General features: G+C 42.8%; 2 protein-coding genes across 4 annotated transcripts; both read right to left on the bottom strand.

The window, feature by feature from the left end:
* Positions 1 to 14,987: 14,987 nt before the first annotated feature.
* tomm20a (translocase of outer mitochondrial membrane 20) lies at positions 14,988 to 20,109 on the bottom strand. The gene is made up of 6 exons (XM_084075732.1): positions 19,923 to 20,109; positions 19,344 to 19,390; positions 19,162 to 19,243; positions 16,626 to 16,768; positions 15,935 to 15,992; positions 14,988 to 15,627 (listed from the first exon to the last, which is right to left on the bottom strand). Exons 1-5 carry the CDS (start codon positions 20,044 to 20,046, stop codon positions 15,948 to 15,950), a joined length of 441 nt encoding a protein of 146 aa, XP_083931858.1. The 5' UTR covers positions 20,047 to 20,109; the 3' UTR covers positions 14,988 to 15,627; positions 15,935 to 15,947.
* Positions 20,110 to 21,508: 1,399 nt separating this feature from the next.
* arid4b (AT-rich interaction domain 4B) lies at positions 21,509 to 71,882 on the bottom strand. Of its 3 annotated transcripts, none has more exons than XM_084077309.1 (24): positions 71,668 to 71,882; positions 67,690 to 67,732; positions 55,467 to 55,577; positions 50,296 to 50,361; positions 49,546 to 49,636; positions 49,030 to 49,109; positions 48,548 to 48,639; positions 44,643 to 44,784; positions 42,137 to 42,216; positions 39,536 to 39,612; positions 36,799 to 36,944; positions 36,196 to 36,268; positions 35,159 to 35,253; positions 34,485 to 34,582; positions 33,696 to 33,900; positions 32,973 to 33,190; positions 29,990 to 30,172; positions 28,890 to 28,974; positions 28,578 to 28,788; positions 27,193 to 28,422; positions 26,521 to 26,637; positions 25,194 to 25,418; positions 24,502 to 24,648; positions 21,509 to 23,994 (listed from the first exon to the last, which is right to left on the bottom strand). In XM_084077309.1, exons 2-24 carry the CDS (start codon positions 67,693 to 67,695, stop codon positions 23,840 to 23,842), a joined length of 3,933 nt encoding a protein of 1,310 aa, XP_083933435.1. In that variant the 5' UTR covers positions 67,696 to 67,732; positions 71,668 to 71,882; the 3' UTR covers positions 21,509 to 23,839. The 3 variants fall into 3 exon arrangements, with proteins under 3 accessions (XP_083933435.1, XP_083933436.1, XP_083933437.1); XM_084077310.1 differs by having other exon boundaries at positions 28,650 to 28,788; XM_084077311.1 differs by lacking the exon at positions 29,990 to 30,172.
* Between the last annotated feature and the right edge of the window lie 207 nt (positions 71,883 to 72,089).

The following is a 72,089-nucleotide window of genomic DNA, read 5'->3' as shown; positions in this document are numbered from 1 at the left end:
GACAGAAACAGGAAGCTGGCTGTGCAAAGTCAGGGCATGCAAACATGGAGGGACAAGGGGTAGGCGGAGTCTGATGGGAAGACAAAGACAAACGTGTAGGAGCCTGAGAGAACGAGGGAAGAAAAGTCTCTTCTCTTTTGTACAGTGTAATGTGACCCCTTGAGCAGTTCAGCTAGTGATCCAAGGAAGCAGCAGCTTAATGCATTGTCAGCAGATGACACCATATCACACTGTATTTGATAAATCAATCAAACAAACAGTGGACTATATAATAATGTCATTTTTGATTGTCTATGATGATGATGATGATTACGATACAATATTTTTGGGGCCTTTCTGCCTTTATTGATAGTGGAGATTGACAGGAAACAGGGAGGGAGACATGGGGGGAGACATGAAGCAAAGATCGCCGGGAACCGGAATCGAACCCGCGATGTGCTGTCAGGCTACATTAGAGCCTAAGTCCCTAAGTGTGTGTGTGTGTATATACAGTATGTATATATATATATATATATATATATATATATATATATATATATATATGTGTGTGTGTGTGTGTGTGTGTGTGTGTGTGTGTGTGTGTGTGTGTGTGTGTGTGTGTGTGTGTGTGTGTGTGTGTACTGTATATACACACACACACACACACACACACACACACACAACCCCACATTGAAATAATCCTGCCCAACCCAAAAGAGCTTTTGTAATTTTCCTGCTACTCTGGTCTGCCGCTTCCACCCCCATAAACCAACTGTCCCTGAAGGTCAGATGAGAGGGAGCAGAGCAAACCCTCCAGCTTTAACCCCTCCAACACACACATGCACACACACACCACCCCTACTGACTGACTGACTGACTGGTTCAAACAGGCCTGTGGGAGGGAGTGTGGGGCGTGGCTCAGTGAGCATGCCCAGTGAGCAGGAATGCCGTGTGATGGCAACACATTGGGCTCTCCCCTCTGCTGGTGCAGTGTGCTGTGTTTGCCTCGGGGGCCTTTTCCATCCAGTCTAGTGAGCAGCCAGATCAATTTACTGCGGAATGAACACAAAGTCACCGGCTGACGCACACACACAGGCATGCATGAACATGCGCATATATTCACACATTGTTCGTGTACCACTATGTACTGTACTCTTGCTGCACTGCAGCAGGCAGAGATACAGACATGCACGCACAGGAATTTACTCATGTGTGCATGCAAAAAAAAAGAAAGAAAGAAAAGAAAAAAACAGCAAGGGGAAAGGTTTATTCAAAGGGCCAATAATGTATATTATTCAGGGAAATTCCCCTCCTACCACAGCATTTTAGAGCATTTCATCCCCTGACTAACTATCTTTATTGCACACAACTCTCCAATCACTAGGTGCAAGTATAAGTGTTGCTTTCACCTCTCCACATTCCTATACCCTAGTGCTGATTCATCTGTCTGAACCACAAGGCTGTGGTGTCTCACTTTATTTTCAGGGTGGATGGTGATGACTGTCACTAGCTCTTTTAAAGCTCAGTGATGCTGACTGACACTCTCATTACTGATGAGGAGGAGCATGCTATTCTGGTATTACATTGTCACCCCAATTTCACACACACACACACACACACACACACACACACACACACACACACACACACACACACACACACACACACACACACACACACACACACACACACACACACACACACACACACACACACACACACAACATCTGACAGGTTAAAGAATGACCAGTTTTTGTGTATCCAATCAAAAGATTTCCCTCTATTTATCTGTATGAACATGGAGCCAACGAGATCTACATGTACACCCATGTGCAGAGTATTTCTTAATCTATGAATTATTTAGGATCCCTCCCCCGTGCCACTGACTGGGCACCAAGGGAGACCTGCCAGCCACCGTGACAAAATGGTGTAGTGTGAGAAGTGACATTTAAATGGCCAATTGACATTAAGGCATGTCATCAGCAGTACATAATTCCTTCCCAAAGTGAAAAGGCGGGGCGGGAACGCAGACAGACAAGGCAAATCTCACACATCCTTACGTCAAGGCACTGCATAAACCTTTGGGTTGAAAAATGTTTTCTGTAGAAGACTTGTGTTGGAGTGAGAACGCAAAACTGTTAATATCCCCAACAGGATGCAGATCAGGGCATGTATCTATTCTGCTCGCTGTTATATGTTATATGAATAATTGAAACATTGTGTGTGTGTGTCTGTGTGCGCCTGCGTGCGTAGTGCATGTGTGTGTGGGGGTCTAATATGTTCTTTTATTTGCAGAATCACGCCTGTGCCTTCTAATATGGAAATTAGACTCCCCTTGAGTAATTGAGCTCTGCTTTAGGAATCAGCTCAGAGCTAACATGCATTGTCTCTGTAGAATGATCAAGAAAAACGAGGTCCGTTGATCCACACATTGATACTTGATAATGAGCCTCGGGAATGATATTTCAGCCTTGATGCTCACTGACCAAGGTATCTGCTATATCAAAAAAGTCATTTCTGTAGCCACCTACTTTCTCTGTCTTTCAGCATGAACAGAGTCATTGTTGTGCCCGTAACACATCGCTGCAAGCCAGTGTAAATCGACCTACTTTCGGTCTGCATTGAAGTGCACATACATTCAGACATGCAAGCACACAGACAGACACATGCACATACATTAAGTACACACGCATGCGCACAGATGGACAGCTGCAGTTCAAAGCGTGGCAACAGCTGTGTTCCATTGTCTAAACAGGAGCTGACAGACATGCCAAGCCGACAATGGATGCCTTTACGCACTTCTATTCTTTCTCTCACTGTCCTTCTATTTTGCTCCCTCTATCTCCCCCCGCACCCCCCGACCCTTCCGGAACACTTTCCATTCCTGCAATGTTTTGGGTATTGCTGAGGTCTGCCTGGATACCGCAGCGTCTAGGATTCTTGCACTGTAACCAAGGAGCTCAGTGTATGGTCCGCATTTGCCTCCCACAGAAGGCAGACATTCAATCCAACCTCCTCAATGTCAAAAAAAGAAAAGAAGAAAAAAAGAAAAAAAGAGCTGGAGAGATATACTTGGCTCGCTTGTGTTTTGCGCCCCCTCCAGTGTGTGTATGTGTATGTATGTGTGTGTATGCTTCAAGCCCTTCATTTCCCAGAAAGGAGCCCAGGATTTATGAGTGCATGAGGAGCCTGGGGCGACAACTCCAGAGTAGGATGAGTGTTTCCTGCAAACAGTTGGGTTGTGGTGAGAGAGAGAGAGAGGGAGAGAGGGAGAGAGGGAGAGAGAGGGAGGGAGGGAGGGAGGGCAGGGCAGGGGAGGTGCTGCTGTGTGGGTGGATAGATCCCATAGAAACACTCTCCAGTTCCATTTGAGTTGCTGCTGACTGACGTCATAAACAGGCCTTTCTGGGAAGCGACCCGCGAGGCCTGTGGCTCTCTAACTGACAGGTACCGCTGCTGATTACGATCCCCACGAGGCATGGCTCTCGTTGACAGCTGCCCCTTCTTCTGCCGCATTCTGCAGAAATGCTATATCATCACTTAAAAAGAAAAAAAAATTACAGTTCTTATCATTTTTGTACCGTTGGGTAAAAAAACTAAAACATTTTACACTTATGTAAACATCTGAGGTTTAATTTGCACTGGGATATCAATTTACTCGTATGTGTTTTTTGGGTTTTTTTTCCAAGAAAGATGTGGAGAGTGAATGTAGATATTTGACCCTCAAGTGTGTATTGCTTGAGATTGCGTGCTGAACCGAGGCTTATTTGTAAAGCAGCGGTGAGCGTCTTTGATTCAGTGTGGACGTGACGAGTGGCGGTGACCTCACAGAGAGTTGAATAAGAGTGGGGCGAGGCGTTTGAAAATTGAGCCAATGTGAGACAAACGAAACTGCTGATGTGCTGTAAAGAGAGCCAATGTTCTGGAGGCATGCAAATACAAACCCCAGCAGAAATCAGATGTCACAGAGAGAGAGAGACACACACACACACACACACACACACACACACACACACACACACACACACCCCGACAGACAGAGTGAGAGAGAGAGAGGATGGGGGTTTGGAGTCATCGGGGCCAGGGGAGGGAGGTGTGTGGAAAAGGGCCAGAGATTGGAGGGGGGTGCGGTGTTGTGTAGCGTGTGGAGGGGGATCTATTCCAGTGGAGAGAGAAAGGTCACAGTGTAAGCTGATAAAGGCAGGAGGCAGAACTTGGGGCCGCTTCCAGGCCAGCCAGTCAGCTGATGCCTGCAGCTGTGTTTCGAACATCAATATGAGCCTTGTTCAACCTCGTTCCCCCTGCCTCTCCCTCCTTCCCGACCTCTCTCTCTCACACATACATACACATACACACACACACACACACACACACACTCTCTCCTTCTTTCTCATGCTCGCTCGGCATCCCCTCGCCCCCCCCCCCCCCCTCCCTCCCTCCCTCGACCCCTCACGCTGTTTCCTATTTTTTCCAGCTCTGATTTATGAAAGTAGGGCATGTGCCCATAACTGCTGCATCAAGGCACATGGCTGAGGCCTCCAGAGGCACTGGGTCTCTGTTTACATCAGCCCAGACAACAGCACCGCATTGCACAATCGCCAAAGGCAACCTCTGTTATATAAAGCACAGGCCAAGCTCACTCTGCTGTTTTTTCCGCTCTCACCCACACTCTTTCCCCCTGTAATTCATGGACTGCATAAAGATCTATCAAATGCCCATCCAATCTTTAAGATGTTGAGCAATGTGTTGTTTGGCTTGATGGGTGAATGTGTTATCCATTCTCTGAAAGTCAAATCGCACATTTTCTCGAGGTTTCTTTAAGTATATTTGTGGTTTTGGAATACTTGATGGGAACATGTAGTCGACAGACAGCTTTGATGTCTTTTTTTATGAGCTTAGCTACATCATTCACTGCACTGGAGAATGCAGTGTACATGAGAAGACCATATCCAAAAGACTGACAAAAGCTTTGTCTGTGAGCGTGTCTCTTTGTTTGAGGGTAACAGTTACTCTCAAATGACATTCCAAACACTTCACGGTCAGTTTCCATGACAACAAATCAGACAGCTCAGACGATGGATGACAGAGAGAACACACTTGCTTTTTAAACATGGGAGATGGACAAAAAACGGTTTAAAGCGATAGGCTCAAAACAATACTGAAATGGCAGCAAAATCCCATAATCATGTTATGTGCATGAGCAGTGAACAATCACTGTCATGTTGAGTCACATACGTCCAGAAAAGGTATAGGGCAAGATTCTTATGGACATCTGAGTGAATGAGATTGTAAAAACATGTTGCAATACTTTGCGTTGCATCATTTGACACGTACAGATGGGGTTTTGAGGGTGGAACCTTCCTGTGAAGTAGTCCAAATGGTGAATCAAAAACATGGCCAGCTGCTGTTATCACAAGCCATTAACTCATATGACTTCATAGAGTACAACACCCCTTGGAACCATGAAAGAGAGCCCAGGAAGAGATGAGGCTGGTTGGGACTGGGAGTACAGATTCTTAACCTTTACCGTCTGTATGCTAAACTGGTGCTGACTCAACAACAGGCCATTCGGCGTAATTCCATGCCTGGCCTGGGCTTCCTGGAGCACAAGGACACACGATCATTTACAGCTGAGGGCTCTGGAACGGGGCTGTTTCCGATATTCCTCTGCCTGCCTGCCAACCAGAGTAATTATAGGCTCCATGCCCTCTCTGTAGTCATGTTAGAGCCAGGGTCAATAACGCTAGGTCTCTGCAGACAAATCAGAGCACTCATTACTCCAATTTTCTTCTCATGAAAGGGAATTATCGGGGATGTCCGCTGCCACCGTGCTGTTTAGCATGGAGTGCATCACTTACGGTGCTGGCTATGTTGGTTTTCTTCTTTATTTGTGTGCGTTTTCGGGAAACAAAGAGACTAAGGATTGCATTGCATTGCAATGTGCCCACGTATCAACACTGAACAGCACAGAGGCATAGCCAGAGAGGAAAAGATCAAAGAAGATCTTACTTTCCATTCGGAGCCATGACCCAATTAAATGCATTTTTATTCTGCATCCAGTCTTTGTTGCAGGCACGTTTGATCTCCTCGTAGAACTCCTCGTATCCTGCCTCCACCCTCTCCCATCCCAACGCCCACACTTCTCTCTCCTCTATTCTCATAACTCAGCTGTTACTTGGCAACATGGTCCCAGCTGGAACAGCATCAGCCACGTTGCCACAGCAACAGAACGCACACATGCAGTAATGGTAAACATGTTGGTTCTTGAGAATGCGCCTTTCTCTCCCTCTCTCTTCTCTCTTATGCGTGTGCATAAAATATACACGTGTTTTCAGTTTTAAGTACATGCTAATGCATTATCTAACAGGGACACGAATCACAGTTGGAATGGCGGTCGAGATAATCACATACACCTGTGGCACCTTTGCATCATGCATGTATGTTAAGCCAGGAGAAGTGCTGTTTGGATTGCAGATTAATTGGGATATCAATTGCGTTACGTGATGGATTAGTGTTGTTTTTGAGCGGCATATCCTTCATGAAGCATATACATCCAGTTACATCAGTCTACGACGTATTCGTGCTTTTTCTTCACACCTCTCTCATTAATCACATCCTCGATCAGCAAATGAATAGACCTAAGGGCCATTTATAGCCTAAAGTGCACGGATCTCTGAAATAGACTCCCCCTCTCCCTGCTCTGGGGTAGTTCTGCATCTGTCGCCATAGCAACCTCATCCGTCATCTGCTGGGGGATCAATTGATTCATTATTGAATGAAGCTCAGCCCCCTTCTCCGCTTCCAGTTCACGTCCACTGTCTTACTCTGCCTCCGAGCATCCATTATTGACTTTTAAACCTGCCCACTCACTGGGCTGAAGAATAGAGAGCTGTCAGGTCTCCTTCGTATAAAATATAATCCCCCCCCCCCCCCAAGAAAAGTTAAATATTCGGCCAAAGCGAATGGCACAGGACCAAGGCACAAGGCAGTCACAACAGACAGTCGAACGGAGCCAGTTCTCGTTTGTACGTGATGTTCCCTTACTTCACACATTCACCATGAAATTAACATGATGAGACAACAAAAGGAAAGGCATAATGATTCATATTTCAAACGTAAATCCTCAATCTGGAGCTGACAGTTCAGATCATGCTTCATAAGGAAGCACACTGGAGGTAGCCAATCCAAACGCGTCCTTCGGCCAACTCCACATGTGGTAGAAGTTGGAAGGGAGGTGGAGTAATGGGGTGCGTGTGTATGTTGCTGGGTGGAAGGGGAGGGGGGGGGTGTTCTTTGTAGTACAGACAAGATGAATTAGCATCAGCTGGGGCTTGAAAGATGGAGGGAAAAAATACAACATGACACACATAGCCTGTTCAAAATGCTGCTTTTTAGAGCAGGGCATCCATGGCTGCAGGGGAAGACAGCCTTTGATGATATCTCCCCCTATTCCTGTCTGCTGTCATGTGGCTACAGACCTGAGCAGGGCCCAGGGGCATGCTGGGAAGGGTGTGGAACTACAATTTAGAGGAAGGAAAGCTGAGTGAGTGAACAGGGGGAAAAAGGAAGACAAATGTATATTATTGGAAAATGTGGTGCTAAATGGATGATGTCAGCTCAGGCACTTTGACATTTTAATGTCATCTCTCAGGGAATTACATCATTAGCCCTCTTTCCTGGCCTGGCTCGATGCTAGGAAACCTCCTAATGGATGTCAACAAGCAGTCCCTCTGGAAGAATGGAGAGAAGGCTGGGGAAAGGGGCGGGCGTTTATGCATTTCTCAGATATAACCAATGTGAGACTCAGCACCACTGTTTGGCTAAAGCCCTACAGTGTTTTTCTCACTGCAAGATTAACTCAATCTAGGTTCTAAGCTGTGAGAGCCTTTGTTTGTGCTACTGCCCTTATCTGCTCACAGGGGGAGTGCAGTCATCTGTGAGACCAGCTCTACTTTCCTCCCTTCCGTTGCGGCCGACCCAAAATGACCTGACGTGTAATGACCTGGTAATGAAGTTGTTTGTTAATTATTCCATGCATTTATAATTACAGGAGCACATTTCGCTGGCAGTAGGCAAGTCGGCACAGCGATTGTGCTTCTTCCAATTTGGGAAACTGTCAGTGGAGCCGCTGCAGCCACCCGTTGATCAAACGCTAGACACAATAATTGATTCATTAATCATCTATAAGTCCATTAAACCCAAATCTGCAGGAATGCAAATAATCATCATCAAAAAATAAATACATGAAAGGAAAGGTAAGATGTTTAATCTTTGGGATGCAAAGCCATGCAAAATATAAATGTATGGAGAAAACCACAAATTAGATGAGGATATGAGAAAATCCTTTTAAATGCAAATGAACATAAGCATAAATCCGTCATGATCTAAGCGATACCGTCACCATCATCATCACTGCAGCTGTAAATAGATCCCAAACAAACAGGGAGAGAGATCACAGCGCCTCAGTAAAATAGGTCAGAGTGAGAGACGTCATTGCTTCACCAGCAATGACGACTATTGATTCTCAATCCATAAGCATATGGGGGTTTGCACGCCTGTGAACTTGCGTGACACTGTACCAGATACAGCCTGCAGAGCTGGCTTAAACCACAGAATGAGAACTTGCTTCTTGACAATATCTTGTTATGGTTATAATGGATTCAACTACATGGTGGATAGGTTCAGCCCTGAAGAGGATTTGGTTCCTTGTGAAAGACAGGATTGGACAGTGGGAAAGGCAGTGGCTTGGCAGCTTAGGTCCACTGAACAATTATGAGGATAGCCAGGATTTCAAATGGATCAGAAGGAGGAAGAAAAGCACTGTATCTTAAAGCCTGAGGTAGTTGCACAAGGGTTCCATGCACAGAAAATAGTTGATCTACAAGCTCACAGCGTGTCATGCTATGACACGTTGTGCGCTTGTAGATCTGCTATTTTCAGTGTGCGGCACTGGTGCACAACTAAGTATGAATCAGGCCTATGAAGGGCAAGTAAAACCTGAACCAAAAGTGTTGGCCATGAGAATCAGAATCAGATGTTGTCTATGATTTATTCTCAGTGTCATCCTCACCCTCAAGGCTTTTATTTGAGAGTGAAAGCTTGGCTGCTGTTATTATCTCATTGGCTTTGAGCCTGTAATCTCCCTCCCCAGTTCATTGAGAAAAGCAGATTTGATGTCACAAAGCCTGGGCCCCAGATGACAAATATGTCAGGAATCTGTTGTGATAAGGACTACTTACTTCATGTTATGTCTTTCTCATAACCTGGAAGCTACACAATCAAATTGGGTCAATTTTTATACTCGGAGGTAATTCAACACTCCAGATTTTATTGTGTAGAGATGTCTACTTCACAGTGTCGTCACTACTCTCAAACGTGCAGGCTTCCTCTCTGTGTGGAAAGATGAGTTATGGTAAAAGCCCGATAATGTATTCATTGTGTAACTAAGGGGATGTGGTCTCATTTTCTTTGAGAAGAGAAAAAACAACAACATAATTAAAACTCTGAGGAGAGCAACATGGGAAACAGGCAAGTGTTATTTTTTCCCCGAAGGTTTCCACCCTAATGTGGAAATTTATGGAGGACAATATGTCAAGGGACCAACGACTGCATGGCATGCAACAAAACGAAACAATGATTTTAACATTCCATATGCCTACATTGAAATAAGGTCCGTGGAGCGCTTTTGAACTTCTCACTATCTTATAGCATGCATACATGCTTGAACACACAAACACAGAGAAACACACGCACGCACACACACACACACACACACACTCAAAGGACGGTTACATAAACAACACAAGGAGCAAGTTATGCAGGCATGCACAACTTGTCATATAAATAGCGTGCATGAATGAATAACATTAAACAGCGGGGATAAGATGTGTGCTCGCTTCAGATTCAAAATTAGCCTTGCGTAGGGAATTGATGAGACACAGAACTCAAAGCTGAAGCCTTCAAACGCTCCGGTTACACAAGATGCGAAGCATCAAAACTGACTTTGTAGTCCTCGGGTTGAACGAGTGGGTTGCAGCTGCAGAGGGTTGATATGCCAGTGGAGTTTGACGAGAATAGAGGATGGGTGATAAAATAAAAATAAAAAGTTACGTCTAGGTTACAATGTTTGTGAAGGAGAGCAGAGCACCAGTGCTCACATTTATATATATATTCTAGATTTTTGCAGCTGTGGGAGGACTGAAGTTGCTCTCTCATCTTCAACTCTACAACATCTCTTGATTACCGCACTAAAACACAGAAGGTGTGGGAGGGTGAAAAGGAACACAGCTGGAGCTCGAAGATAGACCGGGAACAATGAGAGTTTATTGTATAAAAAGTGCAACTTTACTTAATCATGTGTCGCAAACCCTAGTGTCCAGACTCTGGGGCGAATATTCAGTGAAAATAGCCAATCTGCAAGCTCAAGACGTGTTGTGAGCCCGGTCAGTGACATGCCATTAGTCCAACAGCCCACTGTTCCAAGCACCTTTGGTCTGACAGCAAGCACTGTAACTAACCTCACACAAACAAGATGTTTAGGACTATTGGGAGGGACGTCGGAATAATAGGCCGTCAGATTAATAGTTATAGCCCCCCCCCCCCCCCCCCGGTCAACGAAGTATACGGGGTTTAATTGGTTAAGTGGTGGGTTTGATCAAAACTCAAACGAGAGCCCCGTTGCGGGAAGGTGTGTCTTGCAAATAGAAATGTCTGCATGCATATACTGTAGTGGAGTTTAACTCCTCTACCAGTGATGTATAATGCAGCGAGCTTATAGCTTTCTCCCAAATGTCTTGCACTGGAAGCGGCCTGCGGTATTTGTTCATTCTTTCGGAGGCCCTTTCATTCCCGAGAGCCCCCTAGCAGGGCTGAAACTAGCGTGTGTAGCCCTGTTCCTCCTGTTCCCTCCCCCCTCTCCCTGGCCCCTATAGCTTCCTGTTCAGCCGTCCAATCCTACCCTGCCCTGGGCTCGGTCAACCAGCTCCCTCTCACCGCTATACGAATACATTATTTACACTCTCCTCTCCTCCCCTCCCTTCAGCTCGGCTCAAAAGAATCAGGGCAGAATGAAATAACACCACTGTAACCCCCCCCACCACCACCGCCTCCCCATCTACTCTGACACACACATTGCACACATTGACCCCCCCCCCACCCCCCCCCATTCGCTCTCTCCTCTCACTCTGTGGGATGAAAATACAGTGCAGGGTTGGGCCGTGACAATGGGAAACTCTGTGAGGCCCCCGGGCCCCCGGCCCTCCCATTAATCCCCTCTGACATGCCTCCCGAGGGCTGGGATTTGCTACAAGTCAATGCAGGAGACCTACAGTATGCAAAACAAGCCTGTCTGACTGTCTCATGATTTCAAAGCCGCTGCACTCACTGCACTGCCCGTGAGACAGGAAGGCAGATCAGAGGGAGGGGGAGGAAGAAAAAAAAAAGAAAAGAAAACTGTACACACACAGCTTAGTTAACCATTTCATCACCCTTCCTTCGGCATAATGTGTCACTTCCCCCTTTGTGTTTCGTTTTCAGCCTAGATTACACGGATAATGTTGATGGCAGATGACAGGATGAGAACTAAAGCTGAGCAACGTTTTTTACCCCCCCCCCCCCCCTCTTCTACTGTTTGGCTCCCGCATTATGCTCTTTGTCTTGCCATGTGACATATTGAGTTCAGTTTCTAAGAAAGCCTTGGCAGCGTACCAGATATATGAAAGCCTCCCAACGTAAACAGGAATCCACAGATCATGTGTGATAGGCTACTCTCTCGGGGTATGGAGATATAGAAGTTGTTATGACCTTATCCGTCTGATCTAGTGATCTGAAGATAGGTGGAGACTATGAGGGCTGTCCTAACCGAGTAGTTATGGTGACATAGAAGGAAAGAGAAGGAGAGAGAGAGACAGCCGCCGGTGGCTGCCCACACCCTGCAGCCTAGCACTTAGGGGGAATGTAAACAAGCGACCTGAATAGGCAGGCTGGGACAACACGTCGAGATGCAGGAGGAAGGGCAGACGAGTGCATGGAGGAGAAGGAAAGGGTGGCGGAATAAGTTAAATTACCACAGGGAGGGAGAGAGAGGCGAGCACAAGAGCAAGGAAGAAATGGAGAAAACAGACGAACGGGTATGTGGCTTTACCCCGCAGAGGAAGAGAGAGCGAGAGAGCGAGAGAGAGAGAGAGGTCCGCCAGGATTTGTAGCCTGCTTTAGATTCACGTGATTGGCTCCATGCACTGCCACCCCCCTCTCCTTACACCCCCCCCCCCCCCCCCCGTTTTTTTCCACCCATCCTCTCAGACCCTTTGAGAGGGAAAAATGGGTCATCTGTGTGGAAGTTAATACTCCGAGCACGTACAGTACAACACGGCTTTATTTTTAGGATGTGCCACGGATTTTTTTCCCCCGTTGTTTCCTCCTGATTGGTGAATGACACACCGAGCTGAGAGTAAGAGACGCCGGGTATAATTAATATACTGTGTTGCTGCTGCTGCTGCTACTGCTACTGCTGTGCGAGCAAGTTAAAGTGCCTGCTGCAGAAGAGAGCAGCAGTCATTATTATTGCTCCTCCTGGCACAGTCCCTGACCATGGCTCATATTTCTGCCAGCCTGCCCTCTCCATGGCAACGTAGGCTACAGCAGTCTGCAGCGTGGCACCGTCTCTCCCTCTGGCACCATAGCCACTGACATCAGTAAAGCCTCATTTATATTCCGTCGCACGCGTTGTTAGCTTGTAGATCTGTTCTTTTTGGCAAGCGACACCGTGGTGCGATGGAGTATCTTAAGCGTTAAACATCTCAAATACGCCGATATCCATTTTGCATCTTAACATTCCAGGTAATAGAAGGGTAATCAAGATTGGATATTCTGACACAGAGTTATTAATAATCACACAGATTGGTGCTTGAGGGCTGTGCAGGGTAATTTGTTGACAGGATTTGCAGGAGGCCTAATGAGTTGAGGAGCTCAAGTGATTATGATATTCCCAATGCAACATTTGACATATAATCAGAAACAAGATTCCATGTAAACAAATCATAATGGTAATTGTAGTGCAGAGACATAGTGGGATGTCTACACCCATTACATCTTTACTTATTTCTGCTATCTATAGCATTGCATTGGTATCTTGGCGTTTCACTTATGGACAATTTCCACAAACTGGTATGAGGCCATTGAAGGAATGGATGATCACATGGGGTATATTATATAAAAGAAGAAAAAAATGGATAGGAAACTGTTAAATTCACCTCTCTCCAGCACATGGTCTCTGGCACTGCAGACGTAGCCTTTGTTATTGCTGTCAACTCGAACTCCTGCATTCTAAACTCACTCCTCCATTCACTTGTCCTTCACCAGAACATCATAGAAACCTGGAGATGCTCCCTGGAACCACAGTGCCCCCTACTGAAAAAGGAAATAAGTTAAAAAGAAATTGTAGCCATTCTACAGCAACTTTCTAATCCAAATAGTTCACTCATGTATGCTCAAACAGAAGGAAGTGGTATAATAAAAGACAGTTATGTTAAAAACTATAAATCTACGTTGTACAAACACAATGAACAGATGGCCATATATATATACATACTATATTTAGTATGTATTCACACACACACACACACACACACACACACACACACACACACACACACACATTACATACAGTGAATGAACCAATTGTGTTATGTAACCAATCCATATCAGAATGCTCACCATCGCAGACACTGCACTAGGGCCCATTTGACGACGTTGAGTTGGTGACAGCATGCTTTCTGGGTACTGTATGTAGCTAGGCAGGCAGCGCTGTTATCCTTCAGTAACCCCACATCTCTCTCCACACCAGTGCACAGGATGGAGAATGCAGCCAGCGCCTGCTTGTGAGGCTTTAGGGGGCAGCACAATGTTTATTTACAGGAAAAGCAGGCCAGTGGTTCACAGTGTGGGGATTTGGCCCTTAACCCGCCCAAACGCCAGCAAAACACCACAGCTCCGGCCTGACCTCCCAACACAGTCTGTTATTTTTCTCTTCTGTCTCCCCAAAGGACAGATTAACAACGATCTACTTCTTCTGCATACATACACACGCTCGCTCTCACACACATACACAAGCCAGACGTCTCATGCAGGCTCTTGACAGGCCTCTGCTTTCAGACCAGTGGTTGAAATAGCAGGAGTGCTGAGTAAAAGACTTTGGAGCGAGTGCATGAGTTCATGGAAAATGAACAGTCTACCATTTAGGTTTCATTGGACATTTCTGGGCGACCGTTCAATTTTCATTTTTCATTCCTACTGTAGAAAAACTATTTTCCCTGCTCTTGTTTCCTGGCAACCCGCGAGGACCAGACTGCTCCGGCCAAAGCCCTTAGAAAAACAGCTGCAGACAGGGATAAAAATAATTAGATCCCTATTTGTCTTCCAACAGACACATTTTCAACCAGAACTACTCCCTTCTACATGCACAGCTCCTTTCTGTGTCTCTTGGGCACACACAGACACAATGGAGCCCTTCTGTACTAGCTACTGCAGTCTAAAATATTTGACAAGGCCATATGTTGAAGTGTGTGATGATTTAAAAATAGTGGCACCCACATTTCCAGGATGGTAATTCAGTCACATAGAACCGTCTTGCTTTGGCACTGCCTGTAAATATTTGTACCACTATGAAGTAAACACGAACATAGTGTAGGTCAGTTTGCCCTGGTGGTTCATATTAAATTTCAACACAATTTGTCATCTTCCAAATATTTCAGATATAAATCTGCTTGTGTGGCCTTTTTGTTACATTCTGTGAATATCGGAAGAAATTCCAAAAAGGAGGACATTTATCTTGATGTAATAAACATCTGGTTTTACGCATGGCAAGAGCCTAAAATACCTACCAAATGTCCAATGACAAGCCGAATGGATTTTCAGACTTGGAGAGAAAAACAGTGTCCACATTGTGCATTTCTAAAACTTCAATTTTTCCAATGCATTGCTACTGCCATCTACTGGCAATGCACACAAACTCAGTGATTTCTCATTTATTGAGGGTTTCTTACAAAGAAATATAACTTTAGATATTCAGATTAGAATACAAAAATAACACTCTTTGACAACTCAAAATACCAAAAACAAGCTGTGCACCTTCTTGACTCAAAATACATATATGAACATGTATAGCATAGTGATGCGCAAAAACAAAGAACAAACTGAACATAAGCTATGCAATGTCATTTTGCTCATATGTAATTACACTGAAATTTGTACAACATCTATGATAAATTTGTCTAAACACTATGACATTATTATTCCTATTTATCAACAATATACTGCAGTATTTGCACAGCCATCACAGTTCCAAGTCCAAATGTGTTTCACAAAGACAGATTGACAGGAAATAAAGGACAGGGAGAGGGAATGTGTTCAACTATTTCCAGAGGATCAAAAGAATAACCATTAAGCCAGGAGTTCAGTGGTAGACATTTGCTGTCAAATGATGTCCCAGGTTTGGGCTCACCGAATCAACCTCTCATCTCAAACACACATTACATTAAAAGTATACAAACATGAAAACCTTAGAGGGTATGATACCATTCTAAGGTCAACCACACATACACTCTTTTATTCAATGTCATCTTCTGCCAAGGACTGGGCATTCGCGATTCTCTGAAAAGCAGGAATGGAAAAGAAACTCAGGGTTCAGGCATTCAAGAACCGAAAACTGACAACCATTAGTGATTTGTGTTTCCATTATACCTGTCTTAGAGCTGACATTGCCAAGAGCTATTTAACAAAAAAACTCTCAGTATTGAGAAGACTCTAAGCTTGATCTTGCATCCTTTCTTGTACCAGAGACCAAGGTTAGCAACTGGGGGGTTTAAAGGATGCTAAGCTAAGGATACCATAGGGAATTGAATAATGAGTAATACTGAAATTAACGAGAAGGAATAAGAGTATGGGAGGTAGACCTCACCTGGCTGATACTTTCATTCAATGTCATCTTCTGCCAAGGACTGGGCATTTGCGATTCTCTGAAAAGCAGGAATGGAAAAGAAACTCAGGGTTCAGGCATTCAAGAACTAAACCCAACTGACAACCATTAGTGATTTGTGTACCCATTATGCCTGTCTTAGAGCTGAAATTGCCAAGAGCCATATAACAAAAAGCTCTCAGTATTGGAAGACTCTAAGCTTGATCTTGCATCCTTTCTTGTACCAGAGACCAAGGTTAGCAACTGGGGGGTTAAAAGGATGCTAAGCTAAGGATACCATGGGGAATTTAATATTGAGTACTACTAGGGCTGTCACGATTATGACGTTTTATTTGACGATGAATTGTCATTTTACGATTTAATTGTGTGGTTTTTAGGCCTCGTAAACGAAAGTTGCACGGGGCAGATATGACGTCAATAAAAACGATGTAAAAAGAACGTAAACACTGACAATGACCGATAGCAATAATCAAAATCAGTAATTTACGAAAATTCTAAAATGACCTTGTATTATGGCCCAATTAGCCATATTTAATATCTTATACTCAAAATGTGTTACAAAATAGTGGAAATGTAATGGTGATTATGTAATAATTGTGACAGGCTTAAGTAAGTACTAATGAAATTAACAAGAAGGAATAAGTATGGGAAGAGTATGGGAGGTAGACCTCACCTGGCTGATACTGGGCAGTTTGGTAAGCAGCATCTGGAACACTGGAGGTGGCAGAGTCTGCTGAAGGACCTGGAGGAGTTGCTGGGGCTGGCCGCAGACCGCAATCGCATTGGTCAGGTGATCCACACCTTTCTCATAGTCTCCTGGGTTGGCACACAAAATGTGTTAATTACAAACTTTTAGGTGTATGGTGGTAACTTGACCACATAGTGTGTCGACTACATCTTAACATCCACAAGTGAAGTCTGTTTGGAGAGATGTGTTGCATGTCTTCTTCCTCTCTGCCATCAGTTACCTGCCCTGTCTTAAAAAAAGACCCCCAAAAATTTTAAAACAAGACAGATTAATACTGGCATGGGCTCCCCGTCCAATCTTGAATTATCTTGAGATAGTCATCCGTTACATAGGTAGGTACTATGCAGTTTGTGAACAAATCCCAAAGTGGTGTTGTTGTGGAGAGACACTATACAGGCTGGCTGCTTGTGTTCATGTCCTAGTGCAGTGGTTTTCAACCTGTGGGTCCCCAAATGACAGTAAAGTGACAATTTATGGACTTTAAGACCTTTTTAATACCTTAAAAAAAGGGAAATGAAAAATATCATTACTGCATCAAATGTAATCAACAAACTAAAAACTGGTCAAACATTGGCCAAATTGTCAAATAATATAAGGATTTATTTTTTTAAATAGCCGATCTACAAGCTCACAACGGTTGAAAAGGTTGAGAACCACTGCCCTAGAGTGGTGAAACACCTGCCTACAAGGAGAGGAGCATATAGTATGTGTACATAACTTGTATTGAGAGATAATGGCTTCAATGAATTGCCCAATACAATGCAGTAGTGTTGCCACGGTGTGGAGATTTTCGCATCAATTAATACATTCATTATCACACCAGATGTGCATGGCACATTTTACTTTATCTCTATATTGTATATATTTATTTCTATAGCCATTTTAGCTTTCTTTGCAGTCTGCTTTAGATAACTTCATTACCGTTGTCAACCAGTAGGTGTCCTACTCGACACACCTGGCACTGGACTATATACCATTGGCTCTCAGGGTGGGGTCCGGAGACCCCCAGGGGTCCTTGAGGGAGTTCCAGGGGGTCTCCAGCTAAATCATAGATAGTTAGGAACTAGGGGTGTGCCGATATACTAATTTCACGAAACGATACGATACGATATTTGGCTCACAACTTCGATACGATTTCGATACGATACGATACGCACTTTTTTTATTATGAAAATATATGGAGGAGAAAAAAAGAAAATGCAAACAAATAATTCTGTTTTTGCATTATTCAGACATGCAAACTTGTAGCTTTTCAGCTACAATAGCCGTTTTGAATCCAAATTTTTTTTTTTTTTTCAAAAACGATATTTTTTTTTTCCAAAACGATACATATCGTCGCGAAAACGTATCGCGATATATCGCGGGACGATATATCGGCACACCCCTATTAGGAACCAAATTGACCCTTGTGGGTCTGTAACTCTGTAACTTGGGGGTCCTTGACATGAAAAAGTTTGAGAACCACTGTTTTATACAAGTACACAGACAGTATATCCAGTCAGAGAATGCTAGGACAAGCAGCCAGACACAAAAAGGGAATAAGCAGCAAGACTGACTACGAACACATCATCTACAGACTGTTATTAAATAAATAAAGCACTAGCACTCATGGAGGTATAAGCTCGTACTGTGTTCAAATTAGGGCTGTCACGATTACAAATGTAATTTGACAATGAATTGTCACTCAAATAATTGCGATTAACTATGTGTTTGGGGTCGAACATTGGAACATATGAAGCCTTTTAGGCTTCGTAATCAAAAATAGCACAGGGCCGATATGACAAATAACTGAAATATACAAAGAAATTGACATTAAATATTTTTTACAAATGTAAAAAAGCAAAAATAGCTGATATACAAGCTCACAACGCGTCACAAAGTCCTTACCGTGTTTAATTTATCCATTTGGAACTCATAGAGTGTACCAAATGGGTCACGGACCTTTACAGTACTTTGTGCTTTCTAAACATTATATTTGGTATTAGTAAATAAAACTGAACATTTACAGAATGATAACAAGTGCAATAAACCTTGAGTCTGAAATGAAGATGAATTGAACAGAGGCTATTTTTAGAGGCCCGATTCTCTGAAAAGCAGGAATGGAAAATAAACTCAGGGTTCAGGCATTCAAGAACTAAACCTAACTGACAACATTAGTGATTTGAGTTTCCATTATGCCTGTCTTAGAGCTGAAATTGCCAAGAGCCATATAACAAAAAGCTCTCAGTATTGGAATACTCTAAAAAGCTTGATCTTGCATCCTTTCTTGTACCAGAGACCAAGGTTAGCAACTGGGGGGTTTAAAGGATGCTGCTATTCTATTACCAAAGAGGTTATTTTAGCATGACATGAATACAGGTGTGTGCTTTGAGACTTTGAATTGACCTTTGGGTGTTTGCCTTGGGCACAAAGGGTTTGACAGCCACTGGTACATGTAAGCATGTTGACACAGTAAACCAACCTTGTGAAAGGAGTTCCTCTCCCAACTGGATCTCGTCCAGGAAGAACTTCTGAACGGCCTCTGGGTCTTTCAGGTCAGGCAGCTGTGGGATATTTCAATGGAATTAATCAAACATTCATGTTGTCATGTTTACTCACAACAACACGATGTGGGATTATTATTGTATTGATTTCATATCCTACCGTTGACAGGCCAGCCTTATCTTTGGTCGCATTCCGGTTCCCCCTGCCTGTGTCACACACAACCTCAATGTTACACTTTATTAGTAACAGCATGGCATGCACCACGTGACTAACTGTTAGCCAGTGGTGGAAAAAGTACTCACATTTTGTACTTAAGTAAAAGTAGAAATACCACAATGAATGTAGAAATGCTCTGTTAAAAGTACCAGTATTCAAAATTGACTTGAGTAAAAGTACGACAGCATTGGCATCAAAATATACTTAACTGGAAATACTCCAGCTAAGTAAAATGTACCTCAAAATTGTACTTAAGAAAAGTACTCGAGTAAATGTACTTAGTTACTTCACACGACTGCATGCGCCACGTGACTAACAGTTAGCAACTACATTTTGCCACAAAAAGTTGAGTTCTAATTAAGACTTTAACGCCGACTGAAACGACCAAGATAATAGCAACACAATGCGTGTCTTCCTTGTATAACAGTTGTGTAAACATAAGTCTTTAGCATAGCTAGCAAAGCATGCTACATTTTGTTTTACGTTACAACTCAAAGACGTCGACGCTGTTTTAATACTTACGCTCGCGCAGCTTCTTCTTAAAGTTGGGGTCGCTCCGTCGTTTTCTGTCGAAGTAAACGCAGTATGCGATGAAAGCAGCGCCGCACACACCGGCCACTATGGTGCTGGTTTTGTTACCCATCATGTTTAAAAGTTGACGCTCCAGCAAAGCAGCTAGCAGGCTGGCAGCTAGCGTAGCGTGCTAGCCGCAGTGTTGTCATGTGTTGTGAGAGAAACAAGCAACTAGGTCTAGGAAAACAAGCCCAAAAGAAGCAACTAAGGCCACATGAGCACTTTTTAAACCCATTATGCACCTATCATGCTTTTTGAAAATACAAATCTACAAGCTTGTCACAGCTTGTAGATGGGCTATTTTCAAAAAATATTGTGGAGTATTTGAAATGTTGTTTTTGAACATTCTAACATTCAAATGCTCCCTGGCACAAAACTTTTTCATGAAAATATTTGAGAACCACTGATTTAATGATGATTAAAACATTTCGAAGCAAGCCTAAATAAGCAACTACACTTTGGAAACAAGCCCACCCAAAAAACGCAACCCGCAACTACCAATATTTTCAAACAACTTTACAGAAAAACAAGCCCAAGGTCGCTTATAATACACGGACATGGCAACACTGGCTGTCAGCTAGCGTAGCATGCTGCTAGCTGCTCAAGGATAGCATAGGATGGATTTTTTTGCCTTGACCAAAACATAGACACAGTGAAAAAGTACTAACATTTTGAAAGTATCAACACTGCCATGTAGAAACACTCTGTTACAAGTAAAAGATTTACAAAATGTACATACCTTGTTCCTCAAAATTGTACTTCAGTACAGTATATTAAACCGTACTGTGTAATCTATAAAGTTTTGTTTTATAGTTTAACCTTTAAATAGAGGTAATTGTAATATGTCTCTCACATTTCAGGAGGACACTTTTAATTAACTATAACATCAATAGCATTTCATGACCTTTGAGACATGACATGATTTGTATCAACATTCCATTAATTGGGCCACTTACTCTGAAGAAGTAGTGGCCCAATTAATGGAATATTAATAAAATTAGTAACACCATGCTACCAATGATACTAATTAATTGTTTTATCTTGGTACATTTTGGACATTGACGTTTTGTTACTTTAAGTACATTTTGATACCAATACATCTGTACTTATACTCAGTTCAATTTTGAATTCCAGACTTTTACTTGTATCAGAGTATTTCTACATTGCAGTAATGTTACTTTTACTTCAATAAAACATTTGAGTACTTTTTCCACCACTGCCCTTGAGTAGCTCAATTTCTTGTGAATATTGGTTGCTGGCTGCTTTGCATAGGGCCTAGTCCTAGTGTGTCTCCTCAGAGATGTTTAAAGGCAAAAAAGTAAAGTGGAGACGTACGTACGTCATCACAACGCGCCTGTTATCTGAAGACTCGTGTGATAGTAGTTATGTCTAGCTTATTACTGAAACATTGGATAGAACATAAAAATGTATTAATTGCGTAATATTTGTAGTTATATTAATGTTAAGTGATTCGATGTGACCTTTATGGAATGAAAGAAGTTAAGTTGAGACATTACAACAACAGAGACACTGTGTACTTCACAAACTATGGCATTTATTTCAAACAGAGGCATCTGTTTTGCTTACATTTGTACAATAAATTACACAATGACCATCATCAGATGAGCCTAATAAATACTAGAGAGCTTTTTCAATAAGCTCCATCACTTTGTGTTACTCTATGATCTTCTAGACCATTTTCCATACAGGTCCATGGAGCTTTAGCTACAACAGCCCATGTGCATGATGGAAAATAGTTTAGCCACCTCCAAAACCACAATTCTTCTGTTTCAAGCTCAAGCTAACAGAAAAAAAAGACAGAACACAAACTAAAACTGTAACGGGGGAAAAAAATAGAAATTTATGAAAGCGGCAGAACAATAAAATAAATGAGACCAAATAAATCTGTCCCAACAAGAGGATGATGACAAAGGGTGGAGGTTGGGGGGGGGGGGGAACGGAACGGAACGGACATGCTTTTACCCTCATTATTTACACTGGAACTACAGTTAAAACCATAAAACTGTCTGTACAGAAAAGTACACATTATTAACAGTGCAAGATATTAAATAGCTTGACTCAAAACACTCTTCTCAATATACAAATGTATAACAAAAGCATACAATTACATACAAGTGCCAAACAAAACCTAACTTCAGGTTATCATACAGTCAGGAGTCTATACAGAGGAAACACTGGAGATGTCTTCAGAATTGTATACACGTACATCACTTTATGTTATAAATGCACATTTACAAGATCTTTACCGTTATTCTGGTCCTAGTACATGGAACGGAACCAAACAGGTGGGTGGGAGAAAAAGTCTAGTCAAAACAGATGCTGGGAGCTGGTATGTTATCAGTGATCACATGTAAAACAAGAGACATATGCTCTTTGAACTGCCAAATTTGAGCCGTTTCAATTCCTTTGTTCTGAGGTACACAGGGAATGCTGTGAAAACCTCCCATGGCTGCCTTACGCCATACTCGATCCGAGTTATGTGATTAAATGGGTAATTAGGAAATCATTTATTTTTCAAACAGGAAAAAGGTGGTGATTCGAAAGGCTGGAAAACTGAAGAAATGTAACCTTTGCATCTGCCACCTCCCATCATTGCACATGATTATTGTACTGCAAAAATTAACCATATTTTGTTCCCAAGCTGGATGTGTAGTCAGTAGTAGATTACGGGTGACCAGTATAGGAGTTCTGCTAAATCTTTTTTACAATCATTATTTCTTTAAATATCGGCATTAACGCTGATAAAAATCCATCATTATCTGTCATACACAGCCCTCAACTGCCTCCTCATTCATACAATATTCTTCAGTCTTTTTGTAAAAAGGGACACGGTAATCTCAGTGACCCTCTGATTTGAGAATGGGACCTGGAGAAAAGTGCTGTCCCTTCTCAAGGTGCCCCATAGAAAAGAACAAGGCACTACAGTATCTTACCACATCCATCCACTACGGGGGTCAGTGGATTTTACAATGATCCCGTACCCTTATCCATCGCCAACTGTTACACAGCAAAATCCAGAGTGTTCATTTAACAGAGAGTGTACAAATGCAACCAAATTACATTTGTACAATCTCAGAGTTACACTCTTTTGAACACTCAGGATTTTAAAGTGTAACCGAATGCTAACGCATACAGAACACTGTTCCAGTACAGCTGAGGTTTATCCACCATGTGAAGGCCCTTAGAATTGACTGTGGACAAAGGAACGCGTGGCAAAAGTTACATTTAGTATGCCCTTAATGCCATCGTGGCACTACGTCTCTGAATTGCCTGTAACAAATGGCAAACACTAGACCGTACCACACTGGATACAAGGACACAACACGGGGGTGGTCTTCACAGAAAAAAAATCATCTTTTCTTTTTGTTTTTTTTACCAAGACAATACAAGTTTATCAAATGGAAAGAATTATTGCTTGCAAAAACAATTCTTAGAAATGTTCATCAATTAAGGAGAGCTTAAAAGACAATTTTGTACTTTTTTTTGTGACAAATTCTTCCTCTTACACAATCTTCATAAAAGTGCACTTAAGTGCAATTAGCTTGCCAAGGAAACAGTTGTCAATAGAAAATAGTGCTTGTTTTGTTGTTGTTTTTTGTCTGTGTTCTGGTGTTTGTGCCCCAGTAGTTACAGTATGTATGTCCACTCGTCTGTCCTGTTGGAAGGGACGGGAGCGGGTGGTACGGGTGTGTGTGTGTACGTGTGCGTGTACGTGTGTGCGTGTGCGTGTATGTGTGTGTGTGTGTGTGTGTGTGTGTGTGTGTGTGTGTGTGTGTGTGTTTTGGGGGATGGTGGCGCCAGGGTGCTGGTTAAGTGCTTAAGTGCTCCTTTGCTGGTACGTCCTGTCACCTGCACTCCACCGATACCCCGGAGTTCTGAGAGGAGGACGAAGAGGACGACACCGGCGGGTCCGCCAAGGTCAGCATGACCGCTGCCGTCAGCGAGCTGGAGGACGGCGAGGAAGAGGACGAGGACGACGTGGAGGAAGCCGCCACCGTACCTGCAGAGACAAATACTTTTCGGGTTAGTAGACATGCTGAGGCTTAACCCGCAGCGTAACCCCAGGCAGACGACAGGGACATTAGGGCGGCAACTATCCATTATTTCGTAGCGATTATTCTATTTTAGCGATTACTTTTTCAATTAATCGAACAATCGAGAAACATTTTATTTTATAATTATTAATTAAATAGATTTTTTTAGAATCGACTAAATCAATTAGTATGATTAAGCACTTCAGCCCTATTTTATACTTTGTGGTACAGTGTCACATAAAAATAGCAAGAATAGCAGATCTACAACGCGTCACTATGTGAAGCTTTGTGAGCTTACAGATCTAACATTTTTGATTTATTTTCCAATGGAAAAAGCCACATTTCAAATTATTCAATTGATTAAATTCTTTTTTTTTTTAAATCAATTATCGATATTTTTTTATAATCCATTAAATTGATTAGTTTTATTAACATTTTCAACCCTAGAGGACATCGCTTCAGAGTCGACTCACTTTCTCGCTCCTTCTTCTTCATGCGTTTCCGTCGGCGATCGATGGAGGCCACCTCCGATTTGAGGGACAGGTAGTGGTTCCTGATGTCCTGCAGCTTCTCCTGAAGAAACGAGATCCTCTCCAGACTGCTCATCTTCTCCAGGTCCGCTAGGTGGAACATAACAATGCATTTTAGGGACGGGTCTCTGGGGTAGAGACTAAAGAGAAGAATGAGGGCTTCGCATTGCTCTGCCTCCTTAACCAATTGAATTGAATTAAACCTGAGCATCCCTATACTAGGAGGAACATTCGGCAAAAATAGCTGATCTACTGTACAAGCTCACAATGCGTTGCGACGAATTGTGAGCTTGTAGATTCGCTATTTTCGGCAAAGATATTTGGTGTAGAGGGGAAAAAGGAGAGGACCAAGTATAGAGCCCATGTGGACCCTATCAACTAAGTACAGTATATACAGTAGGGTTTAATGTGATGTGATGTTGAGGAAATCTCAACATGCTACTAATCTCGTGTTTTTACAAAACATTTTTAAAATGTTAGGCACTAAAACAAGGTCAATCTAAATAAAACAGAATAATGTAGGATACATTAAGTAAAAATCTAGTTTTGATGAAAATATTTGACAAATTTTGCGAGTTTGTTATCCTCGTTATTCCATAGTCTTCTACAGAAGACTAACAAGTTTCAAAACGTACACATCTGGAAGCTCCACTTATAGATGCGCGGCGTTCTCCCATGGTGTTCACGGTGGTGCGTGTGATCAGAGTCAGAGTGCTTGTGGTACTTATGGCTCGAAGGAGGGGTTCGCCCAGGGCACTTGGGCGAGATGGCAGCCTTCATGTCTGAAGTGTTGGTCTTTGAGGCAGGTGATTTGGCAGTGCCCTCAACAACAGACTGGTCCTCGCTGTCACTGCTGTGGGCTGGTAAAACAAGTGATAGCAAGGGAATGAGGATCGAGAACAATTAGACCGTAATTTTACGCTCTCTTAATTCTCCAGAAAATATATTTTCTGGAGTATAGAACAAGGGTTGTTTGTGTCATGAGTACATCAACCCAGAACACGAATAATACACGGTGGTCAAAAAATGAAGAATGACGGAGGCTAATTACCTAGCTGATTTGACTCTGCAGAGTCCAGCATTTTTTCATAGAGTTAGTTATTCCACTTATTCCATGGTCACTTAGCACTTGTTACCATGTGTTTGTTCATGTTTTGGGGCAATACGCTCTTTAAATAGAAACTTTGCGTTGGCACTATTCTCGTCAACCTTGGAATAAATGTTACCTTTCTACTACTGCAAGAGGTAGAAGCCATACGAACGACCTAGAAACTAGTACTGCCTGAGTTAGTCAGCTGACAGTAGTCTGACAGCTGACAGTAGTCATTTTACACATATACACAAATGGGTATATCAACACCTACGTTTTATGCTCCCTCAAAACGAGTGAGATCTTTACTGTGTGTATTCATTTAGAAATGTGATGAGGCCGCTATGTCAACCGTGTGCGCCACGGTTATCTAAAAATAATGAACATCTCCAGCCAATCAGAATCATCCATTCTCTGTGTCCATGGCATAATGACATCTAATATTCTTTCTTTATACAGAGATTTTGCTCTTCCTTTATTTATTGGAGCGGCCATAGCAAAATATGTAGAGACTAGAGAGGCCGTCTGCGAAACATAAGGTTTCCGGTTTGTGTCACAGTACCCCTAATATGCCCATAACTGCTCCCTGGGCACTGCCCCTGTGGCAACCACTTTAACTAAATAGCTAGGATGGGTTAAATGCAGAGGACAAATTGCATGTTTGCAAGTGTACAGTGACAAACAAATACCCCAAAGGAGTGGGGTCCATATTATTATTATCATTGTTGTAAATAAATATGAAAATATTTTTCTTTTGCAAGAATTGATTAAACAATAGACAACCCCTTACTTTTGGACCATTTGACACATTTAAAATGTAATTGATGGACAGGAGGATACAGGGAGCATATTTAGACAATTCTGCAACTTACTTGTCTTTCTATTCCTATTCTTTTTGGGAGGCACACCTAGGCTCTTGCGGCTTGGCTTGGCTTTCTTTGTGGGTCCACCCGTCTGTGGTTCCTTTTGCCGCTTCTGACTCGCAGACACTTATAATATGAAAATACACGGAGATGATGAGAGATTACACAGACTGTGAACATGTTGTCAACTTTGCATATACTGTCGGGCAGGCACCTCTTATCACCGTATTTTAAACTTTTTTCAAAAATGCCGTAGGCCCTTCGCCATTCTGTCAAACAAAAGTAGCAAAAATAGCCGATCTACAAGCTCAAAACGCGTCGCAGTGCGATGCGTTTTGAGCTTGTAGATCTGCTATTTTTGAATTGGAATCCTGAAAAGTAACATTTTTATTTTATTTCAAATGCATTTAGTTATACTTATGTTAACTTTATGAACTTAAATACAAATACATTGGACATAAAAAAGACCTATCATTAAGCTACTAACATAGACTGAAGTAATTAAAGCGGGTCATGTTTGCATGTTTGGAATTGTAACAGCTGAAATCAATAATATATCAGTCCGATATTAACCTGCGGGCCGTATTAAGTGAAGGTGGGGGCCGCATGTGGCCCCCGGGCCGCCAGTTGCCCATGTATGACTTAGTCTTTGATGCTGAAGTTGTGTTTTAGGATTCATACCTTTGGATTTCTGTTCACTATCCTGTTGACTGCTGCTGCTTAGTTCCACGCTGCAGTTGCTGTTGCAGGAGAGGCTGCCATCGAAGGCCTTGGAGGGGGATCCGGTGCCGTCGTCTGGCGGAAGGTCTTGCAGCTCCCCACCCAGACTCTCGACCTCCACCGTGCTGCTGTCCGTCTCACTGCGCCCCCCTGTCCCTTCCTCTTGTGTGGGTCCCGGGGGCGGAGTGGCGGAGGTGGCCTCCGAAGGCAAGACCGCGGCCATAGAAGGCGGAGGGGAGGAAGGCTGCGTGTCACCGGACTCTTCCACAGCACTGACGCCCATGTTGGGGGACTCGGGCGTCGTCGGTGGCGTGTTGAGAACAGAGTTACTGCCGCTACTAGGAAACTCCTGCAGTTTGTCGTTGTCCATCTGTTCCTCGGATGCCTCGTCCTCTGGCATGGCTTCTTGCTCTACTCTGGTCTCCTCCAGGCCCGACGACACGGCCGGAGGAGGGGAGTTGGCCGCCTCCGTGTCCGAGTCGGAGAACAGCTCCTTCAGCGTCTTCTTAGGCCACTGGGCCTGGATGCTTGACCAAACGTCCTTCTGGCCCTTTGTGCGGACCGCAGGCCTTTCATCAGCGCTGCCACCCATTTTAACTCTTTTTTCGGGGATCTCCCAGAACGCAGCGGGTCGCCCAGATTTGGTCTTGTCCTTCATCCCATTGTACTTCTTGGAAGGTGAACCTTTGGTTTTTGGGCGGCTTCGGTCAATTTCCTCCGCCTGGGACTCGGTGACAGTTGGCCCTTCGTCCTCCGAGCTGCTACTCGATGAGGCGCCCCTCTCCTCCCCGGGGCCGCCGCCTCCTCTCTCCTCCAGCTTCCTCGGGGAGCCTCCAGGCAACCAGTCGGCGCTCCTGGTGCTCCTGGTCTTGGCTTTGGACGAACCTTTCGCGGCCCTCTCCGCTGCACAGTCAGATTTCCTCTTCCTGGTGCTCACCTCGCCCTCTGACTCTGGTGGGACTCGGCGCTTTGTGACCTCCGGACCCTCTACACCGATGGGATCCTGGCTCTTTCCTGCGACCGAAGGAGGTTTAGGCCCTTCGGGAGGCACCCCGTCCTCCCAGCGCTCCAATGCCTGTGGGGGCTCTGGCGGGCCCTTTCTGAGGCCGATGCGGCAACCCGGACGATCATCTTCATTGTGCTCCCCTTCCTCATCCTCACGCTCGCTGTCGTCTGTGGACATTTCAGAGGCTGAGCCAAAAGACAGAAACTCTGCATTAGGTTCAGTTAGCATACTAAAATCACCATACAAAATAAAATCAATCACTTATTCACTTCACTGTCAAACATAGCCCTAATCTGCTTTTATGTGTACATGAGGACTACAGGCTCACGAGGGTTGCTACCTTGCAGGCCATTGAGGATAGAAGTAATTTCAATAGACTTGACGGGAGACTGCTGAGTCCCTTTGTCCTCACCCTCCTCCAACTTGGAAAATACATCCTGGCCTGGGCCAGACTTGCATGAGCGTGGGACCCGGTTGTTGTTCGGGGAAGGGCCCAGGTCTTCTCTGTCGTTGAGCCTCTCCAGCCTGTCTCGTTCCCTCTCCGCTTTGTTCTGTTGGGAATTGAACATGGTGATCGGTGGCTCGATTTGTGACACAGACTGAGTCAAAAAAAGAACAGCTACGAAGCCTCTTTATTCTCACAAACTCATACCTTTATTTTTCTGCGATGCTTGATTTTTGGTACATTCTTATTAGCTGGGCGAACAATCTTGTCTGCCTTGATCCATTCATCATATCTAATGGAAAACACAAAGAAAAAGAAAACAATGTCACCGTTTGCAGCTTAGGGAACAGCTCAGTAAACACGTTCTCTCACACACAACCCCACCACACAGAGACCTCTAACATCTGACCCCGACTTGTTGCTGTGATACAATGAGCCTCAACAGCAAAGAAACAGATCCAATGGGGATTGTGAGGGAAAGGACAAACCTTTTTGCAATGAAGAAGAGAAACATCATGAAAACCAAACAACCACAGAAACAAATTCAAAAACAGATCCCAAAAGTACCAAAAGGTGCTACTAGGGTCATGTGAGGAAATGAACACAAGATTTACAACGTCACACACCACAGACACAATGCAGAGAAAATCCCTCCATCTTTTATAGAGAGCTAGAGGTACCACACGACAACATTGAGAATGACACACATGAACTGGTCTCGCTAGAAAGCTGGAAAGTTGACTTCTGTTTCATGGTTCCCTAGCATTCTACTTAACACTGCATTTACCCTGACCCATTGGGGAGGGGGGGAGAGGGTTGAGAGGTAGAGGTGAGTGTAGCAGCACTTTGATTGGCCTTTTTTTCTTTTTAGTTACCCCAAGAACTACAGCTTGTTGTCAGATTATACAAAGTCCAATATTCTGCGAAAATGGTTGAGGTGAAACCATTTCCAAGAGTCAAAATTGGCTTAAGCACGTCTGTATACTTCAGTGAGACAGACAGCAGGGGGACAGACAGACAGGGGGACTCAGCGAAAAAAAGACTGAGCGAGGGAAGCTGAGGAATCAAATGACCCAATTCCGTTTCTGCCACTAGATGGCTCAGTGTAATCCATAATCATCACGAGTCCCCGTCTGAGGGAGGACTCGGATTAGAGGGAGCAGAATTGCAAAAGCGGGATGCTATTGCCATTGGGGAATACCCGCTTAGTGGCAATCCCCCCGTGGCTACGTTGGAAGATAAGAGCTGTCTCTTTTTAGAGGGTTGTATATATAATATAGATGATTTCTCCCCAGTTCCTGTCTTACCTGACGTTCCAGCCACAGTAGTGCACCAGGTAGAGCACCTCTCCCCCCTCCAGGTCTGCCTCTTTCACAGTGGCCTCGTACGTCTTCAGATTGCGGGCTCGCCCGTACCTCACCTGCACCTTCATCCCCGGGGGGTAACACTCAAACTCCTCCCCTTCCTCCCCCTCCTGACTGCTGTCATCCCTGCAAGAAAGACAGTTCAGCACTTCCTGACCCTACTGTAGGCTGCCTCAAAGTGACACCAGAAAATAACCCACCCTCCTTCACTGCCTATTTGTATTGACTTTTGGCCTGTCTTCAGATAAATCCTCTCCACCTTGATCTGCCCTGACTCATCATGACCATTAACCCCCCCCCCCCCCCACTCCCCCCCACCCCACCCTAAATAAAAATCATTATACATTTTGCCTGTCCAAACTTCTACCAACACAAATGAGACATAAATCTGTCACCTGAACTGCCATTCTCTTTCTCTTGTTAACTACACCACTGCGTAAACTTTCAAAAAGAAAATCCCAACAGCTGGTATTATTTACAGTGAGCCTCTCAATGGCCATAATTGAGACACTTTAATGGAGCAAATGGTAAATGATAAATCAAATTCAATCATCTAGCGTGATAATTCACGATACCATCTAGGCCGTCTAACTCAACATCCACACACAACACAGATTGGATTCTTCACATTCTTCACACACGCACACACACACACACACACACACACACACACACACACACACGCACACACACGCGCGCACACACACACACACACACACACACACACGCACGCACACACGCACAACAACACACAACACACAAAACACACACACGCTATCGTTTCAGTTAAGAGGCAGAACAGCCACAAGGTGGAGCTAAGGGACATGAGTCAGTGAGTCAAGGCTGGAGCGTGAGGGTGGGGGGTGGCACGGCAGACAGGTTGTTTAAGGGGGGCAGGGGACACAGGTTAGCACGTCAAAGCACAAGTTAGCAGGCAGCACGGTATAGTTGAAAAGATGTTTCATACAAGACTTCAGCGCAAGAGAGGAAAACTGTCTCAACAGTTGCAGTGACCAACTTACACTAGCCTAGCTAGCCATGAGCCACAATGCAGTGCTCCATAGTTCTGTCTCAAACAACCTCTTGGAGACTACAGTTTCTGCTGACAACAGACATCCGAAAAGATGCGCCAAATCAAACTTGATTCAGCAGCTCTCCAAATATGATGCTGATTTGGAAAACAGCTTCACTTCTCCTGTGATGAAAGGCTTCTGTGATCATGAGGAACAGCACACGTTGTGAGACCAGCCTGAAGTAGATGAACCATTTCACTGGCACACTCTCAACCAGACATATAAAGTGCCTGTGTAGAGAACTGTGGCAAGTATTGCTTTAATTAAAGCAACTGTGGCACTGCTACTAGTCGGAGCCAGTGGTAGTGGCATTGATCTACAGTACCAAGCCTGTGATAAGCACTCGGTTGCCTTGAATGGAGTACAAACAAACTTCTTAAACACTCTAAGCAGCCTCAACTGAAATGTTCAAGGCTTTGCCTACTTTGCCCATCAGAAGCCAATACTAAAAAGACAACATCTATACTGACCAGGAAACCAAGATCTAGAGCTACGGCATAGAACCGAATGGAAAAGCGTGTGATTGAGGCCAAGCAATAAATTAAGCCAGAGCAATAATTTATCCAAGCTGCAGGATAATGGCACTTTTTTTTTTTTTTTTTTTAACTCAACTGTCCTTCCGGAAGGATGCAGTCTTCAATCTACCATCTTCCTTTTAGGCTGTGTTATAAACGCACCAGCGGCGACACCTACTGACATGGAACACTGAAATAAAGCTGAACAATCAGAAGCCACAAAATGACAGAAGACAGAGTGAGCCGGTGCAGAGAGAGCTTTGGTAAAGATCTGTGCAGCAGGAAATAGAAGTAGCGCACGGCCATTTCTTTTTTCACAGAGGACTCTGCGGTGTGTGTGTGTGTATGTGTGTGTGTGTGTGTGTGTGTGTGTGTGTGTGTGTGTGTGTGTGTGTGTGTGTGTGTGTGTGTGTGTGTGTGTGTGTGTGTGTGTGTGTGTGTGTGTGTGTGTGTGTGTGTGTGCGTGTGTGGGTGGGTGGGGGCTAAGCTGTCTAAGAGAGCCAAGAACTCCTAGCAGGAGTTAGGGAGAGAGAGGGAGAAACAGAGACAGAGCGAGACAGACAGAGAGGGAGAGAGTGACAAGTGCGTGAGTGGAGATAGACAGTAAGTGATCGAGAGAGAGAGAGAGAGAGAGAGAATGAAATGGAGATAAGACCAACAGAGACAAAATGATGGGAGAGCCAGAGAGGGACAGACAGATATGGGAAGAGAGACATGCAGCAGAGCAAGGAAAGAGACAAACTGGACTGGCAGCTCTCAGTTGCCTCTGCAGACTGGTGGAAACCAAGCCATGAAGAACAATAGTGGCACAGCAGGCAGTAGGCGATAGAGAGAGATTGAGAGAGAGAGAGAGAGAGAGAGAGAGAGAGAGAGAGAGAGAGAGGGGGGGGGGCTGCTCCTCTGTCTAAAGTGGTTAAGATGCTGGTTAAAGAGCAGGTAGGAAGAGGAAGGGTGTCAACCTCTATCATCTATCTCATCAGCCGACAGGGTATTATATCTGTAATATCTGCATTGGCACAAAGTTATATACAATAGTATATATATATATATACTGTGTATGTGTATGTGTATATACATATGCTTTTGCCAGGTTTGTCAGGAAAACATCCTCATGACACTTCCAATTGCCGTACATACAGTATTGATGCCAGATTGTATGACACTCTACTGCGTTATGATTCAGTTACCCTGTGAGCTGAGGCGAGACCAGGGACCTAGTGTGTGTTTGTGTGCACGTACGTGCACTGATGATATCATTACCACTACACCCTATTCTAGGAGGCGGGGGGGGGGGGGGGGGGGGGGGGGGCGGGGGTACCACCACTCAGGACCACCTACCCAGAGTTGTCCTTGCCCTCCACCTCTTCCTCGGGCTCCTGCTTGACGTCTTCGGCTCCGAGGTGGTGCGTCGTCGCCGCCACCGCCGACGGGCCCTCGTCCGCGTCTCCCTTGCGGGAGCCCTCATCTTCCTCTTCATTGTTATTCCCTGCATCTTTTCCCTCTGGCTTTGATGTCTCAGCCTCCATTTTGCTTCGGCCTGATTCCGTTTTCTCTTCCTGTGGGAGAGAGATTATTTTATGATGGATTTTCTTTTCTTCTTTCACTTCGACTATCGGAGCAGGGTGGTCAGAAGAATCATATCTTATAAATGAGGGACATGTCGTGCATATGACAAAAAGCGCAGGGAAATAAATAATAACAGCTTTTACATGAGATGTAGAGCCAGAATCGATATATCAGCGATTATTTTACTATTCTAATGACATCGTTATCATCAATTGTGCAGCCTATGTGCCCTAATTTTGAACCACTTATACCCTAGCGTCCCTAATTTGGGAAATGTCATTGTAGGTATTTTATTATTTTGCTTATAAGTTAAATGTTCTAAAATAGATACTTTAACTTTGACTAAATCGGTCAAACCATCAGTAATCGGTGGTCTAGGAGACTCTCTAAAATCGGGATCCGCATCAAACCCCAAAAATGTGGCAACGGTCAGGTTCTAGTCAGAGGAATCTGTAGCATTTCAGTGACATGCAAAGTGGAGGGGAGCATATGCACCTTGCAGACTGCAGGCTGAACGCTGCTGGGCTCGTCCTCCAGGTGAACGTTCTGCTCTTCCCCGGGGCAGGAGGAAACCGCGGGGGCGGCACACCCGGCCTCCCCTTCAGGCTTCACCTCCCCTTTAGGCCCCCGTTTCAACGGCAGGTCCATCCGGAAGGTAATGGCCGTGGAGGTGCAGTACTCCTCAAATCCTAACAGGTACCTTTGCAAAAGAACACACACACACCCGTTCCCAGTCAACACGCCCGAAAGGGCCTCGTTTTTTAATCATAATAATAATTTGGTCCCCACTCCATGGGGGATTTTTCATCACTATATATTTGCACATAAGTTAAATTTGTCCTAGGGGTTAAATGTCTTGCTCAGGGACACTTCGACACATGGGGGGATTTATACCTATGGCCGTCATACTCCTGGCAAATAATGCATATTTTCCATACATAATTCACTGCAAAACCCAGAGTGTTAGTCAAATTAAGACTCTGGGTTTTGAAGTGTTCCTGGTCTGCGAATAAGAAAACTGAGTTATCTGCTTGGCTGTCCCTGCAGGGCTTTTAAGGTTGAGTCGATTTAAATCAGAAGCTGTATATATGCAAGGGAAAGTGCAAGTACAGTGCAGAAAAACCTTGAAGGGCTTCACACGGGTGCCATGCAGGTTAAGCTGCACGTCTGTCCTTGAGTTGGTGAAGAATCAGCAAGCGTAGGAGGAGAGAACAGAAGCTGTGTCTGTCCAAACCGCGCTCACTGCCACAGGGAGACATGGAGGAATAAAGTGCATGTACTTACTTGCGGTAAGCGCATTTGACATTGTAGCCGGCGGCTGAATTGAGCACAGGGATCCCGAGGTCCTGATAAACCTGCTTCCAAACGGAACCGCTCTCGATCTGCTTGGACAAAAGGAAATGCATACAAAAAGGGAGGGAAAAAAAGTTTCAGAGTCGACGCTGCATCAAAAGCTGGAAAGTGGCGAGCAAAATCAAACTAGGCAGGTTAACCCATTCAACCCAGGAACGCATCTGTGTCATTTTAAGATTTATTTGGCTATTCAAAAATAGCAGATATACAAGCTCGTAGATCTGCATTTAATTTTTTTTATCGTGGAACTTTTGTGTAAATCTTTGAATATATATATTTTTAAAGAGAACAACTCAAATCTTTGCTCCATGGGGTTCCCTGGAACAAATCGTTTTTGCGGCCAAATACATATCTAAAAAATGATTCTAAATCCTAACAGTATGTTGCTATATCAGTGGTGGTCCAACCTTTCCATGTCAAGGACCCCCAAAATAATATGTATTTGGCCGTTGACCCCCATCTCAAAATATGTTCCAGGGACCCCTAGAAGCACAGTTAAAAATGTTGTTGTATATCTGCTCTTTTTTGAATAGCCAAAGAAATCTTAAAATGACACAGATGCGTTCCCGGTCTTAATGGATTAAAGGTGCCAGTGCAGCACTTACATTGTGGAAGCCTCCCAGTTTGTGCACCAGCCTGTGGAGCTTAAAGAGATTGAGGTTCCTGTAGCCAAGCACAGGCCGCTTGTTGATTGCAGTTCCTGCAGGAGAGAGAAGCACCAGAGGGTTTGATCATCACCACAATGCTATACTATAGAGCACTGGTTCCCAAACTTTTTAGCTCAAGACCCAAAAGAGAAATTGGACGTTTGCCCGGGACGCAAACTCGTTTTTTATTTTTAATTAATTCAAGAAAATTAATAGATTTTTTTTATTTATTTATGAAATACTTGTTGGAATTGTTTTTAATTGATGAAAAGTTGTGATTTATTTTGTTTAAAAGTTTTTAAATCTTTTGAAATAATATATATATATAACATTTTTTATGTAGGAAACGAAAAAAGGGGATATTAACTCGCGACCCATAGAAATTGGTCCGTGACCCAAACATGGGTCCCGACCCACTGTTTGGGAAACAGTACTACAGAGTTTAAATACTTTCTGTATGTGGATCAGTCAATCGCGTAATTCATTTCAATAGAGAGACAGAATGAAAAAAGTTATATATACACACAACTATATAGATTTTCATCTTACTTGTATTACCACCTTTCTTTTAATTTCTATGGGCATCCCTATTTCGGCCATGTCATAATAGGCAACATTCAGCGAAAATAGGCAAACATTTGGCGGAAATAGACAATCTACAAGCTCACTAAGTGTCACCTTGCGATGCCTTGTGAGCTTGCAGATGAGCTATTTTTGCCAAAGAGTTTGTTATAGAGGGAAGAAAGGAGGGGTACAAGTACAGGACTAAGTATAATTATGTTTAAGTGGTAAACTTAAATGAATAAATAAATAACCTACTAATATAATTAGAGGTGAGAGAGACATACAGACATACATTGCAATTGAAATAGGATTTGTTTGGTATAATTTAGTTTCTATATACTTGATTATGGCCTTGTCCTCCTGTGCAAACAAACTGAAATGAATATTACCGACAAAATGATCAGTTAATGATCACTTAGCATCAGGCTTACCTCTATCCTCCATGAACTTGTAGAGCTGCTGTAGGAAGTTCTCCCTCTCCTCTGGGAACGGCTCAATTTCCTCCTACAGACGGGAAGTAGGAAGCGAACAGTTAGGTTCCACTGCCAAGGGGGAAGACTGCGATTGGAACTAATTTTCACCCACTGTAAAACCCCTGAGTGTTAATTCATCTTTTTGGTTCCATTTTGTACACTCTCACGTGATACAAATGGATAGATTGAACACTGAGGATTTTACTGTGTACATCAGTGATGATTTTGTTTAGTTTTAGTTAAAATATATTTTTGGCAGGCCGTGATGCCATCGAAATGGCTGGTTTTCACTTAGCTGCATGCCAAAAATAGCTGATCTACAAGCTCACAACGCGTCGCGCTGCGACTTAGTTCTACTGGATCTCTTCTCCACTAGTCCCTCCCTAACATTTTAGTCTAGTTCTTATTTGCTGACGAAATTGTCAGTATATTCAGTCTTAGTGTTAGTCATCGTAGCTTAGTTTTTATTTCGTTTTCGTAAGTGAAAAAAGTTAGTCGACAGACACTTTTTGTCATTTGACAAAATCAACACTGGTACTGTACACTGTACTTGACAGTTACCTCCTCTTCGCTGTTGGCATCTTCTTCCGGCTCCTCCTCTTCCTCGTCATCATCTTCATCACTGCTAGAGCTCTCCTCTTTCACCTCCGTCCTCCAGGAGCCGGGCACCGATGAGTGTCGCTGGAACTCCAGCGCCGCGTCCAGCGCTGTCAAACACCACACACACACACACACACACATTCACATTAACACTCAATAGCTGAATCAGTGTTTCTCAAAGTGGGGTCCGGGACCCCCAGTGGTCCTTGAGGGGTTTCCAGGGGGACCCCCAGCTAAATCAAAAACAGTTTAACCACTTTAACCCTACATACATCGGCTATTTGAAAAGCTACAAGCTCACAACGTGCCATAACTTCAGTGTTTCTTATTTACAATCGAGTGCTGGAATGGTAACCTAGCAACGTTTATTTTGCTTCTCACACAGGCCATAGGATCTTAATGAAAAATGTCCCAAAGTAACAGGATATATTAACAGAACAGAGATAACGAATGCGTTGATGACCTTTTCGCAACCCCCCTCATAACTCCTGATATAAAATGTAAGAATATATATCATGCTGTGTACTATGATGTGTAAATATAGTGGAAGAAACCAGGTGGTACCAATAAAATATGAACGGCTGCGGCACAGTTTGTGTTTATCATTTTTTTTATTTCTGTGAATGGGTTTTACTGCCCGAGGGGAAAGAGCAACTGCTCACTTGATTGACAGTCCAATAGATTGTGTATATACATGGAGAGAAACAGACAGCCAGAGTAAATATTACCCTGATAAACAACACATTGCCATAGCTTGGATGAACATATTTCACTTCCTGCCTCTACATCATTTTGTTTATGCTGCATTCAGTTTGTGTGTGTGAGTAAATAAACAAAGACTGCTGGGCGTATGATGGGAACGTACACAACATGCATAGTAAAATCCTGAGTTAATTTATCTATTTGTAACTCTAAGCTGGATTAACACTCAGGATTTCACTGTGCTACGTCCAAAATCCTCTACAGTCTTGTGGGTGCCATGATGGAACAATGATGCAAGAGAACAAAGCCGAATGGAAACACAGCGGCCGGCATCACGGGGGAAGACTAAACAAACAAACAAACAATATTTGGTGTTTTCAACACAAAAACAATGACAGCTAATAAGGCTATATCATCTCCATGACCACATATCCAGGGATGGGTGAGACGCTGGCTCGGAAACCACCGCGCTGTTCAACAAGTGGATCATAGTGACACTGGCTGCCAGCATGTCACCAGCAACACTGTACGCTAGACATTGGAAATACCAGCGGAAAGCACTGCTCTAGTCAACACATAAGCCCTAGTTTACTACTTTTTTTTTGACAAAGACATTTTTTGAAATTGTCAACCTATAACGACATGTCCAATATCGGGATGCCAGGTTTCAAGTGCTTAACCAAGTGGACCATAGTGACAGTGACAGTGCCAGAATGCCACCGACAACACAGTGCACAAACTAGTCCCTGGAATCACAGTGCCTCGAGGAAAACTGGACCATATAAAAAAGAAAACAAAAACAAAACAAAGACATTATAATGTCTCGAGGGAAACGGGGACCGTATAAACAAGAAAACAAAATAAAACCCAAGACATTCTGACAAACAGCTGCGCATCAGCCATGGGGGGGGAATGCTCGCCAAGTCTGGGAAAAAAACTGTGCCATCTTTATGCCCAGCGGCAGAAGCATCTGCATTCAGCCATACTGAAACAGGTGGGCTTTGTCTAACCACCATGGCAGAGGATTGCCTCCCCCCCCCCCCCCCCCCTGTATTTATTTTTTACACAAAGCGTAAACTGTCACAACCGTGACAGAGTCAACTGCCTGTGAATACCAAGAGGCTGATTATGAAGAGCTGTTGTCCAACTGTAATTATGAGAAGCGAAGGGAGCTATGGAGAAAACAATGTGGCCAGCCTAAAAAAAAAACATCTGGTAACGGCCGTTGAAGGAAATCACCCTCCAGAGTGGCAGGAAAGCCCGGGCTTCATTGTGCCAACGCCCATTATAGTTCTGCATGTATTTTCTGCGATAATGCTAGGCAGGAGACCAATACATTCTAGTAGGTATAATCTACGGCAGTGGTTCTCAACATTTTCAGGCCGTGCCCCCCAAAATAATCACATTCCCAAAATAATCATATTTGAACTGGGACCCCCAAAAATAATCATATTTGAACTGGGGACCCCCCAGTCCCCCGTTGTGAGCTTGCAAATCGGCTAGTTTCAAAGTTTTGCCTCTTCCTTATATTATTTGACAATTTGGCCAATGTTTGACCAGTTTTTGTTTTTGATGCACTTTTGGTCTTTTTCTTGTGTTTATTTTTTTTAGGTATTAAAAAGGTCTAAAGCCGGGATATAGTCCTTAAATTGCCACTTCACTGTCTGGGGACCCCCCCATCATCAACCACTGATCTACGCCACTGGTTGAGCCCCCCAAGGGTCATTGAGGGGGTTCCAGGGGGCCCCAGCTAAATAATTGATAGTTAGGAACCACATTGACCCCTACGGATCTGTAACTCTGAGAGCCAGCATCCATCCAGGAACAGAACATTTATTATAATATTGTTTTTTAACACTTCCACCAGAGTTAAAAGAACCCACTGAGTATTTTACTGTGTAGATTGGAGTCCCTGTGATAATAATGATTAAAAAAAACTGGGGGTCAATTAAAGAAATAAAAAAGTTCACGGATCTATGCTTATATTTCTGCTCACCTGGTTTGAGCCCTGGGTCAGCTTTTGGTGGAGAGTCGCTGTTCATCTCTCGGACGTCCTTCCGCAGCACCATGTTACTGAAACACATGAAAGAGTCCAGATTAATAATATGTACTCACACCGTCCGTAGCAGGCCACTGCATACTGTGTAAGCCCTGTACACTGTCAACTCTGAGTGTGAACAGACACCCTTCACTTCCAATTGATTTTCCATTCGAAGCCCATATAATGTGCTGTTACCCCGCCCAGAGCGGTGTGAGGTGGGGTATTGTAATCCCTATATCTGTGTCGACAAGGTCAAGGTCACAATTCAAGGTCAAAACTGAAAACAGATGGGAGGATTTTTTTTCATGCAACTTGATGGGAAGGATCAGTAAGCTGGCCCAGAGGGACGATTCACTTTTGGGTCAAAGGTCAAGGTCACAATCAGGTTCAAACTATCAAGTTCAAAATGACATATAGAGACGCAGAACAGATTTTGGTGTGAGCTAGGTTTGCACCTCCTCCAGGTGCATTTTTGTAATTATGTTAAGCAACCATTAGCGTTTGCAACTTGATTGGAAATCTCATATTACCATTTCTAACAATAGCATGTGTGAAGCCACGGTAAATGAGGTGTATGTAAGTCAATGGATTTAACCACATGAACCCAATTTCCAGAATTGTGCTAAATAACAAAAAAACATTGCAGATCTATAAGCTCACAATGCATCACATTAAGATGCATTGTAAGCTTGTAGATTTGCTATGTTTTATTATTTAACAAAATTTTGGAAACAGGGTTTCTGTGGCTAACAGTCTTTCTTGAGCAGTGGTGGCAGGCACCCATTTTATGATTCTCTCTCAGCTTGAAACACACCTTTGAGAAAATAACTTTACAGGGCCAAAGATCAAACCCAGACCTTTTGAGTGGCCATGAATAGCAACTCGAGATCAAATCCACAGATGACTTTGTCACTTACAATGAGGGTTATGGTACAAACCCATCAGCCTTTCTTTTCAAGTGAACCTTTCCACCACTCAGGTGAGTATCTCGAGTGGAGTGTAAGATTCACTGTGTCTACAACAGTGGAGAGTGTCTGTAAGCCACGACAGCTGATAAGGACTTGACCCCTAAGACCTCCTGTGATTCAGCGTGAATTAAGGCTTCCATTTCCCCCTCTTGAATAATCACCCTTTATCTATCTAATCCAATTGATCGGGTCCACCACTCAACTCCACAGTCAGCCCAAACTATTAATGACAGAAGTTCTCCTCACGCACGCTTAAGCACTGGTAATGTGCCTTTTAGCAATGTCTCTGGGTAGATTAAGGGGCCACGCTGTCGGGTTACACAACACGTCTAATGAGGAATGCTGGCTCAAGACCCGAGACACAAGGTCTAGCTGGTTTGTCATCTATGGAATGTAAACAGACGGAGAGGCAGCGCTGCTGAGTGTGGCCCCTGTTTCTATCGACGCGAGAGCAAGACTCAGTGTTGGGATTGACTGCAGTTAACTCGCCACCAGCTGAGAGGAGGTCCCCCTACAGGGACCCATATACTGAACCTCTATTTTCCGAATACATAACACTATCTGACTGTGTCCTTCCTTGCTGAGGGGAAGCTGTGGGGGTGAGCAACTCTATAGCTTGGCTTTACCAGTAAATCGCAGCTTGGCGGTAAAAAATAAATAAATGGATGTGTATTATGTCAATTCAGTGCCCAAACAAACTATGCTCTCTGGTAGAAAAACACGCGTCTCTTGGCTTCTATTAAGATGGTCCATCGAAGCCCGTTGCCCTGGACCAAGCAACTGAATAAGTCCTAACCAATTCCTCGTTGGCATTGACACACACTTCAACAAGCCGGTAGAACTATGGACACAAACTAAAACATGCCAGTAGTACAGTAACATTACACCTGAACAATGTGTTGACTCTACATTTACATTACAGTATAATAGAAAGGAATGTATACCTTACACCATAAGACCTGTTTTATTTACTTTCTCAAATTAAGCTTTCTAATCAGTATACTAATTATGTTAAGTAGTAAAATTTGTTTTAAAAAAAGATCAATGACAACCTTCTAGTATGGCTATGTGCCTGCCTGATGAATGGTCATCAGTAAACAACCTATAAAGATGGTTCCATGTTGCTAGAGGATGAGCCAAAACCCTTGGCTTGTACACATCCTGTCTTGATTGGATTATCTTGTGGCTAGCACAGGCTAACTAGGTTCGTTTATGATTTCAGAGACAAAGCCTGCAAGACAAATCTTCCGGTCTTTCTAGGCAGCCGACAGACAACGTTTTGTTTATTTCATATGCAAAAACCAGAATGGTTTGATAAGAGTTGTAATGTTTGCGGTTGCAATTGTTGTCAGCTCAAAACCTTCACTTGATTTAGAATTTAGACTGTAGAATATCTCCCCATAGGACACATTCAAGCATCTCCTTGCCTGATATGCATATCAGACACAGATAAACAGTTTAGAGCACTGTTACCTTTCAAAAGTATCCCTTTATGGAACCCATTCACAGATGATTATGGGTGTGTGTGTGTGTGTGTGTGTGTGGAACACATGAAATAGATGCATTTTCAACCATTTGCACAACTCACAATTTTCCATCCTTGAAAGAGCGGACGAATATGTTGTCCTTCTTCATAGTCACGTCGTCATGGCAGTCCGGGGAAATGACCTTGTTTTCACATACAGGGAGAGACAAGGGGGTAGAGAGAGTGTCAGAGGATGCATGAGACGGCCCATAGAGTTATGGTGACTAAAAGATGCTCCCGCAAAATACAATGGGGTGACAAGAGACGCCGTGTCCTCAAAGCAAGGGCAAGGCAGTGAATGGAAAAGAGAGTAAACAATCTCTCCCCCTTGGCTGCTCACTCACAACGTGCCCGGCTGCCGTTTAGCAACGCTGATGAGCAGCACAACAGCTAGAAGCTGCTTCAGCGCTGCCGTTCAATTGAGAGATTTCAGTCCCACCAGGGCTCTCCCTCTGCCTGCCTGCCGTACTTGAGTGACTGCATGTTCCTAGGCTCTCCTTGTTCTCTCTCCCTCTCTATCAATCTTTCTCACTTATGTTCCATCTGTCTTCTATATAATCGCCACTGTTGGGCAGAAACCTTGTATCTCCATGTTACATTTTTTTATGTTTTTATTTATTTATGAATGCCCTATTTTATACTTTGTCGTGTGACAGTGTCAAGTAAAAGTACCAAAAATAGCCCGGTACTTTTATATCTATAAGCTCACGTGTCACGATACATGCATAATGCATGCATTTGCGGTAACACAATGGGCACTGTCTGTTCAGTCACACGCCAATTCCTGTTCTTGCACGTGCTGCATACGTGCAAGTAAATCAAAAGTAGCACACAAACACGCATAGCATGTGTAGTTCACTCTCTGACTTATTGCTTTTGTTTAGTCATGTAAGGCAGTGGTTCAGGTGGTTCTCCAACTTTTTCATGTCAAGCACCCCCAAAATTATAGGTATTTGGCCACGGACTCCTATTTCAAAATATTTTGTTCCTGGGACCCCGAGAAGCAAAGATTTGAGTGACAAAAGTTTGCTTTAAAATATGTATTTTCAAAGATTTGCACAAAAGATTTTTCAAAAATAGCAGATCTACAAGCTCATAGCGCTAATGAGCTTGTAGATCTGCTATTTTTGAATAGCCAAAGTATAAAATATGGATAAAGGGGATTAAAATTATTGAGACGCTTTATTAACTAATTTGGCTGGGGACCCCCTGGTGCCCCCCCAAGGACCCCTGGGGGTCCCCAGACCCCACTTTGAGAAACAATGATGTAAGGTGACTAATCGTGTAAGAGAGCACTTTTCCTCTGTTGCTGTCAGACGTGTCTACAACACTACTACTCCACCCCTCCAGCCTCAGGGCAGTGGTGTAAACAATGCTGGGTTGTGGTTGTGAACGTACTTCCCTGGGCCGGCCACGGGGAGGCGGTGTGGAGCAGCATCGTGCCGCAGCACGCCAAGAACAACAAACCCTCGGAGGCGGAGCCCTGCTGACTACACAGTAACGGTTAAAGGGGCAGCGACGGTGTTGCCCACCCCCCCTCTCTCTCTCTCTCTCTCTCTCTCTCTGTCGCTCTGTGTGTGCACCACTTACATAAACTAACATAGCATGTCACCATTTTTTCATTGTGTGCAGACAGAGTCTGAGCGCACAGGGAGGGTGGCAGAGGAGGACTGAAAAAAGACTGATAAACGCTCTCATCCAGCCATTGTTCCTGGGCATTGATTGCTTTACAGGTCAGTGAAAACTAAAAGTTGTTATCAGCAGCTACTTAGTCCTCTCCTGGCTCAGAGAAGTTGAGTCATCATCACACTGTTTACTTTAATTTCTAGAAACGGCTCGATTCAGCCTTCTCCGGTAAATCACGCTTTGTTTTGTTTAGTATTTTTTTTATTCTTTTTTTTTTTTTTTACAAATCAGAAATTCAAATCCTGTCCAGCAACAACACCAGTAGTTTCCTAACACACTCTAGCATGCTACAACTGAATAGTAGGTGAGGTCTGACTCTAAACCAATAACATCAGCCTCAGCACTGAAGTTACGTAAGTGGGCGTTCAGACGAAATGTCACAATCCTACAAGTCGATTGGTGGACCAGGCAGCAACAATGGGTCCATAACAGCAAGGGAGGGAGCACTCTGCAAACAGGCATGAATGCAGTAGTTAGGCAGGCAGGCATGCGGGTGGGTAGGTGAGTTACTCTAGGTAGGTAGGTAGGTAGGTATGTAGGTGGGCAGGGGGGTAGGTGAGGTACCGGCATAGGTACAGTAGGTGAAGTACTATAGGTAGGTAGGTGGGCAGGTAGAAAGACAGGCAAGTAGGTGCAGTAGGCTAGTGGTTCTCAACCTTTTCAGGCCGTGACCCCCCCCAAAATAATCATACTTGAACTGGGGACCCCACAGCCTGACAAGCACTTGGAATTGTAGGAGTTTCTTATATTATTTGACAATTTGGAAAATGTTTGACCAGTTTTTATTGTATAGTTTGTTGATTACTTTTAATGCAGTAAGATAGGTAGCTAGGTAGATAAGTAGGGAGGCAGATAGGTGATGACAACAACATGATGAGCTCACCAGTGCAGGATACCACGTGGTCTTCCTCTTGTCTCCGGTGGCGACGCCCTCCACACACACCACTTTGCCAAACAGTTCTTCATTTTGCCTCAAGTCACTCTCCTCTTCCTCACTGGAGGACGATGACGACTCTTCCTCTTTACTGTCGAAAAACAAACAATCGATTCATTCATTATCCACTTGGGCCCTGTTCAAAGATGTTTGAAAATAGCCGTTCCACATTTCTCACAACACGTTAGGGGTGTGCCGATATATCGTCCCACGATATATCGCGATACGTTTTCGTGACGATATGTATCGTTTTGGGGAAAAAAAATATCGTTTTGAGATTTATTTATTTTTTTGCATTTACTTTTTTCCTCCCCCATATATTTTCATAATAAAAAAAGTGCGTATCGTATCGTATCGATATCGTATCGAAGTTGTGAGCCAAATATCGTATCGTATCGTTTGGTGAAATTAGTGTATCGGCACACCCCTACAACACGTATCACAAGCTTGCAGATCTGCTACGTTCGAAAGGATTAGTTGTCCTTATCCATGCTAATTTTGCCTGTTCCCAAAATAGGGATGCCAGTGTTAAAAGTGCTTAATGTACACACTGCTACCCTCTGTGTGAGTAAGTACACGTTCACTCAATAAAACACAGAGAAATAATTAATTTATTCACACACACAAGTGCATGGTGGAGTGTATATCCTACTACCTTCTGTGTAAACTTTCAACATGTGCAATAATTAACATTTATGTATGTATGCACAAATATTGCTATACAGCCTCTACAGTCTGTAGTGTAGATGGCATATTGTATACTGTATGTTTTCTAACTACTGCTTGTCTTATTATTTTGAGTAAATAGTTGTAGATAATCGGAAGATGCTTCTATATTATTGCTTTCAGTGTACTGCACCAACCTCACCGATGCAAATTCATTATGTGCAAAACATACCTCGCAATAAAAAGGACTTCATCAAAACAATCTATCTACAAATCTACATCTCAGTTATTGTAATTATTTACATTCATCAAAACCACTTCAAGCATGTTCATTAATTAAGCGCAGTTCCACACTGGCACCCACCACAGAATCACTGCATACCTTTAAACAGTGTCAGTTTGTCTTAGTGTGTGCACACCCACAGTATACAGACACGCATGCAGACACCAGCTTTACAATAAGCACTACCAGCGGATATCTGAGAATTAATCTGCATATTACAGCAATTAAAAATAATGTAACCACAGAGAGGCGTTACTTCACCACAGCTGACATTATGCATGTACAGCACAGCCTATGTCCACAACATGAGGCAGGTCCCACATGAATCCACACCATAATAAATTGCTTTCATGTAAGTGTTACTGTGTCGCAACTCCTGCGAGTTCTGTCAATATAATATGTTGCCCGACTCTGAGAAAAATAAGCTATTTTCCTGAAAGCACCTTCTGATTTATAGCACCAAAAAAACTAATGAAAACGTGCCACTGAAAAAGGCACTCTCTCCCAGCAATCAAGCTGCAGTCACGGGTAGGAATGGAAATTAGCTGGGTATGCGCGGAGCTCATACAACTGAAAAGAACTTCAGGCTCTGTCAACGTCAGTCATTGAATTTCTCATTCAGCTGGGAGGTTTTGGGTAACTATAAAAACGAGTGGCAGTGTCAAGAGCAGATATTGTGCGATCATTCACAGTACAACAAACCACTCATTTAGTCACTATGCAGCGTCACAAGAAAATGAGGCCTCCTCTAAGTCTAAGTGACGGTTGATGACTCATTAGGCGTCAACTGTGGACGAGTTCACTCGTACATGTGAGTGAGTGGTTCTCAACTTTCTCAGGTTGTGACCCCCAAAGATAATCATATTTGAACTGGGGACCCCCCACCCTGACAAGCACTTCGAATTGTGGGAGTTGAGTTATTACATTTAGTTCGACTCAGTGCCAAAGATAAATATTATGAAAATAGCTGATTTAAAAAAAATTACCTCTTTCTTATATTCTTTGGCAATTTGGCCACTGTTTGACCAGTTTTTATAGTATATTTTGTTGATTACTTTTGATGCAGTGATGGTCTTTTCTTTCTTTTTTTCCCTGAGGTATTAAAAAGGTCTTAAAAGTCCTTAAATTGTCCTTAAAACTTTACTGTCATCTGGTGACCCCCCCCCCCCAAAAAAAAATAATGTGTGGACCCCCCTGGGGGTCCCGACCCACAGGTTGAGAACCACTGGTATATGTGACAGCCAGCCTGACGCTCAGGCGAAGTTCGACACTCGCGGTGTTGAGACAGACAGGCAGCCATGTGTCTGAGTGAAGAGACAAAAGATACCCTAATTCCACTTGCTACACAGTCGAATAAATCCTCAGTGTTCATTTAACTCCGTGCACAAAATGGAACCGTTCCATTTTGTGCACTCTTCTGAGTTAAATGCACACGGATTTCATTGTGTGCGTTTCACTAGACTGCCTCCGAACGCCGTTCAGTGCACATGTACACACGGCCTACTCCAGCAGGACTTGGAGTCGTAAAATCAACAGAGCTGCAGTAAACATCTAAAGCTTCGAATCACAGTTGCAACAGTCAAGCAATACTTAGTTCCTTTATCCTATAATTCATGCAGGTGGTAGCTGCAATAAAACTGTAAAACTGCCACGCTTACTTGTCTTATGCATCCGTTAACTCTCTTTTTATATTTTCTCATATTTCCTGGTGCCATAAAGCCCCCAGAAATGTATCCTACGTGATCAATTCACAGCTCCGAGGCGTCACCATAGTGAGGTGTTATATTAAAACAAGGCGACCCAGAGGTGTGCATAGTTGAGCCGCGTGGCTCATTGAGATACTTGTTAGTTCATGTGGGGGGAATTCAGTTTCAGCTTCACTCAGCTGATGGCTGCTCAGATGGTTATGAGCACTCGAGGGGGGAGCGGTTAGGGATTAAGCGGCTTGATCAGGGACACTTCGATACACAGACCCGGGCTGCGAGGCAAACCGTTACCAGACGTCCTTTTCATCCCACTCAGCTACGGCCACCCTGCATCGCCACTCATTTGGGGGTGTCTACATACTTACACAGCCAGCCAGTCAGTCAGTCAGTCTCATTCCTATAGTTTTGCATCGCTTTGTGGCACAACTAACAATGACTAACCTAAGCAAAGACTTTGTCATCATCCCTAGTTCTTCTGAGGTAAAGACCAAAAAAAAAAGGTACAAGGCTCTAATGTGCTGCAGGGACTGTTCCAAGTCAATATTATATCAACGTTCAAGAGTAATATTGACTTTTCCCTGAGTACCATTAGGGAGGTAGTCGTAGAATGAGATTATGTAGCCGAGTGTCCTCTTTATACGAAGAGGAGCCCCAATTATCTCTGTACGCAACCCCCACCGTCTACAGCAATTCTATCTATTCCCTGATGAAAACCACACAGAAGCCTCCCCGGAGAAGCAGCATAAGAACATAAAATATCCATTGGAGTGGTCGCCTGAGAGGGAAGGATGATCACATCCGCCTGAGCCGCACGGTGCCATGGCTGTCCTCCTGACCTGCACACACGCACGCTTTACCAGATTAAAGCCTGCCAAAAATAGCTGATCTAAAGGCTCTCAATGCGTCGCAGCGTGACATGTTGAGAGCTTGTAGATCGGCTATTTTCGCTGTGGGACGCCACTGTGCACCCAAGTATGAATCTAGCCTAAGGAGTTAGACAGGCCCAATCTCCTCCTCTGTGCATTAAGGGCTTATTATGAAGAGATGACCGAGATGAGACAGATTTTTTTTTCAAACACAGAGAATTTGGAAGCCTGCCGTCAACCAATTGGATCTCGAATGTCAACAGCAGCGTAGTAGTCATTTGTTACACAGTAAAAGTTTAGCCTGGGTTTACTGAGAGGGAGGGCAATACTCACACTGGATTTGATCGCCGGCCGCGGTTGCCCTTCTTGCCAATGACAGGTGTGCCAAAGTGCTCTGGGTTGGTGAGCGGGAGCCTGTCGAGTGTCTGCAAGGGAGATAGACAGAGGTCAAAAGACAGTGTCATTTATTTTTTAATTAGACCTGAATTACAGAAGGCAGAGGATGCGTCCTGTGTGCAGCTTGAAGAAATTCTTTGCATAGGAACTTATCCACAAGCTGCTGTGGCTGTAGCCAGGAGGGATTTTCCTCATCACATTTGCATCAATATCAGTTTAGGTTTCCTGGAAATATTGCCCACTGTGCATTTCAGACAGCAGCTGAACATTTGGACGCCCATGCGGCACCATTCATAAGCAAGGTTTTATTCAGTGCCAGAAAGCACGAAGAGAGAAAGAAAAAGTGCTCGACTGTTGGGAGATTTGAGACAAACAGAATCCTGGTGTAAAACTGTTGCGGCGCAACGGCAGGGACTTGCCTCGCTCTCTGCAAAATGACGTGCTCCTTTCAGGCAGAGCGAGGAACGCCTGAGGGTCTTCTCATCGCCGTCGTCGAACACTGCGGAGATGAGAGCGGAGAAGGAAAAACTGTTAGGTTGTACTGTATGTAGGCCAGGAGTCCGCACGCACACACACACACGCACACTCACAGTCACACTCACACGCACAGATATAGACCTCCAGGCCGCTAAATCTCAAACATACCCCTTCTTCTCACTTACTAAAAGTGCCATGTTTTGGCACAGCCTTCTGGTTTCTGTGTTTTAATGCCAACAAGTTGTTTTCTAGCTTTCCTGAGACACTGACACGAGCCAGTACTGTTCACATGGTATTATTAGCAAATCAAGGACCATCTACGGGCTGTTAAAAGGACAGCAAAATATGTCCCTGTAAAATATGTCCCTGGAAAATCTTTGTTTTCATCTCTCTTAATCCACTGGGGTGCAGTGGTTCAGAAGTCCATGAAGAGTCCATTAAAAGTTGAGACAACTCACCCACAGTGTATATGCTAGCATCTGTCAGCTTATTGATGGTAGCCTCCTGGTAAACTCCATCCTGGTTCTTCACCTCTACAACAGCACCCACCTGAAGCCCAAGGATGAGAGATTGCTTACATCTGCACTGTATACCTCACAGATTATCATTAAACATCATTATAATTATTGAATATTACCATCATTATTATTATTATGTGTCTGTCTGACTCTGACTGATAAACCTATAATTCAAGCTCATAGCATCCCTATTCAGAGGGAAACATTCGCACTGTGAGCTTGATTTCGAGGGAGAAAAAGTACAGAGCCAAAAGTCAAGTTTACTAAGTTTTGAGGGTTTAAGTGGTTAAACATCTGAAAATACACATGAACAAAAACCATCAGTGCTGTCAAACATGCCTATGAAGCCATCTATGAAATCTAATGAAAAAGTGTAATCTGCAACACAATGTTATGCGTCCCTGCTTCAGCTCTCTAAGCTAAGGGTCCTTATCCTTAAAGGACTCTTGATCTAAAACATGGCGAAATAGAAGCAATCAGTGGTACAAATAAATTACAAAAAACCTGCAACTGCACCAACAAAAAAAAACAATGAACCTGTAAGACCTGTAAGCACTTACATGTAACAACCTTATTTAAGCCGTTTTGTTTTGTTGCAATGCTGAAACAAATGTGTGGATTTGAAGTGTTTAAGTAACACGGTATCAGTGACAAGCCACCCCAGACTCCTCCATCGCTGCAATATCTTACCTTTAGAGGTCCTTTGATGTGTTCGTCATGAACCTCGGCTGTGGACAGATCTGGTTTAAAGGTCACCTGCCGGAGGGGGGAGCAGAATCAGTAATGAGAGTAAACAAGTAATTCCCCAAAAGGGTTGGCTGAGGCCACAGGAATCTCACACTTGAGAGATGGCAGAGAGACACACAGTACTACTGCCCCTGGACTCTATAACTGGGCTACGCTGATTAGACTCATGAACTCCAGTCTCACGCTGGTCTAGTAGAAGCAAAAACAGCTTTATTGCTTTTGAAGCAACAGGGTTTATGACCACAGATGGGAAAAATGCCCATGGTGCCAAGAAGAGAAGTATTGTTGGTGGTCCTTATCCACACCTGCCATGTTGTTTACACAGTAATGTATTGCTACCCTATGCCATTGTTGTACGCTTATTTGTAATTGTGAGAAACTAAATACAGAGAGAAAGACTGTAGTTTGTCTGTCATCTGTTTCTGCTGTGACTGTAATGGGCTGTAAGCTGCATGACCATCCCCCCTCACCCCCCCCTTCTCCCTGGGGTGAGAGGTGCAGCAAATCATAATCTGATCAAGCTGAGGTAATCTTGCATCTGCCTGACAACATCAGCTATATGACATACAGACAGATAGTTCGATGGACACTAAGGCCTCGTTTACACTTAGTTGCTTTGTTTACACGCCGGTGTTGTGCTTCGAAAATAGCCGATCGACAAGCTCGCAATGCGTCGCAAGCTTGTAGATCGGCTATTTTCGATGCACTACATGATGTGCAACCAACTGTGACAAACGCAACTGTGATAGTTGTACTTTACTTGTGCTCCTCTTTCAGTTTTAGAGTCGGGGGTGTGAATTGAGTTTTAGGAACATCAAAATTGATGGCACTGTAGAAGGGGAAAAAAATGATTTCACTTTCATCCACTGCGATTGAGCTTGTAATTCTCCACCGCGCAAACACAAATGAAAGATGTTAAGCATTGTTCCCAACAAGACACGGCTGCCGTTAGACAATGGTCCCTCTTGACAGTAAGACCAGAAAATTGCAATCATTACATTCTCAGTGTGATGGGAGGATCAGGAGAATGAATGAAACTCAAGCTGAGCCCGATGATAACAAGACATAACTAGACAGTGAAACATATGAGACGGCCATGAAAAGCAGGTCATTAAAGAAAAGGGAAGAGAATGGTAAAGCTACTTCCTGAGGCAGCCTATTCTTCCACTATGGAGATAATTGCATTCCTGCCTCACAGAAGAGAGGAATTCCCTTCCCTCATAGGGCTGGGCAGAGGGAGCGGAGCCCTCCCTCTCCACAGAAGGGAGGAGGGTGAAGGGCTGCTGGATAAGGACCATGCTGCGGCTCCCGCTCTCTAAATCCTTGACTTGTTGTGAATGTCAGAAACACCTGATCCCTCCTGCACACTCCTGCCGAGGAGCTTCAGCTCCAATCCACGATTCAACGCAGGCCTGTATTAAACTGCATGACAGCTTGAATCTAAACAACCGATGCCAGACTCTCCAATTAATCAAACCGTATATGATCGACTAAATCAGCACTCCATCAGGGCTGCACAACTTCCCCGTCACTGATTTTAAGTTCATAGGTACCCCCCCCCCTGCAAAACTTTGTGCAGACTGAGGAAATGTATATGGTTTTCTCTTGAGAAAAAAGCTCATTGTAAATTTGTATTGTGTAAAACAACTGACAATGCTATGAAACATGAAACATGTTCAAATCAACCAGTCACAGAAAATAAAGTGATGACAGACAAGTCCAGCTTTTGGCCTATTTTGGTAAAAATGTTCATGTAAGATATTTATTGTTCTGTGGCTTGTAGATTTTTCCAAACAATTCCAGAAAGTTGATAATTATTGCCAGGACTGTAGTCTACTCTATAGCTAGTATAGCTTAACCACTTAAACCGTATATGTCGCCTTTTTTCCCTCTACACTAAATCTCTTCATCAAAAATAGGAAATCTACAGTACATACAAGCTCACAACGTGTCGCAACACGATGCGTTGTGACTGTGGATGTGCTAGTCTTGTAGATGTGCTAGTTTCCCCACCTGTTTTCCCCAGAATACTGTAGGGATATTAGGGTTCCTGTGTTAAATGTTAAAATATATATATATCTTTTGTTGTTTGTTCAATTACAGGTTTCATGTTTCAGATTAATAGTGCAAATCATCATCACAGAAAAAACATAAATTGCCTACACTTAATTTCATCAGGACCTAAAGCCACATGAAAGAAATCAGTGCCGTATGCTGCAGCCATCTACTTAGTTCAACAAGCAGACAGCGACTAATGAACCGAATGGCTCGAGAGGCAATCATTACAGAGGAATATTCAGAATCACAACAACCGCCGACTAATTGCTTGCTATGATTCAATGTTTGTGCAATGTAGCGTGCGCAGGTCTCACACACCAAGCTTCCTCAAAAATAAACCCCTTCCTCAACACTGTATGTGGTGATACGAGTGGAAGACTGTCACAAATACCTTGACACCACCTACGGCTTGTAACCAAGAATCTCATATGAAGGTATAATTCATCACACCGTTTGAGCTGGATCATGAGATAAAAAGGCTCATCAATTGACAATTACATCTGCTATGCCAGAGTGATGAACATCTCTGCTCCTTTGTCTGTACAGGCAACTACAATAAGTTGACACGGAGAACAGCCAGCATCCTGTCTTTGTTCCTCCCACACACTCGCGCAAAAGGCAAAGATGAGTGATCTGTCGCTATTGTATCAGCCAGATGCTCCTGTCCCACTGGGAAAGCAGAGATAGTATATGATGTGCACCGTGCGATGCCTTCATCGGCACGGCACGGCACAGCACCGACACATGATAATAACCTCAGAGCTCAGCAGCGAATGGGTGCAAGACAAGGAGAGAATTGAGTGGTGGGCGACTGGTGGCCCCTAGACAAGAGGTACTCAAACTTTTTCAAGTCCCCCCAAAGTGATATGTATTTGGCCGCCCCCCCCGCCCATCTGAATTTTCTTTGTGCCAGGGACCCCCAGAAGAGAAGATATGTGTTAAGAAAGTTTTAATTACTCAACATTTTTCAAACACTTTCAAAATCTTTTCAAAAATGTTCAGAACTCTAACCCTATTTTTGAATAGCCAATGTATAAAATAGGGATAAAGGGGTTATAATGATTGTGATGCTATATTAAAACATTTTGCTGGGGACCCCCCTGGAACCCCCTCAAGGACCCCTGGGGGTCCCCGGATCGCATTTTGAGAACCACCGATCTACAAGATCACAACATTGTGAGCTTGTAGATTTTTTGCCGCAAGACACCATCGTACAATGAAGTATAAAATAGGGCATAAGTGATTAAATCTGGGCTCTGATCGGTATGTGTGGCACTAACATCGGAATGTGGCACTAACTGTTTTTTATAAAGATAATTTTCCTCTTTATTAAAGGTACTGAATATGGCCCGGACCTGGCCTACAGATCCGGGCACCTAGGCTCATAAGCAGCCTGACAGCGCACCGCAGGTTCGAGTCCCGTTCCCGACGGTCTTTGCTGAATGTCTCTCCCCCATCTCTCTCCACCTGTTTCCTGTCCATCTCTACTATGAAACTATAAATAAAGGCAGAAAAAGCCCCAAAAATATCAGTGCCAATGACGTGTAACACGTCAAAACAGTGTTTTCAGTGTTTACGCTAGATGGCGCTCTTGGCCAACCTCTGAGTGATTCTATGACTTCCGGAATAGAGTATACCCGGAAATAACGACGTGATCACAACAAACTCAGCCCCGTCCGATCTAATGTTAAAGGATTTCGATTTCTTGTTTTTTTCTGCGAGAACACGCTATATTCAACAGCCAATAATGGAACGGAGGGTCGCGGTGACACGCTTTTTCCCCCCGATGGAAGCAGAGACACTTCTCCATCTCTTGCGACACTCTGTGTGTCGATCGTCCTGGAGCGAAATATTCTGTGGCTCTTGAAAGGTTAGTAAAAATGCTCAAAAAAGCTGCCACTGGCTGCAGACTGTTCTGAAAAACTCTGGCAGTGAATGAGTAAAAAAAGAAGGTAAAAAAGGTCCTGAATAATATTGAGATGTGGAGGCATAGCACGTAACCTAATCGTAATCTCTCTTGATTGTGACCAATAACATAGTTGTTGGACAGTTTCATCTAAAGCATAATACAGTTACCACTTGCACATTCAATTTCAGAAGCCCTTTTTTACAGGGAAGGCCTACTGGGAATTGAATGTGTAAACCAGGCAATGAGTGGAAACCTTCAAGAATCACCACAGCCAAAGAAACAACTCCTCTCAGTAGGATAATTCCAGGATCTTACCACTTTAAACTACTATCTCCATTTAGGCATTTAGCAAATCGCCCTTTACCCAGAGTGACTTACAAAGTGCAAGATTGGAGTAAATGGCATGAACTCTAGTCAACCAACAGCAGGGTGAGCGAGCGGTCAAGTAAATAGACTGCCAAGAAAACAACAGCATAGTCAATTAAACCAAGCATCTTTTTTAAGCTGATACTATTTAAGCAAGTATAAGAGAGACTATATTCACATGGGAGACATTTTCCACTGGAGCCCGCTCAACCAATCGTGCCGCGTTATGAAAAATGTATTATTATTATTTTGCTTTTTTTTTACTTTTGAAAATGTTCAAATGCCCAAAAATAGGGAAGCCAGGTTGAAAGTTGTAAAAGAATCGGGACACATGATTGCATATAATACCGATGTCTTCAGAAAAGTCAAATAATACTAAAACTTTGAATATTTTGTTGTTGTTGGATGAGATTCTATCAAAAGAAAAATGCTTCTATATTCTCTAATTGTGTACACTTCTTGGAAATTAAGTAATGCAGATGTTTAACAATGTAACTCTTGAGAGCGTAAAATGAAACCAAATGGACCCGTTCATTTTACGCTCTCAAGAGTTAAGGATCTATAACGGTCCATTTGGTTACCAATTCTCCATCAGTTAGCTGGGGACCACCTGGAACCCCCTCAAGGACCACTGGTGGTCCCCGGACCACTGGTTGAGAACCGCTGATGTAGACCGATATATTGGTCTGGCTCTAATAAGCACACAGTCAGCCACCCAGCACAGACATAGTGACTGTGGGAAATGATGGATGATAAACACGGAGGCAATTAATTGTCTTACCTTGGCCTTGACCAGCCGTTTGGCAGTCTTTATCTTGGCCTCACAGAAAGCCCCTCTGTACTTGGCGCTGACGTCCGTCCCTACGGTCAGGTAGGGGGGCTCCTCCAGAGGCTGGAGAGAGAAAAGGGAGGACAGGTCAGGGAAGAAGTCTGTGGATTTTAACCCTTTAAGAGCTGATAACAAAATTCCTTCTAAAATCAGTAGTTCTCAAACTTTTTCATGCCAAGGACACCCAAAATGTTCAAGTACACATCTTCTAGATTTTTCTAAAATGTTTAAAAATAACAGATGTACAAGCTCGCAGCGCAAGCAAAGTGATACGCAAAGTGATACGCTGTGGGCTTGTAGAGCTGCTATTTTTGAGAGCCACAGCTCTAAATCACTGATCCAAAAAAAAAACAACAACAACAACAACTTGTGTTGCTATATATACAGCTAAAATGACACAGATGCTTTCCTGGTTTTATTAAGACCTGAGGCCTATTCTAAAAATGTCTTCTAAATCCTAACCGTTTTCTGAAAAACTTATGTTGCTGTATCAGTGGTGCTCAAAACTTTTTCATTTCAAGGAGTCCAGGACCCCCAAAATTGTATTTGGCCGCTGAACCCCATCTCAAAATATTTTGTTCCAGGGACCCCCCAGAAGTAAAGACTTGAGTAAACAAGAATTGCTTTAAAAATATATATATCCAAAGATTTGCAAAAATGTTCACACTTTTTCATAGCCAAAGTATAAAATACTGGTTAAAGTGGCTAAAATGATTGTGATGCTATATTAACTACTTTTGCTGGCGACCCCCTGGCTGATACCCCCCCCCAAAAGAACCCTGGGGGTCCCCGCCGGACCCCACTTTAAGAACCACTGTAATAGGCTATACAAGAATGAACATAAATAACACTGATCGGAGAGACTCGTCTATGAAAACATGAGGCTGTTCTCTGGGAACGCTTCCACCAGACTGTCGGACACGGGTGTGCAGCACTGTTCACGACCAGCCAGGACAGACAGACAGACAGACAGACAGACAGACACCATGCTTCACACAGACCAGGCCACCGACACATAACCCACACAGCTGAGTGATTCATCTGGTGGAAAAAAAACGCATACCATCTGCTCTGGGTGTGGGAGAATTCGCCTCGGAGGGCAATGAGAAAAAGCAACTCGGCTACTACTCCGCTATAATGAATACACCCGTGAAGCTAATAAAAGGCACAAGGCAGAGTCTTGTATCATCATTGGATGTGTATCGGACTGTTCTGCCTCAAGGACACAAAGGGGCAGAGGTTGAAAATAAGCTGAGAATACAGACGTGCCATTTCCAGAGCGGGGGTTAGGGTGGGGGGGGGGGTGCGATAACAATCTTAACTACTTGTCTTGAACCCTAGCGTCCCCTATTCTGTGGCCAAGATTGGGTGGAAAATAAAAGCTTATAGTGTGAGCTTGTAGATCTGCTGCATTTGGTGGAGATATTTGGTGTAGAGGGAAAATGGATGGGGGGGGGGGGGGGGGGGGGGGGTGTAATATAGACGCCTGGGGGACTCCGGCCAACAAAGTATAGGACTTAACCGCTTAGTTGAGCCCCAGCATCCCTATTCTGGGAGCACATTCGACATTCGTAGATCTGCTATTTCAACTATTTTTTTAAATGTTTGAAAATATATGAATAAATGATTATGGCGATTACGTCAAAAACAAATGCAATTATCTCAAATAATTATTAGCGATTCGGCCATTATGTAATAATTGTAACAGGCCAAGAAGACTTCATAAGATTTATACCAATGCAAGACTAGCAAAGATATTTCCGGCTATTAGTGATGTGTGCAGACAACACTGTCTGCACACTGATCTGTCACATTTCGGTCAATTTTTCAGTCATGCCCTCGGTCACTGGACTTCTGGACAGACATATTCAAATCCTATTCCGACATATCAGGGGTAGCCGGCCCACCCCAACCCTCTAACGGCCATATTTGTTGTTCTCCTTGGGACTAACATCCCTCTACAGTCTACACCTTAATCTCTTTTACCTCTCTTTTAGCAAGACGTCTCATACTCCTTAAATGGAAGCAAGTTTGTCCACCTACACATAATGGATGGATAAAGGATGTACTATTCTATCTCAAGCTTGAAAAGATTTCATTTTCACTCAATGGTTCTTTGAGAACTTACTGTACAAGCAAACATGGATGCCTTTTGTGAACTATGTAAAGACCTTGACAGTGGTTCCGGAGGAAAGCGATATTTGAATTAGGTAACACATAGGCTTATGCATTGTATGTGAGAAACTGGTGCCCACACACACACACACACACACACACACACACACACACACACACACACACACACACACACACACACACACACACACACACACACACACACACACACACACACACACACACACACACACACACACACACACACACACACACACACACACACGGTCCCCCCCGCATATTTTTTCCCCTTTCTTTTTCCTTTCACTTTCTTTCCTCTCTCTTATTTTTTATTTTCTATACTTCACTTTTGTTATTTAATTATCTCTCCTCAATCCGCAAAAGGTTGACTCAATTTCTAAGGGGATTAAGGCTAAATGATGATTTTTGTATGCCATTTGTATACGTACTGTATGCTTTAATTACCAAAATCAGTTCCAATAAGAACGTTTACCCATGCCTGCTGAAACATTGTTACTGTTGTTATCGTTAATACTATTACCACTAACATTATCACATTTCTATACAATGTCTATATTTTTATTATATATCTTTTATCATTATTATTATTACAATTTTGTCTTTTGTCTTGCAGTGTTGTCTCTGCATCTGGGAAGAGTGGGATGGTGGAGGGAGAGCGGGTGGGCGGGCGGGAAATGAGGGGCATTTATGCATTGTATATGTATGTACCGTATGTACTGTATGTTCATGAATAATTACCTCACATGGGAGGGAAAAAACAGATACAAAAAAATAAGACAGAGTTGAAGAGGTTATAAACACGAGGTAAGTCCAACAGCACGCTCTAACTCTCATTGGTATCATTTGTAAGCCTGAATGGAGCGTGGTGATCATTAACTAATCAATACGAGGGACTTCCACATAGGATGCTCACCACTTCAGCACACACATTCATTAACTTGCACCACAATCACAGGTTCCAAGCAGCCTTACGCAGGCATTATTCAACAAGGCAGTGTGTCACGTTTGCAAACGTTTGGGGAAACAAATATTCAATTTATGTTACTTTAAGATAGTGGTTTGTCAGTTGTCACTGTCAGTGATGACATCATGAGTTGAGTATCAAATAATCTCTTGCTGATAAAGATACTTGATAGTAGGAAAACTGGCACCAGCACTGTGATGTAAGAAAGCTTTGCAAAAGACAGACAACAAAATGACACACATATTTTTGTTTTGGACAAATTACTTTAACCCATTGAGACCTGAAGCCGATTCTACATGCCTAAATCTCAACAGTTTTCTGAAAAACGTATGTTTCTATACCAGTGGTGCTCAATCTTTTTCATGTCAAGGACCCCCAAAATGATATGTACGCGGACCCCCATCAAAATATTTTGTTCCAGGGACCTCCCAGAAGCAACGATTTGAGTTAAAAATGTTCGCTTTAAAAATATATATATTCAAAGATTTGCACACATTTTCACGATTTTTCAAAAATAGCATATCTACAAGCTCGTAGTGCGGCACTCGGTGCCTCGCTATGAGCTTGTATATCTGCTATTTTTGAATAGCCCAAAGTGTAAAATAATGCTTTTTTAGCTCAAATCTAAAAATGACAAAGTTCCAGGTCTTAATGGGTTAAATGAACAACGCCTCGTTCAATAATGCGAAGTGTAACCTTCAATTAGCCTTGTTCGCTCATTTGATTTAAATTAAATGAACAACGCCAAGTTCAATAACGTATACTATAACATGAATTTAGCCTTGTTTGCTTATTTAATTTACCAGGGAATGTTGACATATTGCATGTGGGCTAGTCTATTCCCAGGTCAAATAAACAACTGATGAACAAAAACAGTCACAATTGAATAGTGTCAGTGGCTTTTTAATAAAGGGAGGGGTTTCTCTTCTTTTTTCCCCACTTTTTTTAAAGGATAGGTAGAATACTCTTCTGAATAGAATATACTTTAGTTCTGTATATTTCTTATACTGATCAATTGGAAATTGAAAGTCAAGTTAGTGCAGACCAAGTACTGTCCTATGGTCAGCTTCAGGTGCTCTGAATAGATAGCCTATTTAAAAAAAAAACTTTCACAATAATTATCAAAGATATTTTCTGAAGTGTAAAATGTCAAATGGTTGAATCAGCTATTACCAAGTAGAGGCGCAACAGTTATTCAAACTAACTGATTGTATTCATTATAAAACATAGCCTAATTGATTTTAATAAAATCATAAAAATGGTTTTCTTTTCCAAAAGTACCAACAGTAACAGATCTACAAGCTCACTTGTCACAAAAATGCGTTGGGAGATTGTAGATCTGCTATTTCCTGTATTTTTGTGTGGCTCCATTGTGCGACAAAGTATAAATCTTTAGACTAATTGATTTAGTCGATGATAAGAAATCTATTTGAATTTTTTCACCTCGATTTGTTTACCGGTTACGTTTTAAAGAAATGCGCTTCTATTATTCAGGTGATAACAGTTGAATAATTGATAGTTGAGGCCCTATAACCAACAAAGCAGTGTATTATACTGTCATTAGGCAGAAGCTGGTCGTCCTGGTGTAACCCACACAGTAAAATACTGTGTTCATTTATCCATTTCCTTCTTATTGTTCTAATATTTCATTGACAGATAAAATAATCCGTGTACATGCTCTGAAAAAAAGTGTCAATTTGAAAACTGAGTTAAATTTGGAACATTCTCCATAATGAGTACTTTTACTTTTAGTACTTAGTAAGTACATTTTGATTCCAATACTTCTGTACTTTTAGTTTTACTCAAGTAAATTTAGAATTCCAGACTTTCCAGTATTTCTACATTGCAGTATTGATACTTCTACTTAAGAAGAAAATGGCCACCATTGCTCTCAGAGTTAAATGAACACTGAGGATTTTCCTGAGTAGAGTTGTCTAATAATATGAGCGCTTTCTCACGGTGGGGGTGTGTGCCTCCTGTTCTCAGCAGTAGCCTGCATGCCATTACGTCAACCTTGGCTGGCTGGCAGTCATGATGATAATATCTGTCAAAAAGAGGGAACACCCTTCTCCCATGTAGGAGGACTGACGCAGCATAAACAAGCCTTTCAAAATAAGTGCACCTCTTATTTACTTAGTTTCATTGGGCGTACATTATGACCGATGACAGAAACAATGCGTTTGATGTCATCTCTTCACAACATTTCGAGGAGAAATACATAGAAGACATGGGTTGTTTTTTGCCACACTATAGTATTGATCTCCTCGCATCAGAACAATGGATTTAGGTTGAAAATCAGCTATGCTTCTCTTTAAACCATTAAGACCTGAGGTTGACTCTGCAAATACCTTCTAAATCTGTAGTTCACAGAGCCGAGGTTACAGCCATAGCCTGAAAGTTCTCTTTCAGAAATTCACTTTGCCTGTCACCATTGGGGTTCAGTGAATGTGTGTGGGTGCCCTTTCACTGGAAGTTAACAAGTTTGATCACACAAAGTCAGTGGCCACTGTGTCCATCTATCCCTGTCCAAGCATCATTGAGATTTGAGAAACCCTTACCGTCTCCTGGAGCTCCACACATAATGTGGGCCCCCATGGCCCCCTGATGCCTCTGGCTCTGGTGAAAGACACCTCTCCAGAGAGTTACGCAAAATAAAGTCCTAATTACCCACTGGCACTTTTTGATCCACAGTCTCCACTCCAGCCAACGGAGTAGTGAGTCGGCACCAAGCGTATTGTTCTCACGATCACCTCCCCAAGCTGCTTCTTCTGGGAGTCGGCCCAACAGCACATCAGGCAGAAAAATGCACAAATGCCGAGTGACATCCCTCAGCACCAGCTCCAGTTGGCACGAAAAGACGATTCTTATTAAAAAGAAAAATCTGAACCGCTTGCACTTGCTCACAGATAGGGTTCATTATAAGATCTGTATTTAAACAGCTGAAGGCTGGTCACAGTCAGGCCAGGGCAGGGCAAGAAGCCTCTGTCTGTTCCCGTGGCAGAGAGAGGGGTTCTGACAGATGGGATCCAGGGGCAGAGTGCTAGTACACTCCAGCCCCTCCGCCTCTTCAGATAAACACCTCATTAGTCTTTTGGCGCAGTCTGGCCCGGCCAACACAGCGTTTACATGACGCAGCAGCCATTTCCACCGGCTGACCATTTCTCCGGTACGCAGCACAAGGCTTGACTGCTTGCAGCATGCACGCACTACTGTACATAGCCCATCGGTGTTTTGTGTTATTATCGTTCGCACCAATAAGCCTCTTTGACTTTTCCTGCAGTTAAGCCCGTTCTTTTCTTCCTCTGAAAAGGACCCCTGCTTCAGAGCTGGAGAGGGCATGAGGGTTATCTTGACAGCTGTGGCTGCCAGACCTCCCCAACTCAACAAGGGAGGGCTGATAAAACACACTGCCGGGGCCAGATTTACATTCGTCACGCTCACGCCAACACAAATAGTAGGTTTGTTATTTCCACTGATAATGGCCCTCCATTTCCTGCATTCATTACGGAGCATGAAAGGGAATTCCATTCCATTGTCTGATCGTTTTAGCCAATACCGGTGTATGGAAGACACGGTCCCTGCAGTTTAATTTCTCCATGCTCGTCTCTCTCTCTCGACGACACACACAATGTTTTTCCCCTCGGATTTCAACCAATCGAGTTGACTAAAGGCCGCGGAGGCGGAAGTCCTGTGCCTCTGGGAGGTGTGCATTGTGCCAACTCATAATGAGCTGAACACCTCCAGCACCTAACAAGAGCAGCTCTCACCTACAATATTGGCATGCAGAGAACAGGGCACAGCAGTATCTAACGCAAGCCTCCAGCAGCACTTCATTCCCTGCATACAAAAGCCAACATTATAGCAGCAGCACGATCAAGACTGCATCTTGGGCTATTCACCTAGTGCTACCTCTGATGTGTAAAATGCACTCCTCCAAGCAGCATGTGCTTGATAAAGCATACGCAAATATGACTTGTCAAAAATGTGCCAAATGCTCCTCCTACTGACATGGAAAGATTATGAAACATACCTAACCAAACAAAGTAAACCGTCAAAACGGCTTGGGTTAAAAGAGTCCAAATGAGAAAATTGAGAAATAATAATCCCAGGGCTTTAAATGATGATCTCTAACAGGAGGCTTTTCTCCAACAGAGAAAGCATACGAAAACAAATGGCAGAGGTCATGGTGCACTGATCATCTTGGCACTGAAGTACTCCAGCCAAATTAGTCTCAGCACAGGTCATACATACCAAGTAAGTATGTAAGAGTACATCACGATCTGTTTGTCTGTGTGTGAAGCCAACAGTAAAATGAACTCAGAAGAGTGTACAAATGGAACCAAATGGACCGGTAAATGTCCATTTGGTTCCATTTGTACACTCTTCAGGGTTACATTAACACTAAGAGTTTTACTGTTAATATTTTGTACTAGTGCTTTCTCAGCAAATGTGATGCATTTGTGGACAGAGAAAACAAAAGTGTCCGAGTCAGTAAGATCTCTGAAAACATTCTGTCCTCACCCAAGAAAAATATAACACTGGCTATGGCAGTATACAGCAAATGTTCTGCTCAATACAAACTCTGAGGTCATTAACATTTCAGCAGTCGATTCTATACAACACAAGCACATCGGCGAAATGAGCCAATTTTCAAAAGGAATTTCCTGGAAGGCTCAAAACAAGTATAGTATTATTGAAATTACATCCCTGCTATCAAAAGAGAAGTGTGCTACCCATGTTTGTCTGAAGGTTTTATGGCCTGGCTTTGCGTCTAGGGTCAGGTACAAGGTCAGGGAAGCCCTGACCATTAGTTCAGCAGTGAAGGAAATGTCCAGTCTGTTGGCCCAGAGCCAAAAGATGTATACATTCTGTCTTATAGCTTCCAACTAATCACTTACAACCTTCACTCTTGAATAGGAAAGGCACAACAAGCTTTAATAATAATGCTGTAATGATTGCCGTCATTTCAAGCATTAGTGGAAATAGTATCCAACTGATTTATTATTATGAAGTTGTCATCATAGTTTGTTTATATTCCTTAGACTTTGAAATACAAGTCATCCTGTATACAGTGATCAGAGCTGGCACAAGGCCTACTCAGGAATATTTATATTCAAGTTTTCAAACTTCATCTAACCTTATAGTCTACCATGAGTATTGAAATGCAAAAATGAGGCTACAAGTATATTGAAACATAAAACATGTAACTGCCGTGTTTGATGGATGGGAATGTGGGTGCCATTAATTACTGTGTACTTACATCAGTATGAGCTACAACAACTTCCATCTCACAAACTAACTGTAGACGGTAAGCCTAAAAAATTACTTAGGCTAAATAACAAAATAATGTTATTATAATAAAACCATATTGTGGCATAATGAATGTGCTTGTATGCTTAACAAAGGTATCATGGAAGAGGCATGCAGAAAAGAATTACACTTCCCCCGACATAGCTCACACGCTGTACAATAATCCCACAGTGAATTACCTCTTTGTCAGAGTCACCTCAATATCAGTGACTCGTGCTTTGGCAGGGGTTGCCTTGACAATGGCATGGCTGGCTTTAAACTAGAGAGGAAATCTTTCATATACAACTCCCCATATTTGTCCATTTCTGCCCGACTTCATTTTGCTACAACTCCACAAATTTGGTCCAAACTCACACAAATCATCCCAGGTTCAAGCCCCGAATTTCTAACCATTTGAGCAGCAATTAGCTGAAAACTGAATTTCCCCCACGGGATCAAATTGTTCTAATTATTTCAGTCATGTGATCAACATGAATCAGTCATATTTTAGTACTTTTACATAACATTTTTCCTACTTGTTGACCCTTTTGAAAGCTTCCCCTGAAAACACTGATTCAATCTGCAGCCTCCATCATAACATTGATGCCTTCATCATCAGCTAAAACACATTCATTTAATTTGATATCGGTTCAATACCGATATTGCTGATACCGATATGATGACCGATTAATCGTAAGTTAAGGAAAGTATATTGAATCAATTAAATAAAAATAGGATTGTATTTTAGGATGATCTCACAGTCACTAAATTCTATCCTAACTCGATACCATGCAGAGGGGATCATTCTCTTCTGCTACGGTAGACCCCAATAATGTCACTCCAAAATATGTCCATTCTCTGCATATGTTGTGTGATCTGAGAGAGGTTTCAAATTCCTGCCCCCATTCAATACACATCTACCTGCCATCTACACAACCTAATCCTTTACAGAATCCAAGAATAACATAACAATTGCTATTTCTAATCAGCTTCCACAATTGGCATGCTAAAATTAAAACAGTTGGTTTTAAATCAGTCCTAAAGGCTGCCTACCAGTACCAGTCATAGTATAAAGAGATATAAATGCACTGATGTGAAAGTATTCCAGGGAAATTGCAGTTATATAGTCAAAGCACTCTGGGCAGTGGGCGCACTTTATGGCATCGTGATTAACTTGGGAAACCTGGCACAGCTGACTATATTGACATATCCTCTAGTCTGTGGGAACTGAAGCCTGAAAGAACTTCTTCAAAACAGAATCCTGGGACACAAAACTTAGCCCACATATTCCCTTAACCTTGCTTTAGTCTACACCATTTGCACTTCAGACCATCAAAGTTTTCAATTATGAATATTCTGACGTTTTGAAACGTTTGAAAAACAAACTCCATCTTCACAGCTTCTGCAATCACCATACAAATTTGGTCAGTGCACATGGTGCTCAAGGTACACACACATTTTCTAATAGACCATATTGAACAGAATCACAGTCGTATCTCTTGACCTGGCAACTCTATCCTCAAACAATTCTATATGGCTTCAAGTATGCATGTCAAATTCCATACAATTCAACCATGAGTAGTGGGGCACTTAAAAGTTTTAAGTAGGCCAGTTCATAGTATGAAAAACATGAAGATGGGTTACTAACAGTCACAATCATTGGATGTCCTTAACATCAAACATCATAGGGCTTTTCTACTGAGGGCTTAAACTATTTCATCTGAGCTTGAACACCAAGCTGGGAATGTTTTTGCAACAATTTTATGATATTTAAGTTTATTATTAATGAAAGGATCCAGTCTAAACTACTAAAGTTGTGGATGATTTGGAATAATTAAGTGTAGGAGTTTGTAGAATTAAGGATTTACAGACTGAAGCATGAACTGGGCCTAAATCAATTATCCAACTCATTAGTGTATGTTTAGCCAGTGCACTACATTACCGATAGCAAACTCAGTTACTGAGGAAAGGACAAGAGCAGCAGCAAGATGACTGACTGGATAAACTGACTGAAGAACAAATGAATTCCAACAATACCCAAATGCTATCAGACTGGCGCATTATGGTAAGGCATTCCATCCTTGACCACAAAAGGCTCATACTAAGCAGCACAGAAAGTTGAGGCTGTCTGTGTGCCTGTGATGGCAAATTTGACCCACTAAAGCAATTCAACTATGCACACCTCTAGGTTGCCATGTAAACTACTGGAATAACAGAATACGGTCATGATCTTGTGACAAGATTTCTACGCAACCAATAATCATCCTGACACACTAGGGGCTAAACTACAGGAGAATATTGTGGGGTTCTCAGAATGGCTCTAAAATAGAGAAATCACAGCCCTGTATGAAATCTCAGCAACACTTGAGCAAGGATTAGAATTTAGGGGTAAATGTGATAGGAATGGGTAAAACAGTAAAACAGTTAAGTAACTAATTTGTGATCAAACTCAAAAGCATACAGCTATAAAATTAAATTAAACAATATGGTAAATGGTGCATTCACAGTATATAAGCGCCATTGTCCAAAGCGCTTTACATTCACCCATTCACACTAACGGCAGAGGTAACCAATACCATGCAAGGCACCAACCTACTCTTCCGGAGCAGTTAGAGGTTCAGTGTCTTGCTAAAGTACACTTTGAGACTTACAGCATAAGCCAGGGGGAGCCAGCGATCAACCCGGGAACCTTCCCATTCTACAGCTCCTGATCCACTGCCACCCACCGGCGGCATAACTAACACATTATTCAGTAACAAAACGCATTGAAGATCATTCCATGATATATTGTTATATCCCCCATTGGCGGTGTATGTCACTGTGGTCTGATTGATCACAGCATGTACAGAATATCAATAACAAGGAACAATATGACAACATTCTGTACCTTATATTGAAAACACATTTTATTCTCCTCATCTCAGACCCTCTCCTCTGCTACATGTTGGATGGTTTTGTGACTGAGGTTATTGATCTTTTATGGGCTATACATCTTATATAATATGTCAAAACGTGAATAAAAACATAGACCTTTACCAGAAATACTACAAGCTTCACTCATCGTGTCATACCAATTAATATAAATATCAGCATATTGAATTTGAAATGATTCTGCAGGGTATCACTCTATGTATACTGTATGGCTACCATGGCAACAGCAGCACAGGCTGCCAAGTTCAAAGCCTACAGACAAAACGAGTGTTACAATTTTGTTTCATTAAAGCAATAATAAAACAATCCAATAACTTGCAACTTACTTCCCAAACAAATAGGCTACAGCCTTTAGAGTTGTTTTCCTCCAAATTAAATGGAGTTGCAATCAAAATAGTAAAGACTTTTATGTAAATAAAACGTTCCCCTATTTTCTAATCTACTGGTCCACATTGAATGTAGACTTGAGGTTTGCAAACATCAGTCATTTTCTTATCAATAATATAGCCAACCGCCTCCACACTTAACTCATTAACATTCTATGAAAGAAATGTCTTATTTTGTCAGTGCCAAACACCACTTTTAATGAAAGTATGTGCTTGAAATGTGTCCATAAATGTAGTAAAATAGCATTCAACTTTAATAGCATTCATGTACATATACATAATAAAATAGATAATAAAATAACTGATGAAAACAAAAATCATGCAGCACAGTAAAGTTATACAATGATTTATTGACAGTGACCTGCACCTTGTGTTACAGTATCGAGAGATTTGTATTTAATTTAAACAGAATCGCTATAGATGAGATGTGCAAATTATTTGAACGTACCTTCATCTCTCTATGAGTCCTCTAGGTGACCAGCGTAACAAATCTGAAAATAGAAGTTGAGCCAACCGTTAGAATAGAAATGATAGAGCAGTGGTTCTCAAAGTGTGATCCGGGGACCTAGGAGGGTCCATTTGGTTTGCATGCTCTCAGAGTTATGGGGGACGATGATATTAAAACAGTTAGAGAACCACTGTGATAGAGCAATCACTTGGTGTTTCTGCAACAGGGGCAAACTTGGAGAGTCAGTCAGAGGAGCTACTGTTATGATGACATCACTTCTACAACAGTGCTGCTCAGCAGTGCATGCCATGGAAAACACAGGCAGTGAGTAGAGTAGACCTGCAGCTGTCTGCTACTCATTAACAACTCATCAATGCAAATCAACTCACATATCATACCCGACCTGTGACTTAACTTTCCATTTGATGCATTTAAGCATAGAAGCGGGGTATATCATGTATCTACATCTGTTGAAACAGGTTGTAATAAATAAATAAATATATTATATATGGATATATACTATCCATGTTGCACAGTAAAGCATGAGCTGATCATTGGTTTAAAGCCGTTTATGTAATGCCCTGTGTACTAGTCAGGGGGGCTCAGTGTGTGTGGCTACTAGTACAGCGGAAAGTAACTCGTCATCAATGAATGGCAAACTCAACAACAGCCTAGGCTATTTGTATTAACAACATGCACCGATATTTTCACAGAAAGGGCTGAATCTCATTCGACTATGAAAGTGACAGATGATAAAGTAGGCTGTGCAACATGGCTCAACAGATCGTGCGCGGTTAGAATCTTCAGTGATCGTTTAACCGTTTGAACTTGTACAAATAGTAGTGTAGCTACAAATAATAGCAGTGTACATGTAACGACTAGCCTATAACTTTGAGAGTCAACAAATGTAACCAAATGTAGCCTCTCGGAGTTAAATGAACACTGGAGGCTTTTACTGTGTCCACTGTCTGCTCTGCATTGAATCAGTGTTGCCATGTACGCTTATTATAAGCGACTTTGGGCTCATTTTTCTGTTAATTAAGTTGCTTGTAAAAAATTATGGTTGCAGTTTTTTGGGCTCGTTTTTAAAGTGTACTTGCTTATTTGGGCTTGCTTCCAAAAGTTTTAATTATTATTCAGACCAGTGGTTCTCAAATATGTTCATGAAAATGTTTTGTGCTTTGGGAGCATTTGTGTTGTTAGAATGTTTAAAAAATGTTCCAAATATTCCACATTTAATTATCGCATAATATCCGATGCATAATAGCTTTAAAAGTGCTCGTGTGGCCTATAGTTGCTTCTTTTGGGCTTGTTTTCATACACCTGGTTGCTTATTTCTCTCACAAAACATGGCAACACTGGCTACAGCGGAGGATGACGCCATTTCTGGGGCTGCTGACAGTCTGCTACAACAAGAAGCACTACTTCAATGGATCACAACACATGAACACAACATTGTGTGGGCAAAAGAAAGCCGAGCTTCATCATTATATCATAAATAATATATAATCCCGTATCATTTTGTCTCCCGGTCCGGAGATGATGATGTTATTATTATTTTTAGATGAAAACTGGTCGAGAGCCTCAGAGGAGAGAGAGCGCTCATTTTCCCCTCATCGCCTCGGCGAGTCGGCATACTGTTCAGTGTTGCCATGTCCGCTTACTATATGCGACTTTGGGCTTGTTTTTCTGTAAAGTTGCTTGTCAATATTGGTGGTTGCGGTTTTTTGGGGCTTGTTTCTTAAGTGTATAGTTGCTTATTTTGGGCTTGTTGTTTAAACCAGTATTTCTCAAACATTTCTTAGTGAATTATTTGTCTGCGGACCCCACATCTGAAAATATCTTATGCCACCCCCCGACCCCCCCATACAAGATTTGTGTTCTTAAAATGTTTCAAAAATATTCCACATTTTTCAATTTTGGGGAAAATAGCAGACCTACAGCTGAGCTTGTATATCGGATATTTTCAAATAGCCAATGTATTATGTTTAAAGGGCGAAGTGTCTCGCTTCTTTTTGGGTTTGTTTTCATAGACCAGGGTTGCTTGTTTCTCTCGCAAAACCTGGTGTCAATGGTACTGTTCTGTTCTCCGCAGACTGGAGACTCCCAACAGCAAAACACAAGCCTATATAGACCCGAAACAACAACGACCATGTGAACGAACGCTACAATACCAACCAAGTTGAAAAAGTAACCGTGCAGTTCGAATGGAAGTCGCCTCCTTTCTCTCTGCAGAGCAGACGACTGTTTAGTTTATCTGACGGGTGCTTGGTGTTGTTTTTGCTTACTATTATCCATTGAGAAACATCAGGGTTTCTAATTTAAAATATTTTGTATTTACCTTTTTACATTGTCAAACTGTTTACACCAAAATCTATGTAACACTTTTTTTTAAAATATATATTTTTTAACATCAGGGTTTCTGACAAAGAGAAACAAATGGACGGAGCGGTTGGTTCGCAACAAGGTCACCATGATGCCAGTGGAGAGAGAGAGACCTGTAACGCGACAATAATGTACCGCGATCACACACAAAACCAGTGGATTAGAATGGCAACAAACGGTCAATGTATTTTATGACTATAAAAGGTTGACGAATGGGGTCGCGGGGGCTACAATAATGTCATCCGCCCTACGGAGACCAGACCACCAAAGCTGGTGCTGGCTGCTCAACAATGAACCACATAATAGTCCGTGTTCTCAGATCGTCCATGTCCATTGTATAAACTGGAACGATCCGCTATTACAACGTTATTACTACCGTGGTACAACTTCAAATGCCAGCCATTTCTGTTCGATCGTTGTGTCACAGTCACACACACAACGGCGACGATCGAGCCACCGTGATGATAAGAAAATAACATTGGATATAAGGGATCCGTCACGCAAGAAGACTTGCTGTGTGAATCTCTGAGAATGTCAAATATAATAATGTGTTTGGTGTAGGCAGCAGCGCGACAGAGGACAAATATTCCACATCATCTCCATCATTAGCCTTGGATGAAGACTATCGTAGATGTATTTTATCGAGTCTGACTCGATCAAATACATCTATGATAGTCTTCATCCAAGGCTTACACCATCATGAGCAAAGCAACACAACAGTTTGGATCAGACGGTTGAGTTCACACTGGTACAATGTAAGTTATACAGTAGAGTAGAGTGGACACAGCAGGCGTTAAGCGATGGGACAAAAAAAAGAGCCTGTGGCAATATAACGAATTCACTTCTCAAACTATACTGCCGTCCACTAAATACATCAAATAAACATCTGATCTGACTGCGATGTGGAGGTTCAACACGGCTCCACGATGGTGTCGAGTAATATTGTGACTTTTAATGCCCATTATGGAGCACTAGTAGTCTAGTACTACGACAGACAGACAGCCTTCTTTCTATTCGATTCTATTCGACGACAACGATCGCAGAGAATTCCTCCGCTCAACAACACACAACACTATAAAGGAACCATTCCACCCCTCTCTCAACGACGATCGAAGGGTCTATTTGTCTGTCTGGTAACTTTAGTTACCATCTTTGCATTATTACTGGGTTCTTGGTTGTTGGATCAAGTTAATATGCATTTGTCTGCAGACCCCCATCTGAAAATATGTTATTATGCCAGCCAGGACCCCCCATACAAGATTTGTGTTGTAAAAATGTTCCAAAAAAAAAAATATTCCAAATTTTTCACATTTTCTTCAATATTTTTTTGTTGTTGAAAATAGCAGATCTACAAGCTCATTCGTGACCTAGGTTATCAGTGACCTAGGTTAACTATACCTACCTAATTCATTCATTCATTCATCTAAGCGCATTGTGGCTCGGTGTCCCTGTAGTTAAGGATAACTTAGCAGTAACCTAAAACGTTTAAAGGTTGGTCTCGGTGGTTTAACAGCCATCATCAGGGCTGCTGAAATATCCGAAATAACATCGGACGATCCGCGTCCGAAATATTGAAAAGAGGTTCTTTCTTACCGATGCTGTCAAGTGGAGAAAAAACACGTCCGTTCTTCGATGAAAGTGTATTAGTAATCCATAGGATCATTTAGGTGTATAATCTGACAGGGCTTTAGAAAAAAACCGTCGTCCGTTCCGTTGATGTTGTGTTGTGTGTTGTGTGTATATGTGAGTGTGTAGATCTATCGTGGTAAAGTGGTTGTTGCAGATCGTCGAGTCCTGCTGCTGCTGTGCTGCTAGTTCTTTCTCTGATCTCTTGCCTCCCCTCCCCTCCCAGTGTTGCCAGGTTATGTGAGAGAAATAAGCAACCGGGTCTAGGAAAACAAGCCCGTAAGAAGCAACATGAGCACATTTAAACCTACATCATCATCTACAAGCTCACAAACGCGTTGTGAGCTTGTAGATCTGCTATTTTAAAAATAGTATTGAAATAAAATGTG

Source organism: Gymnoscopelus microlampas (assembly GCF_963454915.1).
Source record: "Gymnoscopelus microlampas genome assembly, chromosome: 13".
NCBI lineage: Eukaryota > Metazoa > Chordata > Actinopteri > Myctophiformes > Myctophidae > Gymnoscopelus > Gymnoscopelus microlampas.
This window is presented reverse-complemented; position numbering and strand designations above follow the sequence as displayed.

Excerpts from the sequence above, each read along its gene's own strand:
- tomm20a (XM_084075732.1), bottom strand. The coding sequence starts at position 20,046 with ATGATGGGTAACAAAACCAGCACCATAGTGGCCGGTGTGTGCGGCGCT. Across the intron at positions 19,391-19,922 it reads TAAGAAGAAGCTGCGCGAGC|GCAGGGGGAACCGGAATGCG; the intron begins GTAAGTATTAAA and ends TGTGTGACACAG. Across the intron at positions 16,769-19,161 it reads AGAGGAACTCCTTTCACAAG|GAGACTATGAGAAAGGTGTG; the intron begins GTTGGTTTACTG and ends GTGCCAACCCAG.
- arid4b (XM_084077309.1), bottom strand. Across the intron at positions 42,217-44,642 it reads CCACGTGGTATCCTGCACTG|GTCATTTCCCCGGACTGCCA; the intron begins GTGAGCTCATCA and ends TGTGAAAACAAG. Across the intron at positions 35,254-36,195 it reads CAAGTTCATGGAGGATAGAG|GAACTGCAATCAACAAGCGG; the intron begins GTAAGCCTGATG and ends TCTCTCCTGCAG.